Below are 72,089 nucleotides of genomic sequence, written 5' to 3'. Positions count from 1 at the left end.
CCCAGCTGTACATCTCTAATAATAATAATAATAATGATAAAAGAGCACCTTGATCACAGTGGCCAGCAGTTCACTGAGGATTTGGCAATAACTGATGATAACCACCACAGAGCAGGAAGGGCAGCAGCAGGTAACAGATTTAATGAACTAGTTAGGCCTCACAGTATATAAACCTCAAAAATACATCCCAAAGGAGGAGGAGGATAAAGATGTGCCTAGAACCCCTTGGATAGAGTAGCCAGCAGTTCCCTGATAATTTGGGATTGACGGATGATGACCACCACAGAGCAGGAAGGGCAGGAGCAGGAATGGAAACATTTTCAAAATCCAGATTTGGAATGTTAAAAGGACTGTCTGCTTGAAACTTTTTATTGGTTTCAAGGAGATGTCCGCGTGACTTTAGAGCTCCGTAACTACTGCGGCTTGTTCTATTGCCATCAACCCTTATGGGCCATTACGGAGCAGCTAAATTAAGGTGAAAGGCAGGGGAACCCTCAGTGAACTTACCAGACCTAGTAAGCGGGGACTAGACAGCCACAAAACCGCTACTGCAGATACACACAGGGCCGCTCTATGGTTTGGCGCCATTTCATCTGTGGCCAAGTTCGGAACACACGCACTCCTGAAACTGAGAAGGTAGGCGCGTGTAACACTACACGGTGCTGTTCCACATTAAAGAAAGTGTCTAAACCCAGTTTGCACCACATACCCTTATCATAAGCAGCTAAAATAAGCTGACCTCTCTGTGGTTGAGCACTTTACAGAGGGAATCATAGAACTTAAGAATACCATCAGTACCTTGCTATTCACACAGTATCATGGCCCAGATCTGACAATATGGCAACTTGCCAGATACAATCGGATAGTCTAACGGAGTAGTCGAAGTTCCATCCCTTACTGGCTAATTACACATGATAAATAAAGAATATACTATGCAAACTGCATGTTGGGATGAACTGTCCTAGTGCTTAAAACCTTCCAGGCCCATCATAACCAGACAAGGCCTCATTGCAGCCTATATTATATTAGCATCTGTCTTCAGCAGATTAGAGCTCCTTTTAAATAATTATAGGCACTCTCAAATCTAATGAAGCAGTGGGAATAATGTACATAAACTAGCTGTGGACCTTCCTTTTCCCATAACCCACTTATAGGAGAAGATATATTAGAAAGTTCTATCAGCGCTAGACTGCAGTTGTTATCTACAGCTCCTCAAAAAGCAAAAGGGTCCTTAGCTAAACCCTCAATGGAAATTGACGTGGTGGAAGTGGGTTCAAGGAGCGCCAAAATAGGCAGAGATAGATATTTAATTGACAATGATAAATATACAAGTTTATACAATGCTAAAAATCATGGATCCATGATAAAAACAATAACAATAGAGTATACGAACAGTTTGAATAAATTAAAAATGGAATGGAAATTAAAATCAGGTGGCGGTCCTGACGCTAGATGGTAGTACAAACTCTAATAACAATAAGCATATGTTAAAATGCTGCTAAAATGCCACTAAAATGATGCTAAAACAGGCATAAATCAAATTAGCCTATAAAGACACGAGGAAATAATGAATCACAAATATACCGGTGGGTGGGAAGTGTCAATAAAGTTTCAAAAAGGCAATAAAAAGTGTTAATAAAAATAAGTGTCAATAAAAATGTCAAAACAGGAAATAACAAAGTGGGTCCTGTGGTTTCACAAAAAAGTTGTGGAGGGTGCACAAACAAATGTCATTTTGTTTGTGCACTTCCACCACTTATAGGAGAACCTTTAGTTCCAGGATTCTTTCGAGGGCCTGCTATAGCAGTGCACATAAATCTGGTCATCATGGCATAAAAAAAATAATAAACCAGATAAAGTCCCAAAAACATCCAGCCTTTCCAGACAAAAGGTTAGTGCCTTTTTCAAGCCTACGGAACCTCTAACAGAAACTTTTATAGATACCACAGGGGCTCAAGAAGATTTTGAAAATATATAATTCGCCATTCCTCATGGCGATCAGGCCCCAGTCACTAAAGCCGACTACCCTACCCTCTAAAGAAGTCTCACAAGTAGGACAACTCATTAAAGAGGGATTAGTGGAAGTAAATAAAGATATAACCTGTTTGTGAAACAGGGTGGCTCAGCTAGAGGAGGTGACGGAATCATTATACAGTAACACTAACTCTCTCACTCAGCAGTCATAAGATCAGTCAGATACCATCAACCAGCTACAACTACAATTGGAGGACATTGATAACAGAGGCAGACGACAAAATATCCATCTCAGAGGAGTCTCTGAATCAGTTTCTTCTGCACAAATATCGAAATATCTACAAGCCTTGTTCTGCCATCCTCTCCAAAACCAAAGCCTGGAAGTTATACTCATGGATAGGGCCCATGGAGCCCTAAGACCCATCCCCAAAGAACCACCCCCCGGACATAATCATTAAATTTCACTAATTTCAAGACAAAGAAAGATAATGGGGGCGGCAAGGAAATCCTAACCCCCTCTCTTTGAGGGGTCATTCCTTACAAATATTCCCTATAGATGAGGCTTCCCATTTTGCCTAAAAGTCTCACGAAAAACAACCAGGTGCATACTTACCGGTCTACAGAGGACATTGACTGTTTTTGTGATACCCTGGGTATAGCCCAGCCTTCCCTGCCTAGACTAAATGAACAAGGTAACGATCATGACACAAGATCAAAGTTGTCAGGTCCTCTTCCTCAACGCGAACCTTGGATAAGGGTGGCTAAGAAGAGGCAGAGGTACCAAGTCTAATTGAGACGCATGATTTATTTGCCTGAAAGTAGGATGTTAACTCCTGTTTCAGTTTTTTGTTGTTGTTTTTTTCACCCTGGAGAGAGGGGGGTTGTTCGATGATGGTAGCACCTATATCAGGAGACATTGTTGTAGTAGCTCCTCTACTCTAGTGAGATGATTGAGAGACTCATGTTTAGTTCTTCAGTATTTATTTCCAACCCCTTAGGTGTGGTAAGCATTTAGGGATAAGGTTAATATAAAGAAACTAAATAAATAGCGCAGTTTGCTCTGACAATGTCAGTAAGTTTTATTGTTAACTGAGTTGTATTCTCTGTTCATTAGTTCACAGTTTTCTATTCCTTAAAATAGACCATATACAGATGGCATGCGACAGGTGTGCTCCTCTAAGTTATGTCCAAATTTCCCCCATGTATTACTTGCTTGTACGATCCCGGCAGAATACCTATATAAAAAATCCTAAGCACGGTTATAAAGCAGTCTATAGGTTTTTTCTGTAATCCTTTGAATCAAAATGTTTACTGTTATGTTGTTTTTATTTTTGCTTTTCAATGTTTTTGTTTCAGAAATTATTTTAACTATGCAAGAGAAGATTTTATATATATCCGAGAAATGTTGTTGATGCGGGAAGGACGGGGACCCCACCCTAGGTATGTCTCTTATTCATTTGTAACCCCGAGGCACTGTGATCGCATAAGACAGACCTTAGTTCTTTACACAAATGTCTACTAATAACTTAATATTTGCAACCCAAAATGTGAAAGGGTTGAACTCCCCCACTAAACACTCTGTGGCCTTGAGCTGGTTCAAAAGACATCAGTGCAACATAGTTTTTATACAGGAAACACACTTCGCCAGATCATCAGAACCCAGATGTTCTTCAAAATACTGCCCTCCAGGTAGATCAAAAATTTACAGATAAAGAGGGTAGATATATAATATTAATTGGCACTCTATATAATAGACCAATAACATTGATTAATATATACTTCCCAAACTCTCATCAGGATGTTTTTATTAAAAGAGTGACAAATTTACTGCTCAGTGTTCAGAAGGGAATTGTAATATTGGGAGGAGATTTAAATGTAGCACTTGAACCCTCATTGGATCGCTCTAAAGGAAAAACTCAGGTACCCTTTAAAACTTTCAAAAAACATATCCCAGGCACTATGTTCCAATACATTAATAGATACTTGGAGACTCCTACAAGCAGGGAAAAAAGATTACACTTTTTATTCTTTTCCGCAAAGAGCTCACTCACGTCTAGATTATTTTTTCATTAATCAGGTTGGCCTCCCACAGTTATCATATGCTGATATAAAAAACACCTCTTGGTCGGATCATCATATGATGATCATGAACTAGCTTGCAAACCTGGCCCTATTACACCATATATATGGAGGTTAGATGATGCAATGCTTCACAATCCGGAAATAGTAGAGAAAATAGAGAAGAATATAAAAGAATACTTCCAGTTTAACTCTTTAGATTCCATCAAAATGACCACAATCTGGGAAGCTCATAAAGCAGTAATCAGGGGAGAGTTTTTGAAGCAGAAAGCCCAACTAAAACGTAAACAGAATGAATCTTACTCTAAGTTAATGAGGGAGATTTGTGAGTTGGACAGAAAGCATAAAAAGACCAATTAAACTTGAAATTCTTAAATGAATTACAGCAGGCTAGAAAAGCCCTAAATGTGCTACTTGACAATGATGCTTATGCCAAAGCCCTGTATCTTAAAAATATGTATTTTTTTTGGTGGGAATAAGGCAGGAAATCTGTTGGCAAAATCTCTCAAAAAGAAATCTTTAAGTAACCATATACATAAGATAACTTTGGAAGAGACCTCAGTCATAGATAACCAAGGTATAGCTACAGTGTTTAGGAAATATTATGAGAAATTATATAACTTACCTCCCCCAACTGACTTGACCCATGCGAGTTACCCATGAGGGTTACGTGAACACTTTGGCTTTGCCAATCATGTCCACAGAGGAAGCAGAGGAATTAGACTCCGCTATTACAGTACAGGAAGTTGTAGGAGTAATAGAGGTGCTACTGGGGGTAAAAATCCTGGGCCAGATGGCTTTTCTAACGCCTATTATAAAAAGTTTAAAGACAGCTTGGCCCCGCACTTAACTAACCTATTTAATGCAGTGGATAATGGTGAGTCATTCCCCAAATCTTTTCTAGAATCCCACATCACAGTCTTACTCAAACCCAATAAAACTTCGACCCTTCCTGGAAATTATAGACCCATATCACTTTTGAATTCAGATCTAAAGATATTCTCCAAAATTGTGCCATCTTTGGTTCATCTTGACCAAGTGGGATTTATCCCCCATAGAGAGACAAGGGACAACACCATCAGAGCTCTTCAGTTGACAGATTATATAAAACTCCATAACATACCTTCCATTTTAATATCTATGGATGCAGATAAAGCATTCAATAGACTTGATTGGACCTTCTTAGCTAAAACTCTTCAGAGATTTGGATTAAAAAATATTATCCAGAATATTCCAATTATACTCTGTCCCCTCAGCTAAAATTAAAGTAAATGGCCTTCTCTCTGAATCTTTAACCATATCCAATGGTACCCAACAATGCTGTCCATTGTCTCCCCTTTTATTTATCCTTATCGTGGAAGTTCTCGATTCACGCATCCGCTCAAATCACCAGATTACAGGTATCAGGATAGGTAAGGAAGAAACTAAACTGATGATGGATGTGTACGATGTATTGGTGTCCCTTGCCTCTCCTCAATTATCTCTCCCACATCTTTTGAGGGAGTTGGATGTTTTTGGTTGGTTTTCATCTTTTTCTGTTAACACACAAAAAACATAAATGCTCAATATATCTATGTCCCCAGCTGAATTTCTAACTTTACCCAACATATGCCTTTTTAAGCTTCAACATAAATCCCTTAGATATTTGGGAATAGAACTCACAGAGAGCCACCGACAATTGTTTTAATTCAACTACCAAAGGATGCACCTAAATGTCCAAACTACTTTACAGGAATGGTCATCCAAAACTCTTTCATGGTGGGGCCGTATCCAAACGGTAAAGATGACAATTCTCCCCAGGATTTTGTTCCTTTTTCAGACTATCCCTATTTCGTTATGATCCAGATTTATCCATAGGTTACAAGCAAGCATTAATGAATATATATTGAATACAGAGTAAAACACTGTATAAGTTACTGGATGAGGGCGGGATGGGTTCTCCAAACATTAGATCATATTATGAAGCTACCATTCTGCAGAGAGTTGTAGATTGGTACAAAAGCACTGTCTCTAAAGCTTGGGTGAAAATGGACTCTGATATCTTACAGTTCCCACAGGTGGGAGCATTGTGTTGGGTTAATAGGGTAAATAGACCGAGTATCATTCAGCAAATAGCGATATACAAACACATATTTATCTACTGGGACAAATTCCAAAGAAATTCCAGGGGTGTATCGTCACTCTGTTCACCGTTGTCTCCCATATTTTTTAATAGTGAATTTTTAGGAGCTGCCTTTTCAAAAAATTATGATAATCAATTATGCGGGGATTCTATCCTCATTGTGAAAATTATAGAGAATGGCAATCTTAGATCACAACATGTTTTGATGCAGACAGCAGGAGAATTTTTTGGCTCCTGGCTAAAATACGCACAATTTCATCATTTACTACAAACTTCCACATTTAGGGCAGACCTGATTAGACAACCAACAAGGTTCGATAAACTATGTTTAGAAGGTAAACAGGTTAAGGGCTCTTTGTCATTAGTTAGAAGATACTTGTAAAAATCTCTTATAAATTAAATGCCCTCGTATACCAATAAATGGAACGCTGAACTTGGCATGCCCATTACCATTTAGGACTGGCAAAATATATTTAAACGTACACATAGATCTTCACACTCGGCTCAATTTTAAAATAATAACTCGCTGCTACTTGACCCCAGCTCGCCTTCACACTATCTATCACAATAGCACAAATACCTGCTGGAGGGAGTGTGGTTGTGTAGGTAATATGATACATGTATAGTGGCAATGTGAAGGAGTGAAGCTTTTGTGGAGGGAAGTAGATAATCTAGGAAGATATTTGTTGGGTGATGATTTTGTTTTGAGATTTCCCCAGGTAATCCTGAATGCTAAACCTCCGATTACTTGCAGGATACGATTAGCATTATTTCAAATCGCCATAAACGGGGCAAAGTAATTGCATGCCATTGGAAGAAAGCTGTATCTCCTCCAAAACAGCTATGGCTAGATAGCATAAAGAAGTTATTAATATTAGAGGGGTATGGGTATTTTAAAAATCAGAACTTAGATTTTTTCCACAATATTAAATTTTATTGGGAACAATATATCCAGTCCAAGGTGTGAATTGTGGTCTTGTAGGTTTATGGGGTCCTCTGTCCTTCTTGTAATAGATAAATGGATTCTTGTTATAGATGAAAGGTTTCTCTTTTTATTGTAAAAGTCATGTGCTGAAACATTGTAAACTTTAACATTTATAATTGTGTTAATTGTATACTGTTTAATTGAAATTCTTAATAAAGAATATATAACAAAAAACAAAACAAAAAAAAAACGATAGATAATCCCTTTATTAAACATTAAAAAATAGATTATTTTAATTGTTCAAATCCTATAATGTAAGATTTATGTTAATATTAATTGTCTATATTATCTGTTCCCATTGAAAATAACGGTAAGGAAATCAAAACCAATATTTGTCTGAACCAAATACCTGCATGGAAATAATTTGGCCAAGCCGAACGTTTAAAAGAATCCAAAACAAATCTTTTGGATAAAATGAATTTTTCACTCATTCACAAGCCTAATTATATCCTCATCTCTCAAAAGATAGACTGGGGAAGCCTGCTCAACTCTTCAGTCTTCTCCATGACAGCTTGGCACAATCAGATCATCTACATCTTCTGCAGTGCCTGCTCTGCTTTCTTCTGCAGTTGCTCAGAGACAGATTGGGATAAACCCACCTGGCTGCTGATATAAAACATGGAGGGAATCAGGAGAGTACGGAACTGGCAGTGGTGGAAATGATGAGGGCACTGGGGTGAACATTAGTGCAGGTAGTTTTGGGAGTAGAATGCTTGATATGTAAACGTAGGCCACGTGTAACCTTGGACCCACTTCCAATCTTAATACTAGGCTTGGAGCTAAACAATGTCAATTCAGCACCTTCACCATCAGTTACCCTCACTGCTTGCTTTTGTTTTATGGATGGGCTTAGATAACAATTACTGCTATTAATGCTGCTGCGGCTGCTACTAGTCATAGTGGTTGTTGGCCCTGCATATCTTCTACTCCAGGTGCACATGGGATTGCATGCAACAAAAATTCTGAAGATAACCCTGTTGCTGCCACAACTGCCGCTGCTCCTCTAGATGTTTGAGCTGGAGGAGCAGATTGTAGCCTTGAAAATTATGTTTGACTCTGTGAAGCAGAGGGAACAGTGCTTGTCCTCCCGCTCATTAGACAAGTAGAAGTTACTACAGAATATGGAATGATAGTGAGTTTGCTGGTGACAGGGGTACTACTGGTGGCAGTGGTACTGGAAACATAGCACACTCTAACAGACTAAAAATTTTATTTTATGACAGAATAATATAACAATATATTATTAACCACAAGGTTTTTTTTTGTTGGTGCCCCCACTGCAATAACAAATATGGTTTCAATTAGATGAGGGGTACACCGTACTAAGATATATGTAATTCTGTATGTATGCTAGTAACAGTATAAGCAAGAGACATGCATTGTGTAACATATAGCAGCCACTGAGAAATTATTATTATTGTTGTTATATATTTTACAACCAAATGAAAAGGTATGCTACATAACTATTATGGTGCTGTAGAAATCCTATAGCGAACTGCCAGGGGCCCCCAGTGCAATAACAAAAATATTTTTTTTCAGTTACATGAGGGGTTCTAGTAATATGTATATTAAATATCTTATAATATATTATTTATATAATATATTTAAAGATTATAAAAAAAATATGCACTAACTGCAAGAAAAAAACAGATTCTGCACTCAATGGGTTTAAATTAAACCTTTTCTCCCCAACAAAGGCAGGAGACCTACCTACTCCTTCCAGCTATGCCCCCACTGCAATATGTATTAAGCTACAACTCTGTAACACCGAATTATTCAAGAAAAAGAATTCATCCCTGGTCCCCAGAGTGAAACAAATATTGCAGTATGGGCAATGACGTACTACAAGGCAAAAAAATCTGATTCTGCTCACAAAGGTTGTTTTCTAAAAAAAAAAAAAAAAAAAAGCACACACAGTTGACAGAGACAAACACAACTGCACTGTTCAGAAGCCAAAATGAAAGTGATTAAAGATGGCTGATGGAGAACAAAAAACATCCAGTCTGGTTCCTCTCGTAGATAAAAGGTGAGTATCTTTATTGGCATCATATAAAAAGCAGCACAAACAAATAACACAGCAAGAGAGCAACCACGTCAACCAGACTACAGACTACTAATTAACAACTGAGACTATGATGGTCATACTACACTTCCGCTAAGCTATTATACCATGGGGCCGATTTATCGCGGCCCTAATGGGGCCATATACCCCTGTTTCTGCGCGAGCCTTCAGGCTCGCCGGAAACAAGAGTTAAGAAGCAGCGGTCTCAAGACCGCTGCTCCTTAACTCATAGGCCTCCTCTGAGGCTGCGGACATCAATCCGCCTGATCACATATGATCGGGTTGATTGACACCCCCTGCTAACGGCCAATCACAAGCTGTTCACCAGAAATGCTTGTGGAATGTTAAATGCCGACATCGTATGCTGTCTGCATTCAGCGATATCGGGCTGTAGCGGATCATGTCCGGCAGGTAGTAAATCGCCCCCCTTGTGTAAGTCAAAATCAAGCCTCGATTTAAAAATGCTACCATTAATATAGATTCGATACAATAAGCAAAGAATCTAGAACTTGGTAACTTTTTTAACTGTTTTAAATTCTAAACAAACAGTCGGCTAGATTTAGAGTTTTGTCGGTAAAAACCTGCGGCTCTAACGCTCCTTTTTTTTCCAGCGCACCCATAAGGCAACGCTGGTATTATGAGTTTTCTGAATGGCTGTGTTAGGCTCTGAAAAGTGAGCGTTGAGCCAAATTTAGCACCACTTCAACCCTCAATACCAGCTTTGCTTACGGTAGCAGTAAGCTGGAAAAACGTGCTCGTGCACGATATCCCCATAGGAAACAATGGGGCTGAGCTGGCTGAAAAAAAACCTAACACCTGCAAAAAAGCAAAGTTCTGCTCCTAACGCAGCCCCATTGTTTCCTATGGGGAAACACTTTCTAAGTCTACACCTAACACCCTAACATGAACCCCGAGTCTAAACACCCCTAACCTTACACTTATTAACCCATAATCTGCCGCCCCCGCTATCGCTGACACCTGCATTTTATTATTAACCCCTAATCTGCAGCTCCGGACACCGCCGTCACCTACATTATACCTATGAACCCCTAATATGCTGTCCTTAACATTGCTGACAACTACATTATATTTCTTAACCCCTAATCTGCCCCCCACAATGTCACCACCACCTACCTACACGTATTAACCCCTAAACTGCCGACCGGACATCGCCGCCACTATAATAAATGTATTAACCCCTAAACCGCTGCAGTACCGCCTCACAAACACTATAATACATTTTATTAACCCCTAATCTGCCCTCCCTAACATCGCCGCCACCTACCTACAATTTTTAACCCCTAATCCGCCACCCCCAACGTCGCCGCTACTATAGTCTACACCTAACACCCTAACATGAACCCCGAGTCTAAACACCCCTAACCTTACACTTATTAACCCATAATCTGCCGCCCCCGCTATCGCTGACACCTGCATTTTATTATTAACCCCTAATCTGCAGCTCCGGACACCGCCGTCACCTACATTATCCCTATGAACCCCTAATATGCTGTCCCTAACATTGCTGACAACTACATTATATTTATTAACCCCTAATCTGCCCCCCACAATGTCACCACCACCTACCTACACGTATTAACCCCTAAACTGCCGACCGGACATCGCCGCCACTATAATAAATGTATTAACCCCTAAACCGCTGCAGTACCGCCTCACAAACACTATAATACATTTTATTAACCCCTAATCTGCCCTCCCTAACATCGCCGCCACCTACCTACAATTATTAACCCCTAATCCGCCACCCCCAACGTCGCCGCTACTATAATAAAGTTATTAACCCCTAAACCTAAGTCTAACCCTAACACCCCCCTAAGTTAAATATAATTTAAATAAAATGAACTAAATTTACTATCATTAAATAAATTAATCCTATTTAAAACTAAATACTTACCTATAAAATAAACCCTAATATAGATACAATATAACTAATAGTTGCATTGTATCTATTTTAGGATTTATATTTATATTTATTTTACAGGCAACTTTGTATTTATTTTAACTAGGTGCAATAGCTATTAAATAGTTAATAACTATTTAATAGCTACCTAGTTAAAATAATTACAAAATTACCTGTAAAATAAATCTTAACCTAAGTTACAAATACACCTAACACTACACTATCATTAAATTAATTAAATAAATTACCTACAATTGGCTAAAATTAAATACAATTAAATAAACTAAACTATAATACAAAAACAAACAAACACTAAATTACAGAAAATAAAAAAATTACAAGAAGTGTAAACTAATTACACCTAATCTAAGCCCCCTAATAAAATAAAAAAGCGCCCCAAAATAATAAAATGCCCTACCCTATCCTAAATTAAAAAGTAATCAACTCTTTTACCAGCCCTTAAAAGTGCTTTTTGCGGGGCATTGCCCCAAAGTAATCAACTCTTTTACCTGTAAATAAAAATACAATACCCCCCAACATTACAACCCACATACCCCTACTCTAAAACCCACCCAAACCCCCCTTAAAAAACCTAATACTAACTCCCTGAAGATCTCCCTACCTTGAGTCATCTTCACCCAGCCGAGCCGAATTCTTCATCCAAGTGGGGCAGAAGAGGTCCTCCATCCGGTTGAAGTCTTCATCCAAGCGGGGCAGAAGAGGTCTTCCATCCGACTGAAGTCTTCATCCAAGCGGCATCTTCTATCTTCATCCATTCGGAGCGGAGCGGCAGCATCCTGAAGACCTCTGACGCGGAACATCCATCCTGGCCGACGACTTCCTGACGAATGACGGTTCCTTTAAATGACGTCATCCAAGATGGCATCCCTGGAATTCCGATTGGTTGATAGGATTCTATCAGCCAATCGGAATTAAGGTAGGAAAAATCTGATTGGCTGATTCAATCAGCCAATCAGATTGAGCTTGCATTCTATTGGCTGATCTGAACAGCCAATAGAATGCGAGGTCAATCTGAGGGACGCCATCTTGGTTGACGTCATTTAAAGGAACCATCATTCATCGGCAAGTCGTCGGCCAGGATGGATGTTCCACGTCAGAGGTCTTCAGGATGCTGCCGCTCCGCTCCGGATGGCAATGCCCTGCAAAAAGCCCTTTTAAGGGCTGGTAAAAGAGCTGATTACTTTGTAATTTAGGATAGGGTAGGGCATTTTATTATTTTGGGGGGCTTTTTTATTTTATTAGGGGTCTTAGATTAGGTGTAATTAGTTTACACTTCTTGTAATTTTTTTATTTTCTGTAATTTAGTGTTTGTTTTTTTTGTACTATAGTTTAGTTTATTTAATTGCATTTAATTTTAGCTAATTGTAGGTAATTTATTTAATTAATTTATTGATAGTGCAGTGTTAGGTGTATTTGTAACTTGGGTTAGGATTTATTTTACAGGTAATTTTGAAATTATTTTAACTATTATTAACTATTTAATAGCTATTGTACCTAGTTAAAATAAATACAAAGTTGCCTGTAAAATAAATATAAATCCTAAAATAGCTACAATGTAACTATTAGTAATATTGTAGCTATATTAGGGTTTATTTTATAGGTAAGTATTTAGTTTTAAATAGGATTAATTTATTTAATGATAGTAATTTTACTTCGTTTTATTTAAATCATATTTAAGTTAGGGGGGTGTTAGGGTTAGACTTAGGTTTAGGGGTTAATAACTTTATTATAGTAGCGGTGACGTTAGGGGCGGCAGATTAGGGGTTAATAATTGTAGGTAGGTGGCGGAGATGTTAGGGACGGCAGATTAGGGGTTAATAAAATTTATTATAGTGTTTGCGAGGCGGGAGTGCGGCGGTTTAGGGGTTAATACATTTATTATAGTGGCGGCGATGTCCGGTCGTCAGATTAGGGGTTAATAATTGTAGTTAGGCAGCGGTGACGTTGGGGGGGCAGATTAGGGGTTAATAAATATAATGTAGGTGTCGGCGATGTTAGGGACAGCAGATTAGGGGTTCATAGGTATAATGTAGGTGGCGGCGGTGTCCGGTCGGCAGATTAGGGGTTAAATAATTTTATTTAAGTGTTTTCGATGTGGGGGGGGCCTCAGTTTAGGGGTTCATAGGTAGTTTATGGGTGTTAGTGTACTTTTTAGCACTGTGGTTAAGAGCTTTATGTTTCCATAAAACTCTTAATTACTGACTTTTTTTGGCGGTAGGAGTCTTGGCGGTAGAGGCTGTACCGCTCACTTCTTCCAAGACTTGTAATACCGGCGTTAGGCAAATCCGATTAAAAAGATAGGATATGCATTTGACGTAAGGGGACTTGCGGTAGCCACAAGTCGTGGAAGAAAAGTGAGCGGTACACCTTTACCTACCTGACTCTAAATACCAGCGGGCGTTAAAAAGCAGCGTTAGGACCCCTTAACGCTGCTTTTTAAGGCTAACGCAGAACTCTAAATCTAGGTGAGTGTTTTTGCATAAATTAACAATGACAATTCTGGTTGCTTAATTAAACTTAACAAGATATCAAGTGCATCTATAATAATAATATATTTCAGATCACGTCAAATATGATCATTTCATTATTTAAACAATTATTTCTCTTCACATATGATAGTAAGAAGAAGCACAATCACTAGTTATTGTGATATACTTAAAGAGATCGTAATCTATCATTTCAGTAGAAAATATATATATACACGCTAAATTTCATCAGTAGATACAGGATACAAAATGTATTTAGTTATTTGGATGTACAGATAAAAATAGACACATCAATGTATAACCCCTTCTTATTGTACCCTTTATAGTTCAATCCCTACTAGCTATAATAGTTCATATTCAATAACATATATGTACATTATTCAATATAACATCATAAAAAATAGAATAGACTCAAATTAGCTATCTGACCACCTATAAATACTTAACAAATATTGTATATGGTAAGGGAAATGTAGAATTTATTAAATAAACCAATATATTTGTCTATGTATTTATTTATTTACTTATTTATTCACTCCCAATGATTTATCAGGTCAAAAACTGAGTGAAACTCCTTGGGCAGACTTGTCTGCAACCTAAATATCCAAAATGCTTATCTACGATGTAGGAGTTTAGTTTTATCTCCACCTCTTTTAGGGCAAAGTACCTTCTCAATTATTTTGCCACTTAAAGGAAGCTACATTTTTACTGTGTACATTGATAAAAAGGCTAGAAAGTGCTGAACATTCTTTACCATTGTCAATATTAGTAGGATGCTCTCTGATTCTTGATCTCACCACCCTAGTTGTGAGACCAATGTATTGCTTCTTACAATCAGTACAGAAGACCAAATATACCACATAACTCATCGAGCAGTTTACACATTGCAGAGTTATATATTCATTACCTGTAGAATATGAAACAAATTTTTTAGAAACCTGTATGTAATCACAAGCCCTACAGCATGAATTTCACACCTATATGTCCCATTATGTCTAAGCCATGAACTTGTTTTTCCAGTGTTACTAGTAGGTAACTGTGTAGGTGACAAAATATTGCAAAGTGACATCCTTCGTCTATATGAAAATCTACAGCCCTGTTTGAATATCCTCTTTAGTTTATTGTCAGCTAGGAGAATCGGAAGGTTCTTCTTAATGATGTTACAGACCTTTGAATATTGGTTACTATAAACTGTAACAAAAGGTGTTTGTTGAGGATATCCCTTTTCCTTTCTAGGTTTATCTATCAAAAGGTTACCCGTTAGGCATCGATTGGCTTGCATCCTTGCCCTTTTAATCACTTTGTTAGTATATCCCCTTTCTTTCAACTTTAATGTTAATTTCTTACATTCCTGTTTATATTGATCACTATTACTGCAGTTTCTTTGAACTCTTAGGAATTGGCCTTTAGCAATCGCAAAGGATACATGACTCGGATGATTACTAGTTGCGTGAAGCAACATGTTTTTGGATATCGGTTTAACTATATAGTTGGCTCTCGATTTTATCAGAAGCTCCAACTAGAGTAAAATCTAAATATTTTCTCTGTCTCTTATCATATTCTATTATGAATTTTAGGCCCACTTTATTTTCATTCAGATATTCAACAAAAATGAGTGCTTCCTCCTCTGTACCTGTCCATATAAAGATAAGGTCATATATAAATCTTTTATAGACCTTAATAGATGACCTCTATGGATTATTATCTCAAAACATGTGGTTGGCCTCCCACCAACCTAAAAATAGGTTGGCTTAGGATGGGGCAAATTTGGACCCCATCACCGTCCCACATCTCTGGAGATAAAACTGCCCTTCAAAACTCTTGTTGATCCATGGAAAAATCAGTATCTGTATACAAAAAACTCTCAATAGCTTATAGCTCAAATTTATGAGGGATAGTAGAATAAAGGGACACCACATCTATGGTGAGCCATCCATCGTGTGGTTCCCAGTTAATATCTTGCACTATTCTTAAAAGGTGCTTAATGTCCCTCAAATAACTCCTTAGTCTACTGACCAATGGTTGGATGACTGAGTTAACCCATTCAGACAATGGTTCCAATAAGGACCCAACTCCTGATGCTATAGGCCTTCCTCTAATATTGTCAAGAGATTTGTGGACTTTAGGTAAATGGTGGAAAAGGGGGATTCTCAGGTACTGTACATATAAAAACTCAGCTGTTTTTTGATCTATGTATCCTTTCTCCACCCCTTCGTCCACCATTGACCGTACTTGTTGTTGATACATCATTGTTGGGTTATTTTAAATTTAATGGATGTATTGGTATCATTTAATTGATCCAGAGCCTCACTAACATAATCCTCCTTAAGGAGCACTACTGTGCTTCCTTCTTTGTTCGATCTTATTATAACCAAATTGGTTTTATCTTTCAGAGATGCAGTTGCTTTCTTCAAAACCTTACTCTTATTACAATTATCAGTATGTAATCCTGTTCTTAACTCAGTTAATTATTTATCTACAGTTTTATGGAATAGCTCTAGAACAAATTTAGGTTCAGATCTTCGTTATTATCTGTGGAAAGAACTCCTAAACTATTTTCAATGTCACTAGGTCCAATGCCATCTTCCAGAGGTGCATCTGTGTGATAATGACATCTTAATGTAAGATTACTTACAAATCTATTTAAGTCAATGAGGGTGTCAAATAACTTAAAATCATTAGATGGTACAAAACCTAAGCTTAGATTGAGTACTTTGCATTCATCCAAGGTAAATGTCTGACCTGAAGCATTAATAACATTTCCTACTAGATGTATCTATTTTCCTTTAGGGGTAACTAAATATTCAGATTGAATCACTGCTTCTGAGTTCTCAACTAATATCTGTTCTTGCCTCTCGGCTCTCTCTGTTCTATTCTTACCCCCCCCCCCTCCACTTCGTTTCCTTCCCTTTCTAGGTGAAAAAGCTGGTTGTAGTTAATGGATTGAAACACTCTGTCTTTCTGTCTACAAACATATACCTGGCCTTTCTTGTAATCATTTAGATATTTATTGTGTTTCACTTCGAGGATTTCAGATTTTATTTTCTCCACAGTAGTCTTCAATATCACATCAATTTCTTTATCAAATGGATGTGCTGTGTAAGTGTCAAGATTTATCTGCATATCCACAATTTTATCCCGTACTGTGGCCAGCTCTTTAGTCTTATGTTTAATAATAAGGAGTAATAGCCTGATGAAACATTAGTGTAGAACTTCATTCCACTCATTGATGAAATCCTGGTCACTGAACTCAAAGGTAGGGTATTTATTCATCCTAAGAACCCTAGGAATCATCTTAAGTGAGTGGTATCGTTCTAAAGACCATTTGTCAAGTTTGAGCCTTGTCTCCTTTTAATTGTAAAACTGCCATGTCATAGAACAAATCTCCTAATGTTGAATTTGTTCTACTAAGGGAAAATACATTTTCAAACTCTAAGCTCGTAAGCTCTTTATCAAAGGCATTGTCCAAAGAGTGATAACCTTGTACTCCACTTTTATGTAATAAGTATAGCGGAACTCCACTCATCGAAGCAAGTGGTATGTAAACAAACACAACAAAGGAAACAGTGTCCTGCTTTTACTCAGAGTGTGGCTGTATAGTTGTATCACCAGCACTATAAACAAGGGCTGTTAGCTGTTCTGGGCATTGCTGTATATCCAACAAGCAAAACCCCCAAAAAAACAACCAATTGACTGATCATAACAGTAGCAGGCATATAATCTTCCGCTAACAGCTTAATAGAAGTGTACTTACAGTCTCAGTTAAGACAGGCGTGCCCCTTTCAGTCATTGGACAACTACACAGCTCGGAGTCTTCGCTCCTACTCCATACCCACAAGCCACCTTTCAGCTAGTGCCGCACTCCCAACACCTGTGATAAGCCCTTTGGAAAACTTTGATGATAGTTCATCAATGGAGAACAAAAAACATCCATGGGTGTTATTCACTTAGACCTCTGTATGGCAGGTTGAAAAATTGATTGAACAAACCTGTTTGGTATTAAATGTCTGACTTGCTGTCCTTCACATCAATCATTTAGCAATGCTCTTTCAGGTTTGGAAAGAGGAAGTTGTACACATGAATGGTCAGACCCTCAGTAAATCACTGCAAATGAATGAGATGATTTGTCAAATGATATCAACTCCTTTCCCCTTTACTGTGTTCTCTCCCTCTTTTGTTAAGTGCTGAAAGTCCCAAACAAAAAATGAAACAAATACAACTAGCAAGCATAAAAAAAGTCTTTACTCACCCCTTTAATGTCTCCAGTCCATTTGTCTAGTCATTGGGGCCTATTTATCAAGCCGTCAATCACAAATACGCTGGAATTCTGCAGCGTAATTGTGGAGAGCTTGATTCCCCTTATTTATCAAAGGCTACAGATCGGCAAAAGTAGAATTTTGTGACGTAACATACGATCCGCCGGTCTCAGTCGACACAGATCGATGGTTACGTCACTACAGATGTTCCGAATGCAAATTCGGCACTATCTGACTACTTTTGCAAGTTATCAAAAATCTACCAGGTTCGCTCGCCACTATTCCGGCCCAGCGTACCTGGTTTTCAATCCGCCACCCTGGAGGCCGCGGATGCCATAGGAATCAATGGGAGTCTGAAAGCAGCGAAAGCTCATGTTCGATGCTGCCAGATATCCCATTCATTTCTATGGGAGAATAAAGTTACATTTACACCTAACACCCTAACATGTACCCCGAAGCTAAACACCCCTAATCTGCCGCCCCTACACCGCCGCCACCTACATTATACTTATTAACCCCTAATCTGCTGCCCGACACCGCCGCCACCTACATTATACTTATTAACCCCTAATCTGCTGCCCCGACACCGCTGCCACCTACATTATACTTATTAACCCCTAATCTGCCGCCCCGACACCGCCACCACCTAAATAAAAGTTATTAACCCCTATCCCGCCACTCCCGGAGCCCACCGCAACTAAATAAAGTTATAAACCCCTAAACCCCTGGCCTTCCACATCACTAGCACTTACTAAACCTATTAACTCCTAAAGCGCCAGTCCCCCACATCACCATAAACTAAATTAAACTATTAACCCCTAAACCTAACAACCCGCTAACCTTACATTAAATATTAACTCATCCCTATCATATAATAAATTTAAACTTACCTTTAGATTTAAATTAAACTATATTAAACTATTAATTATTCTACCCTAACTGTTACTAAAATTATACTAAAATTACATTAAACTATATTACATTAATAATTAACCTACCCTAACTATTATACTACAATTACATTAAACTATATTAAATTAATAATTAACCTACCCTAACTATTATAATAAAATTACATTAAACTATATTAAATTAATGATTAATCCAACCTAACTTTTAAACTAAAATTACATAAAACTACAAATTAAATTAACTAAATTATATATTTAAACACCTAACCCTACTCAAATAATTTAAATCTACACTAAAAAATTGCAAAGTTACAAAAAACTAACCAAGTTACAAAAAATAACAAACACATACGCCTAGATTTAGTGAGCGGTACAGCCTCTACCTCCAAGACTCCTACCGCATAAAAAAGTCAGTAGTTAAGAGTTTTATGGGCTAACGCCGGAACATAAAGCTCTTAACTAAAGTGCTACAAAGTACACTACCACCCATACACTACCTATGAACCCCTAAACCGAGACCCCCCCCCCACATTGCAAACACTAAAATAAAATGATCTAACCCCTAATCTGCCGACCGGACACGGCCGCCACCTACATTATACCTATGAACCCCTAATCTGCTGCCCCTAACATAGCCAACACCAATATTATATTTATTAACCCCTAATCTGCCCCCCCAACGTCGCCGCCACCTAACTACAATTATTAACGCCTAATCTGCCGACCGGACATCGCCGCTACTATAATAAAGTTATTAACCCCTAAACCTTAGTCTAACCCTAACCCTAACACCCCCCTAAGTTAAATATAATTTAAATAAAACGAACTAAAATTACTATAATTAAATAAATTAATCCTATTTAAAACTAAATACTGACCTATAAAATAAACCATAAGATAGCTACAATATAACTAATAGTTACATTGTAGCTATTTTAGGATTTATATTTATTTTACAGGCAACTTTGTATTTATTTTAACTAGGTAACAATAGCTATTAAATAGTTAATAATTATTTAAAGGGACACTGTACCCAATTTTTTTCTTTCGTGATTCAGATTGAGCATGACATTTTAAGCAACTTTCTAATTTACTCCTATTATCAAATTTTCTTCATTCTCTTGGTATCTTTATTTGAAATGCAAGAATGTAAGTTTAGATGCCGGCCCATTTTTGGTGAACAACCTGGGTTGTCCTTGCTGATTGGTGGATAAATTCATCCACCAATAAAAAAGTGCTTTCCAGAGTACTGAAACCAAAAAAAAGCTTAGATGCCTTCTTTTTCAAATAATGATAGCAAGAGAACGAAGAAAAATTGATAATAGGAGTAAATTAGAAAGTTGCTTAAAATTGCATGCTCTATCTGAATCACGAAAGAAAAAAATTGGGTACAGTGTCCCTTTAATAGCTACCTAGTTAAAATAATTACAAAATTACCTGTAAAATAAATCCTAACATAAGTTACAAATACACCTAACACTACACTATCAATAAATTAATTAAATAAATTAACTACAATTATCTAAACTAAAATACAATTAAATAAACTAAACTATAGTACAAAAACAAACAAACACTAAATTACAAAAAATAAAAAAATATTACAAGAATTTTAATCTAATTACACCTAATCTAAGCCCCCTAATAAAATAAAAAAGCCCCCCAAAATAATACAATTCCCTACCCTATACTAAATTACAAAAGTAATCAGCTCTTTTACCAGCCCTTAAAAGGGCTTTTTGCGGGGCATTGCCCCAAAGTAATCAGCTCTTTTACCTGTAAAAAAAAGACAAGACCCCCCCAACATTACAACCCACCACCCACACACCCCTACTCTAAAACCCACCCGATCCCCCCTTAAAAAAACCTAACACTACCCCATTGAAGATCACCCTACCTTGAGCCGTGTTCACCCAGCTTGGCACCACTGGTCATCCGATCCGTCCAGAAGTCTTTATCCGATAGGGCAGAAGAGGACATCTGGACCGGGAGAAGGCTTCATCCAAGCGGCATCTTCTATCTTCATCCATCCGTCAAGGAGCGGGTCCATCTTCAAGACATCTGACGCAGAGCATCCTCTTCTGATGACAGCTAACATTGAATGAAGGTTCCTTTAAATGACGTCATCCAAGATGGCATCCCTCGAATTCCGATTGGCTTATAGGATTCTATCAGCCAATCGGAATTAAGGTAGGAAAAATCCGATTGGTTGATTTAATTGGATCAGCCAATAGAATGCAAGGTCAATTCTATCCGGATGTCCTCTTCTGCCCCATCGGATGAAGACTTCTGGACGGATCGGATGACCAGTGGTGCCCGGCTGGGTGAACACAGCTCAAGGTAGGGTGATCGGGTGGGTTTTAGAGTAGGGGTGTGTGGGTGGTGGGTTGTAATGTTCGGGGGGGGGGGGTCTTGTCTTTTTTTTTACAGGTAAAAGAGCTGATTACTTTGGGGCAATGCCCCGCAAAAAGCCCTTTTAAGGGCTGGTAAAAGAGCTGATTACTTTTGTAATTTAGTATAGGGTAGGGAATTTTTTTATTTTGGGGGGCTTTTTTATTTTATTAGGGGGCTTAGATTAGGTGTAATTAGATTAAAATTCTTGTAATATTTTTTTATTTTTTGTAATTTAGTGTTTGTTTTTTTGTACTATAGTTTAGTTTATTTAATTGTATTTGTAGTAAATTTATTTAATTAATTTATTGATAGTGTAGTGTTAGGTGTATTTGTTAGGATTTATTTTACAGGTAATTTTATAATTATTTTAACTAGGTAGCTATTAAATAGTTATTAACTATTTAATAGCTATTGTACCTAGTTAAAATAAATACAAAGTTGCCTGTAAAATAAATATAAATCCTAAAATAGCTATAATTTAACTATTAGTTATATTGTAGCTATATTAGGGTTTATTTTATAGGTAAGCATTTAGTTTTAAATAGGATTAATTTATTTAATTATAGTAAATTTATTTCGTTTTATTTAAATTATATGTAAGTTAGGGGGGTTGTTAGGGTTAGGGTTAGACTTAGGTTTAGGGGTTAATGACTATTATAGTAGCGGCGACGTTGGGGGCGGCAGATTAGGGGTTAATAATTGTAGGTAGGTGGCGGCGATGTTAGGGAGGGCATATTAGGGGTTAATAAAATTTATTATAGTGTTTGTGAGGCGGGAGTGCGGCGGTTTAGGGGCTAATACATTTATGATAGTGGCGGCGATGTCCGGTCGGCAGATTAGGGGTTAATAAGTGTAGGTAGGTGGCAGCGGCGTTGGGGGCGGCAGATTAGGGGTTAATAAGTGTAAGGTTAGGGGTGTTTAGACTTGGGGTTCATGTTAGGGTGTTAGGTGTAGACTTAGTGTTTCCCCATAGGAAACAATGGGGCTACGTTAAGAGCTGAACGCTGCTTTTTTGCAGGTGTTAGGTTTTTTTTCAGCCAGCTCAGCCCCATTGTATCCTATGGGGATATCGTGCACGAGCACGTTTTTCAAGCTTACCGCTACCGTAAGCAACGCTGGTATTGAGAGTAGAAGTGGAGCTAAATTTGGCTCAACGCTCACTTTTCTGAGGCTAACGCAGCCATTCAGAAAACTCGTAATACCAGCGTTGTTTAAAGTGAGCGGTAAGAAAAAAAGGAGCGTTAGCCCCGCAGGTTTTTACTGACAAAACTCTAAATCTAGGCGTAAGTTACACAAAAAAATAAACACTAAGTTACAAAAAATAAAAAAGAAATTATCAAAGCTTTAAACTAATTACACCTCATCTAAGGGCCCTATGAAAAAAAAAAATTCTATCTGCCAATCGGAATTAAGGTAAAAAAAAAAATCCTATTGGCTGATTGGAACAGCCAATAGAATGCAAGCTCAATCCTATTGGCTGATTGGATCAGCCAATAGGATTGAACTTCAATCCTATTGGCTGATTGCATCAGCCAATAGGATTTTTTCTACCTTAATTCAGATTGGCTGATAGAATTCTATCAGCCAATCGGAATTGAAGGGACGCCATCTTGAATGACGTCAATTAAAGGTACCTTCATTCTTCAGTCGTCGTGGAAAGAAGAGAATGCTTCCCGTTGGATGTCTTGAAGATGGACCCGCTCCGCGCCGGATGGATGAAGATAGAAGATGCCGTCTGGATGAAGACTTCTGCCCGTCTGGAGGACCACTTCGCCCGGCTTGGATGAAGACTTCTCCTGGCTACATTGAGGACTTCGGCCCGGTTGGGTGAAGACGTCTCCCGGTAAGGTGATCTTCAAGGGGTTAGTGTTGGTGTTATTAAGGGGGTATTGGGTGGGTTTTAGAGTAGGGTTGGTTGTGTTGGTGGTGGGTTTTAATGTTGGGGGGGTATTTGTACATTTTTACAGGTAAAAGAGCTGATTACTTTGGGGCAATGCCCCGCAAAAGGCCCTTTTAAGGGCTATTTGTAATTTAGTGTAGGGTAGGGCTTTTTTTTATTTTGGGGGGGGCTTTTTTATTTTGTAAGGGGGATTAGATTAGGTGTAATTAGTTTAAAAATCTTGTAATTATTTTATTATTTTCTGTAATTTAGTGTTTATTTTTTTTGTACTTTAGATAATTTAATTCAATTGTATTTAATTGTATTTAATTTATTTAATTATAGTGTAGTGTTAGATGTTATTGTAACTTAGGTTAGGTTTATTTTATCAGTAATAGCCTGATGAAACATTATTGTAGAACTTCATTCCACTCATTGATGAAATCCTGGTCACTGAACTCAAAGGTAGGGTAATAATTCATCCTAAGAATCCTAGGAATCATCTTAAGTGAGTGGTATCGTTCTAAAGACCATTTGTCAAGTTTGAGCCCTGTCTCCTTTTAATTGTAAAACTGCCATGTCATAGAACAAATCTCCTAATGTTGAATTCGTTCTACTAAGGGAAAATACATTTTCAAACTCTAAGCTCGTAAGCTCTTTATCAAAGGCATTGTCCAAAGAGTGATAACCTTGTACTCCACTTTTATGTAATAAGTATAGCGGAACTCCACACATCGAAGCAAGTGGTATGTAAACAAACACAACAAAGGAAACAGTGTCCTGCTTTTACTCAGAGTGTGGCTGTATAGTTGTATCACCAGCACTATAAACAAGGGCTGTTAGCTGTTCTGGGCATTGCTGTATATCCAACAAGCAAAACCCCCAAAAAAACAACCAATTGACTGATCATAACAGTAGCAGGCATATAATCTTCCGCTAACAGCTTAATAGAAGTGTACTTACAGTCTCAGTTAAGACAGGCGTGCCCCTTTCAGTCATTGGACAACTACACAGCTCGGAGTCTTCGCTCCTACTCCATACCCACAAGCCACCTTTCAGCTAGTGCCGCACTCCCAACACCTGTGATAAGCCCTTTGGAAAACTTTGATGATAGTTCATCAATGGAGAACAAAAAACATCCATGGGTGTTATTCACTTAGACCTCTGTATGCCAGGTTGAAAAATGGATTGAACAAACCTGTTTGGTATTAAATGTCTGACTTGCTGTCCTTCACATCAATCATTTAGCAATGCTCTTTCAGGTTTGGAAAGAGGAAGTTGTACACATGAATGGTCAGACCCTCAGTAAATCACTGCAAATGAATGAGATGATTTGTCAAATGATATCAACTCCTTTCCCCTTTACTGTGTTCTCTCCCCCTTTTGTTAAGTGCTGAAAGTCCCAAACAAAAAATGAAACAAATACAACTAGCAAACATAAAAAAAGTCTTTACTCGCCCCTTTAATGTCTCCGGTCCATTCGTCTAGTCATTGGGGCCTATTTATCAATCCGTCAATCACAAATATGCTGGAATTCTGCAGCGTAATTGTGGAGAGCTTGATTCCCCTTATTTATCAAAGGCTACAGATTGGCAAAAGTAGAATTTTGTGACGTAACATACGATCCGCCGGTCTCAGTCGACACAGATCGATGGTTACGTCACTACAGATGTTCCGAATGCAAATTTGGCACTATCTGACTACTTTTGCAAGTTATCAAAAATCTACCAGGTTCGCTCGCCACTATTCCAGCCCAGCGTACCTGGTTTTCAATCCGCCACCCTGGAGGCCGCAGATGCCATAGGAATCAATGGGAGTCTGAAAGCAGCGAAAGCTCATGTTCGATGCTGCCAGATATTCCATTGATTTCTATGGGAGAATAAAGTTACATTTACACCTAACACCCTAACATAAGCCCCGAGTCTAAACACCCCTAATCTGCCGCCCCCTACACCGCCGCCACCTACATTATACTTATTAACCCCTAATCTGCTGCCCGACACCGCCGCCACCTACATTATACTTATTAACCCCTAATCTGCTGCCCCGACACCGCTGCCACCTACATTATACTTATTAACCCATAATCTGCCGCCCCGACACCGCCACCACCTAAATAAAAGTTATTAACCCCTATCCCGCCGCTCCCGGAGCCCACCGCAACTAAATAAAGTTATAAACCCCTAAACCCCTGGCCTTCCACATCACTAGCACTTACTAAACCTATTAACTCCTAAAGCGCCAGTCCCCCACATCGCCATAAACTAAATTAAACTATTAACCCCTAAACCTAACAACCCGCTAACCTTACATTAAATATTAACTCATCCCTATCATATAATAAATTTAAACTTACCTTTAGATTTAAATTAAACTATATTAAACTATTAATTATTCTACCCTAACTGTTACTAAAATTATACTAAAATTACATTAAACTATATTACATTAATAATTAACCTACCCTAACTATTATACTACAATTACATTAAACTATATTAAATTAATAATTAACCTACCCTAACTATTATAATAAAATTACATTAAACTATATTAAATTAATGATTAATCCAACCTAACTTTTAAACTAAAATTACATAAAACTACAAATTAAATTAACTAAATTATATATTTAAACACCTAACCCTACTCAAATAATTTAAATCTACACTAAAAAATTGCAAAGTTACAAAAAACTAACCAAGTTACAAAAAATAACAAACACATACGCCTAGATTTAGTGAGCGGTACAGCCTCTACCTCCAAGACTCCTACCGCATAAAAAAGTCAGTAGTTAAGAGTTTTATGGGCTAACGCCGGAACATAAAGCTCTTAACTAAAGTGCTACAAAGTACACTACCCCCCATACACTACCTATGAACCCCTAAACCGAGACCCCCCGCCCACATTGCAAACACTAAAATAAAATTATCTAACCCCTAATCTACCGACCGGACACGGCCGCCACCTACATTATACCTATGAACCCCTAATCTGCTGCCCCTAACATCGGCAACACCGATATTATATTTATTAACCCCTAATCTGCCCCCCCAACGTCGCCGCCACCTAACTACAATTATTAACCCCTAATCTACCGACCGGACATCGCCGCTACTATAATAAAGTTATTAACCCCTAAACCTTAGTCTAACCCTAACCCTAACACCCCCCTAAGTTAAATATAATTTAAATAAAACGAACTAAAATTACTATAATTAAATAAATTAGTCCTATTTAAAACTAAATAATGACCTATAAAATAAACTATAAGATAGCTACAATATAACTAATAGTTACATTGTAGCTATTTTAGGATTTATATTTATTTTACAGGCAACTTTGTATTTATTTTAACTAGGTACAATAGCTATTAAATAGTTAATAATTATTTAATAGCTACCTAGTTAAAATAATTACAAAATTACCTGTAAAATAAATCCTAACCTAAGTAACAAATACACCTAACACTACACTATCAATAAATTAATTAAATAAATTAACTACAATTATCTAAACTAAAATACAATTAAATAAACTAAACTATAGTACAAAAACAAACACTAAATTACAAAAAATAAAAAAATATTACAAGAATTTTAATCTAATTACACCTAATCTAAGCCCCCTAATAAAATAAAAAAGCCCCCCAAAATAATAAAATTCCCTACCCTATACTAAATTACAAAAGTAATCAGCTCTTTTACCTGTAAAAAAAAGACAAGACCCCCCCCAACATTACAACCCACCACCCACACACCCCTACTCTAAAACCCACCCGATCCCCCCTTAAAAAAACCTAACACTACCCCATTGAAGATCACCCTACCTTGAGCCGTGTTCACCCAGCTGGGCACCACTGGTCATCCGATCCGTCCAGAAGTCTTCATCCGATAGGGCAGAAGAGGACATCTGGACCGGGAGAAGGCTTCATCCAAGCAGCATCTTCTATCTTCATCCATCCGTCGCGGAGTGGGTCCATCTTCAAGACATCTGACGCAGAGCATCCTCTTCTGATGACAGCTAACATTGAATGAAGGTTCCTTTAAATAACGTCATCCAAGATGGCATCCCTCGAATTCCGATTGGCTTATAGGATTCTATCAGCCAATCGGAATTAAGGTAGGAAAAATCTGATTGGTTGATTTAATCAGCCAATCGGATTGAAGTTCAATCCGATTGGCTGATTGGATCAGCCAATAGAATGCGAGGTCAATTCTATCCCGATGTCCTCTTCTGCCCCATCGGATGAAGACTTCTGGACGGATCGGATGACCAGTGGTGCCCGGCTGGGTGAACACAGCTCAAGGTAGGGTGATCTTCAATGGGGTATTGTTAGGTTTTTTTAAGGGGGGATCGGGTGGGTTTTAGAGTAGGGGTGTGTGGGTGGTGGGTTGAAATGTTGGGGGGGTCTTGTGTTTTTTTTTACAGGTAAAAGAGCTGATTACTTTGGGGCAATGCCCCGCAAAAAGCCCTTTTAAGGGCTGGTAAAAGAGCTGATTACTTTTGTAATTTAGTATAGGGTAGGGAATTTTATTATTTTGGGGGGCTTTTTTATTTTATTAGGGGGCTTAGATTAGGTGTAATTAGATTAAAATTCTTGTAATATTTTTTTATTTTTTGTAATTTAGTGTTTGTTTTTTGTACTATAGTTTAGTTTATTTAATTGTATTTTAGTTTAGATAATTGTAGTAAATTTATTTAATTAATTTATTGATAGTGTAGTGTTAGGTGTATTTGCTAGGATTTATTTTACAGGTAATTTTGTAATTATTTTAACTAGGTAGCTATTAAATAGTTATTAACTATTTAATAGCTATTGTACCTAGTTAAAATAAATACAAAGTTGCCTGTAAAATAAATATAAATCCTAAAATAGCTATAATGTAACTATTAGTTATATTGTAGCTATATTAGGGTTTATTTTATAGGTAAGTATTTAGTTTTAAATAGGATTAATTTATTTAATTATAGTAAATTTATTTTGTTTTATTTAAATTATATGTAAGTTAGGGGGGTGTTAGGGTTAGGGTTAGACTTAGGTTTAGGGGTTAATGACTATTATAGTAGCGGCGACGTTGGGGGCGGCAGATTAGGGGTTAATAATTGTAGGTAGGTGGCGGCGATGTTAGGGAGGGCATATTAGGGGTTAATAAAATTTATTATAGTGTTTGTGAGGCGGGAGTGCGGCGGTTTAGGGGCTAATACATTTATGATAGTGGCGGCGATGTCCGGTCGGCAGATTAGGGGTTAATAAGTGTAGGTAGGTGGCAGCGACGTTGGGGTTGGCAGATTAGGGTTTAATAAGTGTAAGGTTAGGGGTGTTTAGACTCAGGGTTCATGTTAGGGTGTTAGGTGTAGACTTAGTGTTTCCCCATAGGAAACAATGGGGCTACGTTAAGAGCTGAACGCTGCTTTTTTGCAGGTGTTAGGTTTTTTTTCAGCCAGCTCAGCCCCATTGTATCCTATGGGGATATCGTGCACGAGCACGTTTTTCAAGCTTACCGCTACCGTAAGCAACGCTGGTATTGAGAGTAGAAGTGGAGCTAAATTTGGCTCAACGCTCACTTTTCTGAGGCTAACGCAGCCATTCAGAAAACTCGTAATACCAGCGTTGTTTAAAGTGAGCGGTAAGAAAAAAAGGAGCGTTAGCCCCGCAGGTTGGGCCCTATGAAAAAAAAAAAATTCTATCTGCCAATCGGAATTAAGGTAAAAAAAATCCTATTGGCTGATTGGAACAGCCAATAGAATGCAAGCTCAATCCTATTGGCTGATTGGATCAGCCAATAGGATTGAACTTCAATCCTATTGGCTGATTGCATCAGCCAATAGGATTTTTTCTACCTTAATTCCGATTGGCTGATAGAATTCTATCAGCCAATCGGAATTGAAGGGACGCCATCTTGAATGATGTCACTTAAAGGTACCTTGATTCTTCAGTCGCTGTGGAAAGAAGAGAATGCTTCCCGTTGGATGTCTTGAAGATGGACCCGCTCCGCGCCGGATGGATGAAGATAGAAGATGCCGTCTGGATGAAGACTTCTGCCCGTCTGGAGGACCACTTCGCCCGGCTTGGATGAAGACTTCTCCCGGCTACGTTGAGGACTTCGGCCCGGTTGGGTGAAGACGTCTCCCGGTAAGGTGATCTTCAAGGGGTTAGTGTTGGTTTTATTAAGGGGGTATTGGGTGGGTTTTAGAGTAGGGTTGGTTGTGTTGGTGGTGGGTTTTAATGTTGGGGGGGTATTTGTACATTTTTACAGGTAAAAGAGCTGATTACTTTGGGGCAATTCCCATTTAAGGGCTATTTGTAATTTAGTGTAGGGTAGGGCTTTTTTTTTATTTTGGGGGGGCTTTTTTATTTTGTAAGGGGGATTAGATTAGGTGTAATTAGTTTAAAAATCTTGTAATTATTTTATTATTTTCTGTAATTTAGTGTTTATTTTTTTTGTACTTTAGATAATTTAATTTAATTGTATTTAATTGTATTTAATTTATTTAATTATAGTGTAGTGTTAGATGTTATTGTAACAACTATTTAATAACTATTGTACCTAGTTAAAATAAATACAAACTTGCTTGTAAAATAAAAATAAAGCCTAAGATAGATACAATGTAACTATTAGTTATATTGTAGCTAGCTTAGGGTTTATTTTATAGGTAAGTATTTAGTTTTAAATAGGATTAATTTAGTTAATTATAGTAATTTTATTTAGATTTATTTAAATTATATTTAAGTTAGGGGGGGTTAGGGTTAGACTTAGATTTAGGGGTTAATAACTTTAATATAGTGGCGGCGACATTGGGGGCGGCAGATTAGGGGTTAATAAATGTAGGTAGGTGGCGGCGATGTTAGAGATGGCAGATTAGAGGTTAATAATATTTAACTAATGTTTGCGAGGCGGGAGTGCGGCGGTTTAGGGGTTAATATATTTATTATAGTGTCGGCGATGTCCAGTTTGGCAGATTAGGTGTTAATATTTTTATTTTAGTGTTTGTGATGTGGGGGGGGGGCCTCGGTTTAGGGGTTAATAGGTAGTTTATGGTTGTTAGTGTACTTTTTAGCACTTTAGTAAAGAGTTTTATACCACGGCGTTGTAGTGTAAAAATCTTAACTACTGACTTTAAAATGCGGTACCAGTCTTGACAGGAGAGGGTGTACCGCTCACTTTTTGGAAGACTCGTAATAGCGGCGTTATGCAAGTCCCATTAAAAAAATAGGATACGCAATTAACGTAAGTGGATTTGCGGTATTTCCGAGTCTGGCCAAAAAAGTGAGTGGTACACCTGTACCTGCAAGACTCGAAATACCAGCGGGCATTAAAAAGCAGCGTCGGGACCTCTCAAAGCTGCTTTTTACCCTAACGCAAGACTCGTAATCTAGGCGTTAGTGTTTGTTATTTTTTGTAATTTACACCTAGATTACGAGTTTTGTGTTAGAGGCTGTGCAGTGCTAACAAGCAGTTTATGCTCACCGCTCACTTACAGACAGCGCTGGTATTACGGGTTTTAACAAACCCGACTCTAACCGCAAAAAAGTGAGCAAAGAGCAAAATTTTGCTCCACATCCCTCTCTAATACCAGCGCTGCTTACGTTAGCGTGAGCTGGCTAAACGTGCTTGTGCACGATTTCCCCATAGGAATCAATGGGGGAGAGCCGGCTGAAAAAAACCTTACACCTGCAAAAAAGCAGCGTTCAGCTCCTAACGCAGCCCCATTGATTCCTATGGGGAAATAAAATTTATGTCTACACCTAACACCCTAACATAAACCCGTGTCTAAACACCCCTAATATTACACTTATTAACCCCTAATCTGCCTCCCCCGACATTGCCAACACCTACATTATATTATTAACCCCTAATCTGCTGCTCCGGACACCGCTGCCATCTACATTATAGTTATGATATGAACCCCTAATCTGCTGCCCCCAACATCGCCGACACCTACATTATATTTATTAAAGGGACATTATACACTCATTTTTTCTTTGCATAAATGTTTTGTAGATGATCTATTTATATAGCCCATAAATTTAAAAAAAAAAAAAAAAATGTATAGTTTTGCTTATTTTTAAATAACATTGCTCTGATTTTCAGACTCCTAACCAAGCCCCAAAGCATTATTTGAATACCGTCAGCTACCTTCTCCAGCTTGCTCCTGTTTGTGTAAAGGGTCTTTTCATATGCAAAAGAAAGGGGAGGGGGGGAGTGTCTTATTTCTCACTTGCAGTGGGCTTTCCAACTACCTTTTCAACAGAGCTAAACTAAGAGGTTCTAAGTAAGTTTTTAAACATTTTTATACTGGATTTTTATATCAGTATTTGTGCATCTTATTCTTTATAGTAGTGTCTATTACATGCAGTTATATGAAAATGAGTGTATACTGTCCCTTTAACCCCTAATTTGCCGCCCCTAACATCGCCGCCACCTACCTACACTTATTAACCCCTAATCTGCCTCCCCCAACGTCGCCGCCACTATATTAAATTTTTTAACCCCTAAACCTCCCGGAGCGGCACCATCTTGAAGACCTCCGACGCGGAACATCCTCCTCGACCGATGACTAGAAGATGAATGACGGTTCCTTTAAATGACGTCATCCAAGATGGTGTCCCTCGAATTCCGATTGGCTGATAGGATTCTATCAGCCAATCGGAATTAAGGTAGGAAAAATCTGATTGGCTGATTCAATCAGCCAATCGGATTGACCTTGCATTCTATTGGCTGTTCCGATCAGCCAATAGAATGTGAGGTCAATCCAATTGGCTGATTGAATTAGCCAATCGGATTTTTCCTACCTTACTTCCGATTGTCTGATAGAATGCTATCAGCCAATCGGAATTCGAGGGAAGTCATCTTGGATGACGTCATTTAAAGGAACCGTCATTCGCCTTCTAGTCGTCGGTCGAGGAGGATGTTCCACGTCGGAGGTCTTCAAGATGGTGCCGCTCCGGGAGGATGATGAAAGAAGATGCCGCTTGGCTGAAGACTTCTTCCGGTCTGGATGTCCTCTTCTGCCCAGATAGGATGAAGACTTCGGACCCTCTGGAGGACCTCTTCTTGCCGGATTGGATGAAGAGTTCGGCCCGGCTGAGTGAAGACGGCTCAAGGTAGGGTGATCTTCAGGGGGTTAGTGTAAGGATTTTTTAAGGGGGGATTGGGTGGGTTTTAGAGTAGGGGTATGTGGGTGGTGGGTTTTAATGTTGGGGGGTATTGTATTTTCTTTTACAGGTAAAAGAGCTGATTACTTTGGGGCAATGCCCCACAAAAGGCACTTTTAAGGGCTATTTGTAACTTAGTATAGGGTAGGGAATTTTATTATTTTGGGGGGCTTTTTTTATTTTATTAGGGGGATTAGATAAGGTGTAATTAGTTTAAGTAAATTGTAATTTCTTTTTTATTTTCTGTAATTTTGTGGGGGTTTTTTTGTCATTTAGTTAATTTAATTTAATTGTAATTAATTTAATGATAGTGTAGTGTTAGGTGTAATTGTAACTTAGGTTAGGGTTTATTTTACAGGTATATTTGTATTTATTTTAGCTAGGTAGTTATTAAATAGTTAATAACTATTTAATAACTATTGTACCTAGTTAAAATAAATACAACGTTGCCTGTAAAATAAAAATAAATCCTAAAATAGCTATAATGTAACTATTAGTTATATTGTAGCTATATAAGGGTTTATTTTATAGGTAAGTATTTCGTTTTAAATAGGATTAATTTATTTAATTATAGTAATTTTATTTAGATTTATTTAAATTATATTTAACTTAGGGGGGTGTTAGGGTTAGGGTTAAACTTAGGTTTAGGGGTTAATAACTTTATTATAGTATCGGCGACGTTGGGAACGGCAGATTAGGGGTTAATAATTGTAGGTAGGTGGCACCGATGTTAGGGATGGCAGATTAAGGGTTAATAAAATGTATTATAGTGTTTGCGAGGCGGGAGTGCGGTGGTTTAGGGGTTAATACATTTATTATAGTGGCGGCGATGTCCGGTCGGCAGATTAGGGGTTAAAGAGTGTAGGTAGGTGGCGGCGACATTGGGGAGGGGCAGATTAGGGGTTAATAAATATAATGTAGGTGTCGGCGATGTTAGGGGCAGCAGATTAGGGGTTCATAGGTATAATGTAGGTGTCAGCGATGTCCGGTCGGCAGATTAGGGGTTAAACATTTTTATTTTAGTGTTTGCGATGTGGGGGGGCCTCGGTTTAGGTGTTCATAGGTAGTTTATGGGTGTTAGTGTACTTGTTAGCACTTTAGTTAAGAGCTTTATGTTCTGGCGTTAGCCCATAAAACTCTTAACTACTGACTTTTATATGCGGTAGGAGTCTTGGAGGTAGAGGCTGTACCGCTCACTTCTTCCAAGACTCGTAATACCGGCATTAGACAAATCCCATTAAAAAGATAGGATACGCAATTGACGTAAGGGGATTTGCGGTATGGAAAAGTTGCGGAAGAAAAGTGAGCGGTACACCTGTACCTGCCTGACTCGTAATACCAGCGGGCGTTAAAAAGTAGCGTTAGGACCCCTTAACGCTGCTTTTTAAGGCTAACGCCAAACTTGTAATCTAGCCATAAATATTTCCAATTTAAAACTAAATATTTACCTATAAAATAAACCCTAAGCTAGCTACAATATAACTAATAGTTACATTGTAGCTATCTCAGGCTTTATTTTTATTTTACAGGCAAGTTTGTATTTATTTTAACGAGGTACAATAGTTATTAAAGAGTTATTAACAATTTAATAACTACCTAGTTAAAATAAAGACAAAAGTACCTGTAAAATAAACCTAAGTTACAATTACACCTAACACTACACTATAATTAAATAAATTAAATACAATTAAATTAAATTACAAAAAAAATAAACACTAAATTACAGAAAATAATAAGATAATTACAAGATTTTTAAACTAATTACACCTAATCTAATCCCCCTAACAAAATAAAAAAGCCCCCCCAAATAAAAATAAGCCCTACCCTACACTAAATTACAAATAGCCCTTAAAAGGACCTTTTGCGGGGCATTGCCCCAAAGTAATCAGCTCTTTTACCTGTAAAAAAAATTACAAATACCCCCCAACATTAAAACCCACCACCCACACAACCAACCCTACTCTAAAACCCACCCAATACCCCCTTAATAAAACCTAACACTAACCCCTTGAAGATCACCTTACCGGGAGACGTCTTCACCTAACCGGGCCGAAGTCCTCAACGAAGCCGGGAGAAGTCTTCATCCAAGCCGGGCGAAGTGGTCCTCCAGACGGGGCAGAAGTCTTCATCCAGACGGCATCTTCTTTCTTCATCCATCCGGCACGGAGCGGGTCCATCTTCAAGACATCCGAGGCGGAGCATCCTCTTCTTTCCACGGCTACTGAAGAATGAAGGTACCTTTAAGTGACGTCATCCAAGATGGCGTCCCTTCAATTCCGATTGGCTGATAGAATTCTATCAGCCAATCGGAATTAAGGTAGAAAAAAATCCTATTGGCTGATGCAATCAGCCAATAGGATTGAGCTGGCATTCTATTGGCTGATTGGAACAGCCAATAGAATGCCAGCTCAATCCTATTGGCTGATTGGATCAGCCAATAGGATTGAACTTCAATCCTATTGGCTGATTGCTTCAGCAAATAGGATTTTTTCTACCTTAATTCCGATTGGCTGATAGAATTCTCAGCCAATCGGAATTGAAGGGCCGCCATCTTGGATGACGTCACTTAAAGGTTTCATTCTGCAGTCGCCGTGGAAAGAAGAGGATGCTCCATGTCTGATGTCTTGAAGATGGACCCGCTCTGCGCCGGATGGATGAAGATAGAAGATGCTGTCTGGATGAAGACTTCTGCCCGTCTGGAAGACCACTTCGCCAGGCTTGGATGAAGACTTCTCCCGGCTTCCTTGAGGACTTCGGCCCGGTTAGATGAAGACGTCTCCCGGTAAGGTGATCTTCAAGGGGTTAGTGTTAGGTTATATTAAGGGGGTATTGGGTGGGTTTTAGAGTAGGGTTGGTTGTGTGGGTGGTGGGTTTTAATGTTGGGGGGGTATTTGTAATTTTTTTTACAGGTAAAAGAGCTGATTACTTTGGGGCAATGCCCCGCAAAAGGTCCTTTTAAGGGCTATTTGTAATTTAGTGTAGGTGTAATTAGTTTAAAAATCTTGTAATTATGTTATTATTTTCTGTAATTTAGTGTTTATTTTGTTTGTAATTTAATTTAATTGTATTTAATTTATTTAATTATAGTGTAGTGTTAGGTGTTATTGTAACTTAGGTTAGGTTTATTTTACAGGTACTTTTGTGTTTATTTTAACTAGGTAGTTATTAAATTGTTAATAACTATTTACTAACTAGTCTACCTAGTTAAAATAAATACAAACTTACCTGTGAAATAAAAATAAAACCTAAGCTAGCTGCAATGTAACTATTAGTTATATTGTAGCTAGCTTAGGGTTTATTTTATAGGTAAGTGTTTAGTTTTAAATAGGAATAATTTAGTTAATTATAGTAATTTTATTTAGATTTATTTAAATTATATTTAAGTTAGGGGGGGGTTAGGGTTAGGGTTAGAGTTAGGTTTAGGGGTTAATAACTTTACTATAGTGGCGGCGACGTTGGGGGCGGCAGATTAGGGGTTAATAAATGTAGGTAGGTGGCCGCGATGTTAGGGATGGCAGATTAGGGGTTAATAATATTTAACTAATATTTGCGAGCTGGGAGTGTGGCGGTTTAGGGGTTAATATATTTATTATAGTGGCAGCGATATCCGGTTTGGCAGATTAGGGGTTAAAATATTTTAATTTTAGTGTTTGCAAAGTAGGAGGCCCTCGGTTTAGGGGTTAATAGGTAGTTTATGGGTGTTAGTGTACTTTTTAGCACTTTAGTTAAGAATTTTATACTACGGCGTTGTAGTGTAAAACTCTTAACTACTGACTTTAAAATGCGGTACCAGTCTTGACAGGAAAGGGAGTACCGCTCACTTTTTGGAGGACTCATAATACCGGCGTTATGCAAGTCCCATTGAAAATATAGGATACGCAATTTACATAAGTGGATTTGCGGTATTTCCGAGTCTGGCCAAAAAAGTGAGCGGTACACCTGTACCTGCAAGACTCGTAATACCAGCGTGCGTTAAAAAGCAGTGTTGGGACCTCTCAACGCTGCTTTTTAACCCTAATGCAAGACTCGTAATCTAGGCATTAGTAAGTTTTTTGTAACTGTAACTTTTTAGTGTAGATTTAAATTATTTGAGTAGGGTTAGGTGTTTAAATATATAATATAGTTAATTTAATTTGTAGTTTTATGTAATTTTAGTATAAAGGTTAGGTTAGATTAATTTTTATTTTAATATAGTTTTATGTAATTTTAGTTTAAAAGATAGGTTGGATTAATCATTAATTTAATATAGTTTAATGTAGTTTTATTATAATAGTTAGGGTAGGTTAATTATTAGTTTAATATAGTTTAATGTAATTTTATTATAATAGCTAGGGTAGGTTAATTATTAGTTTAATATAGTTTAATGTAATTTAGTATAACAGTTAGGGTAGATTAATTAATAGTTTAATATAGTTTAATTTAAATCTAAAGGTAAGTTTAAATTTATTATAAGATAGGGATGAGTTAATATTTAATATAAAGTTAGCGGGTTGTTAGGTTTAGGGGTTAATAGGTTAATTTAGTTTATGGCGATGTGGGGGGCTGGCGGTTTAGGGGTTAATACATTTATTTAGTTGTGGTAGGCTCCGGGAGCGGCAGGATAGGGGTTAATAACTTTATGTAGTTGGCGGCGGTGTAGGGGGTGGCAGATTAGGGGTTAATAAGTATAATGTAGGTGGTGGTGGGCTACGGGAGCGGAGGAATAGGGGTTAATAAGTTTATTAGAGTGCAGTGGGCTCCAGGAGCGGCAGTTTAGGGGTTAATAACTTTATTTAGTTGCGGCGGGGTCCGGGAGCGGCGGGATAGGGGTTAAACACTTTAGTATAGTGTGGGTGTTTAGTGACAGTATACAAATAAGCTGAAGAGCAGCGAGATCGATGACTGTTAGTTAACAACAGTCCGCTGCTCATTGCCCCGTACTTGGCGCGCCGCTTTTTGACAGCTTTTTTGTTAAATATGGAGAGCGTATTCAGGTCCGCGGCAGCGATGTTAGGCGATGTCAGGTGAGCATATTGGTGCCGGCGAATGCAGCACAGTTGACGTGTTGATAAATAGGCCCCATTATGTGGATGGATGGGTCATAATTCGGACCAATACGTATTCTTCAGAAGATGAATACACATCTAATATATACATAAAAAAACACTATGTTGGGTTTCTTACCTAAAGTAGAGCAGCATCTAGAACTGCAAAACAGCTCAGAACAGGAGTGAAAAGTGCTTAACAGTTAATGTGTTAATATCAAAATTAGTAGACCTTTATTTATTCACAAACTATGGTTAAAAGCATTAGATATCAGCTAAAGGGCACTATCAATACAATAAATAAATTATGAGGCATTCAGTGGTCACATGGCTTTCGGTGATGACATGATGTGACCAGGAGCGGGCTGACAAGTCAGGCAAATCGGCCCTTGTCTGAGGGCCCTGCATCTTATGGGGCCCCAAGCATCATACAGCAGCAGGATTTTTTAATTTATTTATTTAAATGTAATAATATTTCTTTTATTTTTTTTCCACTTTGGCATGGAAATGGTTTTTCAAGAGGTAAATGGTTTTGAAATATAATTTTAGAAAAATCATGATCAATTATACATCAAAAAGTGTTTTGGGTGGGCTGCTTAACACATGGTGGTAGTGTCTTAATGTCCTTAGAAAACCTAATTTGATATTTCAAATCATAGCTACCAGCTTATATCTTGATTCCATTGGCTGCAATTTCTTACAGCTTAAAGGGATTCAGATACCACTTGCAATTTTAAGAGATTTTTTATTTTACTTAATTCTATGGTCAAATTTACTTCTATTGTCCAATTTGCCATACTATATCTGTTTTCTCCCTACATGTTTTTTGTTTACCTTCTTCAGTAGGATGTATCAGAACAAGAGACAACAATTATAAAATAAACTTTTGATACGTTATTGGTATATAGTTCACTTTTTTATACAATTGCCTTTCCTATATCATCACAGAAAACTTTCTCAAAAGCTCAATAAATATTGTTTATTGTCCTTTAGGCAAAAAACAGATAATTAGATGTTTTTTTAATACTCCCCTAAATGCTTCAATCTCTTTGATATATGTAGATAGATTATTTTTTTTCCTTCTAATCTATTTTGCTTTCATTGGTCATTCTTCCCCCCCTAACCCCCCCCCCCCCCCACAACTTATGAACTTCTTCATTTCATTTATGACCTCCTTATTTCTCAAACTATATATAAAAGGATTGAGCATTGGAGTAAGGACAGTGTAGAGCACACTGACCACACGATCATACACTGGTGAGAAGAGGGAGTTTGGACGAAAATACATAAATATGACAGAGCTGTAAAAGATAATGACTAATGTGAGATGGGAGGAGCAAGTTGAAAAAGTCTTTTTTCTACCGGAGGTTGTGCGCAACCTCAATACAGCCCTTATGATGAGTGTGTAAGATGCTAGGATAAAAAACATTGGACTCATCACAATAATTGATCCTTCAAAAAATATAAACATCTCAATAACAGAGGTATCTGTGCAAGAATTCATCAGCAGGGCAGGTCCATCACAGAAAAAGTGGTGGACAACAGAATCGCAATAAACCAAAGAGGAGAACATAACTGTATACAACAATGAGTGGAGGCAAACAATAACCCATGATGAATTGACTAGACTAATGCACATCCTTTTGCTCATTATGGTTGAGTAACGCAATGGTTGGCAGATTGCGGCATATCTGTCCAATGACATGATAGCCAGAAGAAAGCTGTCCATGTTTGCAACAGCAATAAAGAAAAACAGTTGTACAAAGCAGCCATGGAAGGTAATAGAGTTGTTTTTTGAAAGGAGGCCAAACAAAACTCTTGGAATGGGGATGGACATTAGTGAAACATCAATTATAGAGAGATTTCCAAGCAAAAAGTACATGGGTGTGTGGAGTTGACTTTTTGCTATAATAAGAACAGTCATGAATGAATTCCCCATTAAACATAGACAATATGCAATCAGTAGGAAGGAAAAGAGAGGGAGGCGCAAAGATGGTTTTTCCGAAAGACCAAGAAGTGTGAAACTAGCATATGTATGGTTTATAGTCTCCATATTTACTAAATTAAATGTTCAGTAGAAGAAAGTCATGTTGGATGATGATAAAGGACTTAAAAATCAACCCATACACAAAAAAAAAACATTTTTATGGACAATTTCTATCCAGGTTATTCGAAAATTAATTATTTTTGAACTATATAGAAAAGTATAAAATCGGAAAATCTGAATACACATGGTCCATCTTCTTGTGAATTAATTCAGACAGTTTAAATGAGACATATGAATTATAAAATAATGCCCCAGTCAGTAGCTCAATATTCTCCGTATTTAGCACCAATGACCTGCAGATAATGAAAAGCATACCATGTATTATTCTGTCTCTTTATATAAGGAAAGTTCCTAGTATATTACTATATATGCAATTTGAATGTTTTATTGTAATTATATTAATTAAGCATATCTTATCCAAGGTAATTTGGTGCTCAACCCTTTTAATTGTAAATGCTAAACGTCTAATCTTAAACAGTACATCTAATAAATAATACTTTTTATTTTCAGTTAAATATTATTGATAATGTGCTATTGAGAAGGGAAATATTAAATTAAGACAATGATCTACAAAATATGATATTTTGAAGTCAAATTGGAAATTGTGATATTTTGATGCTGGAAGAGAAATTATATTTTATAAAAATACAGAAATTCAACGCCATAAACTATTTATTAGTTAGACTTTGTATAAATATTTTTATTTTTATCAATATTACAGCAGATTCTATTTAAAGAAACAAAAATATGAGTTAGGGTTTTCATTGTATTTTCGTGTAGGTTTTAGCAAGGAGTTTTACGTACCTCCATACAAGTTAAAGGGATATGAAACCCACAAGTTTTATTTTATGATTCAGATAGAGCATCGATTTTAAACAACTTTCCAATTTACTTCTATTATCAACATTTCTTCATTCTTTTGTTATCTTTTGTTGAAAAGCAGGGTGTAAGCTTAGGAGTTGGCCCATTTGGCGCACTATATGGCAGAAGTTTTGCAAGAATGTTATCCATCAGCAAGAGCACTATATAGCAGCACTATTTCTTGTCATGTGCTCCAGATACCTACCTAGCTCCTAGACTACAAGTTTTGCGCAATAGAGGGTGCGAAACGAAACCAAAAAAGTTGCGTTATTTCACCCTCCATAGCGCTGCCATTACAAGTTTCAAAACAGCCGCCTTGTGCCTGCGATATGGTTGCGTTTAGCGTCATACCACACAAAATCCAAGCGCTGCTTTGACGTGCTCGTGCACGCTTTCCACGTAGACATCAATGGGGAGAGAGTGTTGGAAAAAACACCTGAAGTGCGGAATGGCAATCGCCGTAATGCAACCTCATTAATGTCTATGGGGAAAAAAAGTTATGTTTAAACCTAACACCCTAACATAAACCCCGAGTTTAAACACCCCTAATCTGCCGCCCCAACATCGCTGACACCTACAAAAAGTTATTAACCCACTAGTAAAAATTATTAACCCCTAATCTGCCGTTCCCCCGACATAGCCGCCACTAAATAAAGTTATTAACCCCTATTCCCCCGCTCCCCGACATCGCTGCCACTACAATAAAGTTATTAATCCCTATTCCGCCACTCCCTGACATTGCTGCCACTAAATAAAGTTATTAACCCCTATTTCCCCGCTCCCCGACATCGCTGCCACTATAATAAAGTTATTAACCCCTATTCCGTCGCTCACCAACATCGCCACAACTAATACAAAATATTAACCCATAATCTGCCGCTTCCTGACATCGCCGCAACTAAATAAAGTTATTTACTCATATTCCACCGCTCCCCAACATCGCCTCCACTAATAAAAATTATTAACCCATAATCTGCCACGCCCTGACGCCACCGCCACTAAATAAAGTTATTAATCCATATTCAGCCGCACCCGACATTGCCGCCACTATAATAAAGTTATTAACCCCTAAACCTCTGGCCTCCCACATCGGCACCACTAAATAAAGTTATTAACGCCTATTCCACCACCCCCTACATCACAAAAAACTAAATTAAACTATTAACTCCTAAACCTAACAACCCCCTAAATTTAAATTTAAATTACAATATCCCTATCTTAAAATAAATAAAAACTATAAATTAACTTAACATAACTATTATACTAAAATTAAAATAACTACCAATTAAATAAACTAAATTACACATTAAAAAAAACCTATCACTACTAAAATAATTTAATTCTAAAATTACAAAAAATAAAAAATACTAAATTACAAAAATAACAAACACTAAATTAAGAAAAATAACAATCAAAATTATCCAACATAAAAACAATTACACCTAATCTAATAAAAATAAAAAAGCCCCCAAAATAAAAAAAAACCCTAGCTTACAATAAACTACCACCCAACAGTAAAACCCACCACCCAACCAACCCCCCAAAGTAAAAAACCTAACTATAACAAAAACCTAATCTACCCATTGCCCTGAAAAGGGCATTTGTATGGGCATTGCCCTTTAAAGGGCATTCAGCTCTTTTACATTGCCCTTAAAAGGGCATTTAGCTTTTTTAAGAATGCCCAAACCCTAATCTAATAAAAGAACCCCACCCAAAAAAAGTAAAAAAAAAACAAACACTAACCCCTGACGATCCACTTACAGTTTCTGAAGTCCGGACATCCAGGCGGTGAGAAGTCTTCATCCATCTAGGCGGGGAGGTATTCCTCCATCCAGGCGGCGAGGTCTTCATCCATCCAGGTGGCGAGGTCTTCATCCATCCAGACGGCATCTTCTATCTTCATCCCGGTGGCGCGGAGCGGGTCCATCCTTCAAGGCATCCGGCCAGAGCGTCCTCTTCATACGGTCACCCCCGTACACTGGATCTTCAATGCAAGGGAGCCTTTTAAAAGTGGTGTCCCTTGCATTCCTATTGGCTGATTTGATTTTTGAAAATCAAATCAGCCAATAGGATGGAAGCTACTGAAATCCTTTTGGCTGTTCAAAAAATCCAATAGGATGAGAGCTACTAAAAATTCTATTGCCTATTCAGATCAGCCAGCGCGCTATTATGAGTTGAAATTAAACAAGTTCATAGGGGCGCAATGAAATTTAACGCGCCTCTGGATAGCGCTATTTCATAGCTCTGGTTAACTGTTACGTGAGACAAAAAAGAGGCACAAAACACAAAAAAGGCCTATTTATCAAAGTGTCAACTATGCTGCATTCGCCTGCACCAATATGTTCGCCTAACATCGCCTAACATCGTGGCCGCGTATCTCAATACGCTCTCCTTATTTATAAAAAATGCCGGAAAAAGATGCGCGCCAAGTACGGACTGTTGCTATTGATCTCATCGATCTCGCGTCTATTCGGCTTTTTACCAACTTTATTTATACCCTGTCACTAAACACCGCCACTATACTAAAATGTTTAACCCCTATCCCTCTGCTCCCCTACATCGCCGCAACCGAAATACAATTATTAACCCCTATCCCTCATCTCCCCTACACTGCTGCAACCTAAATACTGTTATAAACCCCTATCCCTCTGCCAATCAGCAGCTAGCAGGGGGTGTCAATCAGCCCATATTATTTAGAAATCCAGACTTTTTCCATTTATATCTTTTAAAAAATAAAATGATGAAAAAATAAATTTCCTTCTTAATATAAGGAGAGTCCACGGCATCATTCCTTACTGTTGGGAAATACTGAACCTAACCACCAGGAGGAGGCAAAGATACCCCAGCCAAAGCCTTAAATACCTCTCCCACTTCCCCTATCCCCCAGTCATTCTTTGCCTTTCGTCATAGGAGGATGGCAGAGAAGTGTCAGAAGATTTCGGAGTAGTTCCTTAGGAAGGGAATCTGCCCTTCTATATGGGACTGGAGTTTTAAGTACTCTTGTCAGTCTCTCAGTGAGAGCATTGACAAAAACAGAATTTATGCTTACCTGATAAATTACTTTCTCCAACGGTGTGTCCGGTCCACGGCGTCATCCTTACTTGTGGGATATTCTCTTCCCCAACAGGAAATGGCAAAGAGTCCCAGCAAAGCTGGTCACATGGTCCCTCCTAGGCTCCGCCCACCCCAGTCATTCGACCGACGGACAGGAGGAATATATATAGGAGAAACCATATGGTACCGTGGTGACTGTAGTTATAGAAAATAATTCATCAGACTTGATTAAAAAACCAGGGCGGGCCGTGGACCGGACACACCGTTGGAGAAAGTAATTTATCAGGTAAGCATAAATTCTGTTTTCTCCAACATTGGTGTGTCCGGTCCACGGCGTCATCCTTACTTGTGGGAACCAATACCAAAGCTTTAGGACACGGATGAAGGGAGGGAGCAAATCAGGTTACCTAAACGGAAGGCACCACAGTTTGCAAAACCTTTCTCCCAAAAATAGCCTCCGAAGAAGCAAAAGTATCAAATTTGTAAAATTTGGCAAAAGTGTGCAGTGAATACCAAGTCGCTGCCTTACATATCTGGTCAACAGAAGCCTCGTTCTTGAAGGCCCATGTGGAAGCCACAGCCCTAGTGGAGTGAGCTGTGATTCTTTCAGGAGGCTGCCGTCCGGCAGTCTCATAAGTCAATCGGATAATGCTTTTAAGCCAAAAGGAAAGAGAGGTAGAAGTCGCTTTTTGACCTCTCCTTTTACCAGAATAAACAACAAACAAGGAAGATGTTTGTCTGAAATCTTTAGTAGCCTCTAAATAGAACTTTAGAGCACGGACAACGTCCAAATTGTGTAACAAACGTTCCTTCTTTGAAACTGGATTCGGACACAAAGAAGGTACAACTATCTCCTGGTTAATATTTTTGTTAGAAACAACTTTAGGAAGAAAACCAGGCTTAGTACGCAAAACCACCTTATCTGCATGGAACACCAGATAAGGAGGAGAACACTGCAGAGCAGATAACTCTGAAACTCTTCTAGCAGAAGAAATTTAAACACCAAAAAAAACTCTTAACCATCTCCGTGGAGATGTTGCCTGTGCAACGGCAAAGAGAATGACTGGGGTGGGCGGAGCCTAGGAGGGACCATGTGACCAGCTTTGCTGGGACTCTTTGCCATTTCCTGTTGGGGAAGAGAATATCCCACAAGTAAGGATGACGCCGTGGACCGGACACACCAATGTTGGAGAAAGTTAGAGAGGCCCATTTATCAAGCTGTATGGAGTTTGTGGGCCCGTGTTTCTGGCGAGTCTTCAGACTCGCCAGAAACAGCAGTTATGAAGCAGCGGTCTAAAGAATCGCCACAAAAGATTTAAGGCCTTGAGCATTGCTAATTCTTTTATCTGGGATGCAAACATGCATATTATTTGCCTAAATGCTAAGACTTCCGGCTTTTCGGTTCAGGCCCATAGGGCACTCTGGCTGAAGTCCTGGTCTGCGGATATGACTTCTAAGTCCAGACTTCTTTCTCTCCCCTTTAAGGGAAAGATTTTATTTGGTCCAGGCCTGGACTCCATTATCTCCATGGTTACAGGGGCAAAAAGAACAAGGGACAAGTTTCTAATTTTTGTTCCTTATGTTCTGATAAAACCCAAAATCAGCAGTCCTCCGGCTAAGCCAGAGCAAACCAAGAGTACTTGGAAGTCGGCTCAGTCCTGGAATAAGTCCAAGCAGAGCAAGAAGCCTGTCGAGACTAAATCGGCATGAAGGGGTGGCCCCTGATCCAGCTCTGTATCGTGTAAAGGGCAGACTGTCACTCTTTTCAGATACTTGGGGACATGCAGGATCCATGGGTCCTGGATGTCATAGCTCAGGGATACAAGATTTAAAGTCTCATCCACCCAAGGGCAGATTTCTCCTCTCAAACCTGTCTTCCAGACCAGAAAAAAGGGAAGCCTTTGTGGGGTGCGTGCAAGATCTGTCCTCCTTAAGAGTGATTGTCCCAGTGCCTATCACAGAAAGAGGTTTGGAATATTATTCAAACCTTTTCATGGTCCCAAAGAAGTAGGGAACTTTCTGCCCGATTCTGGACCTAAAGTGCTTAAACAAATTTCGAAATGTCCCCTCATTCAAGATGGAGATGATAAGGTTCATCCTTTTGGTAGTTCAGGAAGGGCAGTTCATGACCACTATAGATCTGAAGGATGCTTACCTTCACGTTCCAATCCACAAGGATTACTTCAAGTTTCTAAGGTTTGAGTTCCTGGACCAGCACTTCCAGTTCATTGCACTTCCATTCGGTCTAGCTACTGCTCCAATAATTTTTACGAAGGTTCTAGGGGCTCTTCTAGCAGTTGCCAGAACCCGGGCTATAGCAGTAGCTCGCTACTTGGACGGTATTCTGGTACAAGCACCATCTTTTTGTCTGGCAGAGGACCATTCGGAATCTCTTCTCTCTCTTCTTCGATCTCATGGATGGAAGATAAACTTAGAAAAGAGTTCTTTTATACCAAGCCCCAGGATGGAATTCCTGGGTACTATAATAGACTCCATACACATGAGGATATTTCTAACAGACCAGAGACGTTGCAAGCTAGCTTCGGCATGTCTTGCCCTCCGAGCATCCTTAAGGCCCTCTGTGGCTCAGTGTATGGAGGTTATTGGTCTCATGTTGTCCAGCATGGACATCATTCCCTTTGCCAGGTTCCGTCTCAGACCGTTGCAACTGTGCATACTGAGGCAGTGGAACCGCGATCATTCAGATCTGTCTCAACAGATTTCTCTGGACAACCGGTCAAGAGAATTGCTGTCTTGGTGGCTCTGTCCAGGTCACCTGTCCCAAGGGACATCCTTCTTAAGACCATCCTGGGAGATTGTGACTACGGACGCAAGTCTATTAGGATGGGGAGCTGTTTGGGGTGCCAAGAAAACACAGGGCCTGTGATCTCAGGAGGAATGCTCCCGCCCGATCAACATTCTAGAACTTCGGGCAATCTTCAATGCACTGAAGGTGGGGCCTCTTCTGGGTTCATCCCAGTTTATCAGATTCTAATCAGACAATATAACCTTGGTGGCTTACATCAACCATCGGGGGATTTAGATGCTCCCTAGCAATGAGGGAAGTATCTCGGATTCTGGAGTGTGTGGAGGCCCACAACTGTTCACTGCCAGTGATCCACATTCCGAGTGTCGACAACTGGGAAGTGGATTGGGGGACACCGGAGATAGATCTCATTGCATCCCGTCTCAATACCAAGCTACCCAAATATGGGTCTACGTTGAGGGGGTGGAGCTAATAGATGCATTAGTAGTGCCTTCGAGGTTCAGTCTGATTTACCTTTTTACATCGTTACCACTACTTCCTCTTGTTGTTGCCCGCATCAAGCAGGAGCAGGCATCAGTGATACTGATTGCTCCATCATGGCAGTGAAGGATATGGTTCATGGATATGGTGGGGATGTCATCACCTCTTCCGTGGAAGTTACCTTGTCTCAGGGATCTGCTGGAACAAGGTCCTTTTGTTCATCAAAATCTAGAATCTCTGAGGCTCACTGCATAGAGATTGAACACTTAGTCCTAGCCAAGGAGGTTTTTCTAAGAGAGTTATTGATACTCTCATTAAAGCTCGTAAACCAGTTACTTGTCACATCTATCATAAGGTGTGTAGAACCTACTTATTCTTGTGTGAAGAGCGTTTTTCCTGGCATAAAGTTAAGGTTACGGTCACATAATGACCTTAATCATGATAATATGATTAAGGTCATTATGTGACCGAAACTTCATTTTTGTATGCTGTGATGTCTCACAAATAAAGATACATTTGCATTAATAAGGTGCTGCTGGTTTTGGCTGTTTTTGGATGGAGTAGGGGACTGTTGCAGAGTCCTTACAGCGTGCATCTGCTGGTCTGGGCTGGAGTGCTGGACCTGATACATTGATTCTATAAAGTTAAGGTTGCCAGGATCATTTTGTTTCTCCAGGATGGACTGAAGAAGGGCCTTTCTGCCAGTTCCCTGAGGGGACAGATTTCGGCCCTGTCTATTTTACTGCACAAGAGGCTTGCGGCACTTCCAGATGTACAGTCCTTTGTTAAGGCTCTGACTAGGATCAGACCTGTGTTTAGATCTAATGCTCCTCCTTAGAGTCTAAATCTTGTTCTTAAGGTTTTGCAACAGGCTCCGTTTGAGCCTATACATTAGGTTGACATTAAATTGTTGTCCTGGAAGGTTCTTTTTCTATTGGCTATTGCTTCTTCGCACAGAGTATCTGAGATTGCTGCCTTGCAATGTGAGCCTCCTTATCTGGTGTTCCATTCGGATAAGGTCGTCCTACGTACTAAGTTAGGTTTTCTTTCTAAGGTCGTGTCAGACCGCAATATCAATCAAGAGATTGTGGTTTCTGCCTTGTATCCCAATCCTTCTTCTTTGAAGGAACGTTTGCTTCATAATTTGGACGTGATTCGTGCCTTGAAGTTCTATCTTCAGGCTACTAAGGATTTTAGACAAACTTCTTCCTTGTTTGTTGTCTATTCTGGGAAGCGTAAGGGTCAGAAGGCCTCTTCGACTTCCTTATCTTTTTGGTTAATGAGTGTTATCCACTTAGCTTATGAGACAGCGGGACATAAACCTCCTCAGAGGATTACAGCTCATTCTACTAGAGCAGTGGCTTCCTCTTGGGCCTTTAAGAATGATGCCTCTATGGATTAGATTTGTAAGTCCTCCTTGCATACTTTTTCTAAATTTTACAAGTTTGATTGCAGCTTTTCATGAGAAAGGTTTTACAGGCTGTGGTGCTCTCAGATTAGGGTCCGCCTCTCTTTTATTCCCCTCCCATTATCATTCAGTGTCCTCTAGAGCTTGGGTATAGTTTTCCCAACAATAAGGAAGGATGCTGTGGACTCTCCTTATATTAAGAAGGAAAACATAAATTATGATTACCAGATAATTTCATTTCCTTCTGCATAAGGAGAGTCCACGGCCCCCACCCATGTTCTCCGATGGGCGGTCCGCTAAATTATGTTTTTCTTCTGGCACCATTTATACCCTGATATTTCTCCTACTGTTCCTTGTTCCCTTGGCAGAATGACTGGGGGATGTGGGTAGTGGGAGAGCCATTTAAGCCTTTGGCTGGGGTGTCTTTGCCTCCTCCTTGTGGCCAGGTTCAGTATTTCCCAACAGTAAGGAATGATGCCGTGGACTCTCCTTATACAGAAGGAAATTAAATTATCTGGTAAGCATAATTTATGTTTTCCCCCCACATGTAAGTCACAATCTTCTCTGCCTGCGTCTTTGGTTTGGTATTTGTGTCTAAAATGCAAATAATGGTCTATTATTAGTAGTAAATATCAGTCTATAATAATAACTATTAACTTTCTGATTACAGTACTGTACTATCTTTTTGTTCACACATATTACAAATGATACAAAACTACATTTAGGCAGCAATTATAAACTATATTATGACATGTAAATATTTCCTGAATGACATAAGCTTTTGTTGTTTTACACTTGGTCCCACCCCCTCTCCAAACTGTACCATTTTACAGATGCAAACAGGGGTCAAGTCCTACAAAAAAACATGTGGGAACTCACCAAGACTTCCACCCCCAAAACAATTAATATTGTTTTATACTCACACACTGTATGTATATGTATATACAGCTCCTCCCACCAGCAGCAGCAGCGCTTACTGAAGCATTTCTGTTCTCTGTCCAGGGGGAACTTAGTTCCTTCTGCAAAAATAGTGTAGGAACTCCGTTCCCATGCGTTCCTGCCCGACCTGACCCCAGGATGCAAATATTCAAATATTCAGATATTCAAACCTTTTCCAGGCCCAAGCAGTTTAGATAAAGGGTTGTGTACCTGTATATAATATGGTTAACAATATACACTGGACTGGCATCCACATAGTCCAGACCTGAATATTATAGGGGCAGTAAGGGATCACCTGGACAGAGAAAGAAATAAAACTAAATCTAAAGAAGAACTCTGGGAAGTGCTGAAAGAAGCCTAGTATAATATATCCGAAAATTACTTCAGAAAACTTCAGGACAGTCTCCCCAAAAGAGTTCAAGATGTGCTTAGTGCCAAGGGAGGTCACACTAAATACTGACTTTTGCCTGAAGAAGCCATTTTGTTCTGAAAATTTACGGCTAGATTTAGAGTTTTGCGGGCAAAGGGGTGCGTTAGCTACGCGTGGTTTTTTCCCCCCGCACCTTTTAAACAACGCTGGTATTTAGAGTTCTCTGAAGGTCCCTAATCTGCCGCCCCCGCTATCGCTGACCCCTGCATTACACTTTTAACCCCTAATCTGCCGCTCCGGACACCGCCGCAACCTACATTATCCCTATGTACCCCTAATCTGCTGCCCCTAACATCGCCGACCCCTATATTATATTTATTACCCCCTAATCTGCCCCCCCCCCCCAACGTCGGCACTACCTACCTACACTTATTAACCCCTAATCTGCCGACCGGACCTCACCGCTACTATAATAAATGTATTAACCCCTAAAGCTAAGTCTAACCCTAACACTAACACCCCCCTAAGTTAAATATAATTTAAATCTAATGAAATAAAATAAATCTTATTAAATAAATTAATCCTATTTAAAGCTAAATACTTACCTGTAAAATAAACCCTAATATAGCTACAATATAATTAATAATTACATTGTAGCTATTTTAGGATTTATATTTATTTTACAGGCAACTTTGTATTTATTTTAACCAGGTACAATAGCTATTAAATAGTTAATAACTATTTAATAGCTACCTAGTTAAAATATTTACAAAATGACCTGTAAAATAAATCCTAACCTAAGTTACAATTAAACCTAACACTACACTATCAATAAATAAATTAAATAAACTACATACAATTATCTACAATTAAATAAACTATACTAAATTACAAAAAAAAACAAACACTAAATTACAAAAAATAAAAAAAGATTACAAGAATTTTAAACTAATTACACCTACTCTAAGCCCCCTAAAAATATAACAAAGCCCCCCAAATTAAAAAAAATGCCCTACACTATTCTAAAATAAAAAGTTTACAGCTCTTTTACCTTACCAGCCCTTAAAAGGGCCTTTTGCGGGGCATGCCCCAAAGAATTCAGCTCTTTTACCTTAGGGGGGTGTTAGGGTTAGGGTTAGACTTAGCTTTAGGGGTTAATACATTTATTATAGTAGCGGTGAGGTCCGGTCGGCAGATTAGGGGTTAATAAGTGTAGGTAGGTAGCGGTGACGTTGGGGGGTTAAAATTTTTTATTAGAGTGGCGGCAATGTGGGGGGACCTCGGTTTAGGGGTACATAGGTAGTTTATGGGTGTTAGTGTACTTTAGAGCACAGTAGTTAAGAGCTCTATGAACCGGCGTTAGCCCATAAAACTCTTAACTCCTTACTTTTTTCTGCGGCTGGAGTTTTGTCGTTAAAGCTCTAACGCTCACTTCAGCCAAGACTCTAAATACCAGCATTAGAAAGATCCCATTGAAAAGATAGGATATGCAATTGACGTGAGGGGATCTGAGGTATGGAAAAGTCGCGGCTGGAAAGTGAGCGTTAGAGCCTTTCCTGACTGACTCTAAATACCAGCGGGCGGCCAAAACCAGCGTTAGGACCCCCTAACACTAGTTTGGACGGCTAACGCAGAACTCTAAATCTAGGCGTTAGTTTTTTATATGTTGTGTACATATTTCTTGTATGTATTGTATTTCTTGTATTTTCTGTTTGTATCTTAATAAAGAGACCAAAAAATAAATATGGATGGTCATCAAAACTTTGCTAAAACAACAAATCTAATGGTGGCCTAAGACGTTTGCACAGTACTGTATATGTAATATGATTGATCAGGTCCGGACTGGGACCAAAAAGAGGCCCAGGCATTTTAGGGCAAAGAGGCCCCTAACCCCCCCCCCCCCCTCGGCTCACCATTTCTTATTTAAAGGGACAGTCTAGTCAAAATTAAACTTTCATGATTTGGATAAGGCATGTCACTTTAAACAACTTTTCCAATTTACATTTATCATCAAATTTGCTTTGTTATCTTAGTGTTATTTGTTGAAAGTTAAACATAGATAGGCTCATATTCTAAGGTCTAAGGCCTTGAAGGCCACCTCTTCTCTGGATGCATTTAACAGTTTTTCACAGCTAGAGGGCGTTAGTTCATGTGTGCCATATAGATAACATTGCACTCACGCCCGTGGAGTTACGTATGAGAGGGCACTGATTGGCTAAAATGCAAGTCTGTTAAAATAACTGAGATAAGGGGACAGTCTGCAGAGACTTAGATACAAGGTAATCACAGAGGTTAAAAGTATAATAATATAACTGTGTTGGTTATGCAAAACTGGGGAATGGGTAATAAAGGGATTATCTATCTTTTTAAACAATAACAATTCTGGACTAGAATTGTTATTGTTTAAAAATTGCCAGCAGCCTCTTATTTATTAGGGACTCTAATGATTATTATCCTACATAAAATGAGAAATAAACAAAGTACAAAAACACAAATACATACAAATTTCCCAGAGAAGATAAAATAAAAGCCCCAGCTTCACAGAGATTCAAATATCTGTATATGACAAACTATGTATAGGTAACAATGTTAACACACCTTTTATGTAGACACTGAAATCAACCTCTTGGCATCATAGATAAGCTTTATGGAAAATATTAGGATAGTTACTCAAAAAGGATGAACTTCAAAGGGATTAATATAAAGTATAGTAGTTTATAGTCCCTCAAAATTCGATCTGCCTTACCCCCCCCCCCACCCCCAGAGGACAAGTCCTACCGGAGAATGTATAGTGTTAGGGAACTTAGGGGCATACTTGAACATTACTAATCAGGGGCTTAGGTGTTCAGGCACCCTGTGAGGGCTACTCTTGTGGCTGATGGGTTTTACAGGGTGGTGCTGAGGCTGATTGGGGTTACAAGGGGGACCCAGGGGCTAATGAGGGTTACAGTGTGGGGGTGCTGAGGCTGATTGGGGTTACAAGGGGGACCCTGGGGCTAATGGGGATTACAGGGTGGGGGTGCTGAAGCTGCTGGTTAAAGGGGGGTGCTGAGGCTGATGATGGTTACGGGGGGCCCTGGGGCAGATGGTGGTTACAAGGGGGGGCTGGGGCTGATGGTGGTTACAGGGGGGAGGCTGGAGCTGATGGTGGTTACAGGGGGAGGCTGGGGCTGATGGTGGTTACAGGGGGGGGGTGCTGAGGCTGATTGGGGTTACAAGTAGGACCCTGGGGCTAATGGGGGTTACAGGGTGGGGGTGCTGAGGCTGATGGTTACAGAGGGGGGCCCTGGGGCTGATGGTGGTTACAGGGGGGCCCTAGGGCTGATGGTGGTAACAGGGGGGTGCTAAAGCTGATTGGGGTTACAGGGAGTGGTGCTGAGGCTGATTGGGGTTACAAGTAGAACCCTGGGGCTAATGGTGCTTACAGGGTGGGGGTGCTAAAGCTGATGGTTACAGAGGGTGGGGGGCTGGGATGATGGTGTGTACAGGGGGGGCTGGGGCTGATGGTGGTTACAAGGGGGGCCCTGGGGCTGATGAGGTTTACAGCCTCAGCAGCCCCCCTGTAAGCACCATCAGCCCCAGCCCCCCCTGTAAGCACCATCAGCCCCAGCCCCCCCTGTAAACACCATCAGCCCCAGGGCCCCCCTGTAGATCCCATCAGCCCCAGGGCCCCCCTGTAAATCCCATTAGCCCCAGTGCCCCCTGTAAATCCCATCAGTCCCAGGGCCCCCCTGTAAATCCCATCAGCCCCAGGGCCCCCCTGTAACTACCATCAGCCCCAGGGCCCCCCTGTAAATTCCATCAGCCCCAGCCTCCCCCCCCCGTAACTTCCATCAGCCCCAGAGACCCCCTGTAACTCACCTCAGCCCCAGGGTCCCCCTGTAACTTCCATCAGCCCCAGCCCCCCGTAACTTCCATCAGCCCCAGAGCCCCCCCTGTAACTCCCATCAGCCCCAGAGCCCCGCTGTATCTCCAATCAGCCTCATCATCAGTGTCATCACCCCCCTGTTACCTGTAAACCCCATCAGCACCAGGGCACCCCAATCCCCATCATGTAAATACCATAAGCCCCAGGGCCCCCCTCCTTTAACTACCATCAGATCCAGGGTCCCAAGGCCATTTTGTATAAATATGAATGAGAAAAGGTCCTCTCAGTCTCTCTCTCTCTGAGACCAGACCTGCCTCCTACCTGCCCTGCAGCTGCTGCTGTCCAGTCATCATAGTGGCGCTGCTCACTAGCCCCCTGGCCTCACACCGCGGAATGCCATTGCCCATGGTCTGGACTCGGAGTCTGGAGAATGGGATTCAGGCTGCTGCCTAATTGATCATGCGGATGATGGAGCCACTCAGGGGACTCACCCGGCCCGGCGGCAGCATGTTTCCGGCCGGCTCCAGGCTCCAGCCACTGACATGACACCCACGTGGACCCTGCACGCGGCATGAGTGTAGTGCAGCCGCATGCAGGGCGTGTCACTCGCAGTGCACAGCCACGCTCAGTCTCAGAACTCAGACCCAGGCCGGAAGTAGTGTGCCTGGGCGGCGGCGCCCGGCGGCCAAAACAAATTGGGATTCTATAATATCAGTATGACTGAGAAGACAGACAGAACTAAATAAACTATTGTAATTTGTATACTACTACAAGTAGTAGTAGTATACAAATTACAATAGCTTATTAAACACGTACACGGAGTTAACATATATTAAATAATATATTAACATTTAGAAAAAAAAATTCAGATTAAAAAAAAAAATTGTATGCCGTGTGAGGTTGCAGCCCAACTTCAACGCGGCCTACCGGGCAAATGCCCGGTATGCCCTATGGCCAGTCCCGGCCTGTGATATATATATATATATATATATATACAGCATAGATGTAATTATTTAGAGCTAGTGAATTTAAGTGAAGTCAAAGGGGCCGAATTATCAAGCTCCGAATGTAGTTTGATGCCCCTTGTTTCCGGCGAGCCTTCAGGCTAAAGACCGCTGCTCCATAACTGGTCCACCTGCTCTGAGGCCGCGGACAGAAATCAACCCGATCGAATATGATTGGTTGATTGACACCCCCTGCTAGCGGCCGATTAATTGCGAATCACAAGAACTGCTTGTGCAACGATAAATGCCAACAGCGTATTCTGTCGGCTTTATCGATATCACAGGACATTAATATAACCTTTGAAGAATTCATTATTTTTTTTAGATGTCACTTTACCATCTCTAGATCTCTCATTTGTATTTGATTCTAGTATTTACTTTAATCTGTTACTTGATATTCAAGGATGAAATCTAATAAAAGTATTTACTTATATCTTTGCACCTGGGAGTGGGACACACATGCCAGCTGTGTTATTGTATTGTACTATTTTTAATTGTACGTCTCTGATTTAATATAGCACATTGTAAACCTAATTTATTTATATAATTACGTGTATTTTATTTTAAATAAAGCAGATGTTTATAAAAGATTTCTTTTTTTTAGTAGTCTCAATAACCCCTAAGCTTCACTAAGGACTCGATTTATCAAACACAGGCGGACAGGGGCAGACATATTCGCCCCTGTCTGTGCGACTACTCCACTGGTGGGCAGCAATCTGCTGTCTGCATTTACCATTGCACACGAGCGCTCCTGTGCTTTTGTGTGCACCCTGGCCCCTTGCCCGTGCACAACCAGTCACGTGCGGTCAGGAGCTGTCACTCTCCCCAGTTAGAAGAGACTGGAGTGATGGAAATTCTCCACTTAAGAGATGGAGAACAGGGCAGGGAAGCAGCACTCTGATGATCGCTGCTTGATAAATCCGCTTGTTCACAAGTTCGCTTGTGCAAACCTGCAATCAAAGTGGAGAGAAGGGCTTGATAAATTGAGCCCTAAATAGTTACATTTTATTAAGATAATGAGGATATAAGAAAGGTATTTGGATATCAGAGAGGAGCAGCCAAACTTTTTTTTTCCTTCTTTTTAAAGGACCACTTTGAGATTTTTATATAGAATTTTTAGTTAGGCATAATGAAACAACTTCTCAATACATTTTCATTATTTTTTTTGCCCTTTTCAATATAATTTAGCAATTTCTAATTCTTAGCACTTGAACCGCATCCTGCTGATATCTCAAGGCTAACCCTGCTTCATAATTGGCTTTTTCATATAACAAGTGTAAACCCATATATTCTTTACTAACTTTAATAATATTAATTCTTGGTTGACATTAATCTATGGCAACAAAACAGAAATATCTTGTCATTGCAAGAGTTTTACTGTCACTTTAATGGCTTTCTGCTTCTCTAATATATTAGTTTTGTTTATAACATACTTGTGTTTACAACAGTACAAGTATTACATATTAAATACTGACTTTCAAGTGCTTACAATGTGCTAATTGGCATACAAATTTGACAGCAATGTACCACATTGATATTGATTTCTACTACAACTCCTGATTCATGATTCAGCTGGAGCACGGGATTTCAAACAATATTCTATTATACTTCTATCATCTAATTTGTTTAGTTCTCTTGGTATCCTTTATTGAAAAGCATACCTAGGTAGGCTCAGTAGCAGCAGCACACTACAGGCAACTAGCTGCTGACTGGTGACTGCACATATATGCCTCTTGTCATTGTCTCACCCAATTTAGCTTCCAGTAGTGCATTGCTGCTCTTTTAACAAAGAATAGGAAGAGAATTAAGCAAATTTGATAATAGAAGATAATAGAAGTAAATTGGAAATTTGTTTAAAATTGCACGCCCTGTTTAAATCATAAAATAAATATTTTGGGTTTCATTTTTCTTGGATCTCAATATATAATAGACATATGCATATAGATTAAATGCAGGTATTATAATAGTAATGACAGACACTCACCTTGCAACAATGTAAAACACATATTAAAGCTTCTACAAATGAAAGCAGGATTTATACAATGTCTGTAACACCCCTGAGTGCACAAATGAGATCTTATAGCAAGCTAGGAAGAAAGTTAATTGTAGTTATTTTGGGAATTATGTGATTAGGCATTACACAAAGTATGTTTAACCATTTACTACATCATGTTATTTTGTGTTTGCATAATCTAATTATTATTATAAGCTATCATTATTATTATTATAGGGGAGAGTTTCCATGCAACGTCAATGAATAATAAAGAGCACTTTGCTTTGCTGAATTTAAATCCAGAGAATGTCGTCTGTTTCATTGGAATATACGCTGCATTCTTGCCAATAGCCTTTGTTGATTTTGATTAGATGGTGTGTACATTGTTTTATATATATTCACTCGCCCACTAGCCATTGACGAATAGAAATTTAACTGGGGCAAGTAGATTTGGTTGATCTGGTTGAAATGAGTAGATGGCAGAACATGTGTAAATAAGGAAGGCTAATTAGCCATCAATAACAAAAAAAGTAACATCTCTGAATTTAGGTGGGAAAGTTTTGCATAAATTTGAACTACAAAAGTAGATTTATAGATTTTGAGGGCTTATAAAAAAATGTTTGCTTATAGATATCATGATCAGGTTGCAAAATAGGGGAGTGTGCTTAAAGCCTTCATTTTAAAAATATTGTGGAAAATAAGAAATACTCAAAACCATTACATTTTTAGCAAAAAATCCCTGAAATGGATAATGTACCCAGGCAAGCAGTTGATAGCTTTTTTTTTTATTCAAAGATGTTTTTGTAATGATTAAATAAAAAGAGAGAAGCGCTCAACCTGGAAACGAACAATAGCATAATAGCTTGTTCTATGGCTAGTTACCACCCAAGAAGCAGCCTCTTTTTGCTCAATATGTGCCTTTCACAGATAAGAACTTTCCTGAAGCATATCAGTCTGATCCTGACTTCACAGTACAGTCCAGCCCCGAAATACCAGGCAATCCTTCTCTGAACGAGGGAAACAGCAAAACCCCATACGTACGTTTCGGCCTATAGTGGGCCTCGTCAGTGAGGTGCAGCCATATCACTCTAGGCACACTGAACAACGGGTCCACGTCTGGATTCCCGCATCACACTTAGCGAGACTTCCCAAAATGTCATAATTTGCATAAATAAAAAGAGAGAAGCGCTCAACCTGGAAACGAACAATAGCATAATAGCTTGTTCTATGGCTAGTTACCACCCAAGAAGCAGCCTCTTTTTGCTCAATATGTGCTTTTCACAGAGAAGAACTTTCCTGAAGCATATCAGTCTGATCCTGACTTCACAGTACAGTCCAGCCCCGAAATACCAGGCAATCCTTCTCTGAACGAGGGAAACAGCAAAACCCCAGACATACGTTTCGGCCTATAGTGGGCCTCGTCAGTGAGGTGCAGCCATATCCCTCAAGGCACACTGAGCAACGGGTCCACGTCTGGATTCCCGCATCACACTTAGGGAGACTTCCCAAAATGTCATAATTTGCATAAATAAAAAGAGAGAAGCGCTCAACCTGGAAATGAACAATAGCATAATAGCTTGTTCTATGGCTAGTTACCACCCAAGAAGCAGTCTCTTTTTGCTCAATATGTGCCTTTCACAGAGAAGAACTTTCCTGATGCATATCAGTCTGATCCTGACTTCACAGTACAGTCCAGCCCCAAAATACCAGGCAATCCTTCTCTGAACGAGGGAAACAGCAAAACCCCAGACGTACGTTTCGGCCTATAGTGGGCCTCGTCAGTGAGGTGCAGCCATATCCCTCTAGGCACACTGAGCAACGGGTCCACGTCTGGATTCCCGCATCACACTTAGGATTCCCGCATCACACTTCACATGTACTGTGAAGTCAGGATCAGACTGATATGCTACAGGAAAGTTCTTCTCTGTGAAAGGCACATATTGAGCAAAAAGAGGCTGCTTCTAGGTTGGTAACTATGCTATTGTTCGTTCCCAGGTTGAGCGCTTCTCTCTTTTTATTTATGCAAATTATGACACTTAGGAAAGTCTCTCCGGGAATCCTAAGTGTGATGCGGGAATCCAGACGTGGACCCGTTGCTCAGTGTGCCTAGAGGGATATGGCTGCACCTCACTGACGAGGCCCACAATAGGCCAAAACGTACGTCTGGGGTTTTGCTGTTTCTCTCATTCAGAGAGGGATCGCCTGGTATTTCGGTGCTGGACTGTACTGTGAAGTCAGGATCAGACTGATATGCTACAGGAAAGTTCTTCTCTGTGAAAGGCACATATTGAGCAAAAAGAGGCTGCTTCTTGGGTGGTAACTAGCCATAGAACAAGCTATTATGCTATTGTTCGTTTCCAGGTTGAGCGCTTCTCTCTTTTTATTTATGCAAATTATGACATTTTGGGAAGTCTCGCTAAATGTGATGCGGGAATCCAGACGTGGACCCGTTGTTCAGTGTGCCTAGAGTGATATGGCTGCACCTCACTGACGAGGCCCACTATAGGCCAAAACGTACGTCTGGGGTTTTGCTGTTTCTCTCATTCAGAGAGGGATCGCCTGGTATTTCGGTGCTGGACTGTACTGTGAAGTCAGGATCAGACTGATATGCTACAGGAAAGTTCTTCTCTGTGAAAGGCACATATTGAGCAAAAAGAGGCTGCTTCTAGGGTGGTAACTAGCCATAGAACAAGCTATTATGCTATTGTTCGTTCCCAGGTTGAGCGCTTCTCTCTTTTTATTTATGTTTTTGTAATAGTCTAGGCTCTTTTATCCAACCCCACTGCCACTGTCTTCTGATTACATAGCTTTTCTATAAACAAATACTGCAGTATTGACAAGATCAGTAAAGGTGTCAGTTTCTGCAGGCAACATCAGCAATTTTAAAAGACTGTCCCCTTTATCAAGTTAAAGACCACCCATGGTTAGTTGTTTAAATTACTACCCATGCAAAGTTTAAAAACCTAAATTATGCTTACCTGATAATTTCATTTTCTTGTGAAGGGAAGAGTCTATAGCTGCATTCATTACTTTTGGGAAAGACACACCAGCCAAAGGCTTAAATACCTCCCCCACTTCCCTCATCCCCTAGTCATTCGGCTGAGGGAACAAGGAACAGTAGGAGAAATATGAGGGTGAAAAAGGTGCCAGAAGAACAAAAAATTACTGCCTCCTCATAAATAAAAACACGGCCGAAGCTGTGGACTCTTCCCTTCAGAAGAAAATGAAATTATCAGGTAAGCATAATTTATGTTTTTCTTCTTAAAAGGGAAGAGTCCACAGCTGCATTCATTACTTTTGGGAAAAGAATACCCAAGCTAGAGGACACTGAATGCAAACAAAGGGTGGGTACAAGAGGCGGCCCCTTCGAAAGGCACCAAAGCCTGATTACTCAACACCCTAAAAAGTATAGACGACACGGGTGAAAACTCGAAGCCTAGTTAACTGAACAGCCTAACTAAACCACTCAGTCCCAGAGTTGCGTCAAGCCCAAACAACCTCCGAGGAGTCAGCCCTGCGGATCACGACTCCCATGAAGGTACCCAGACAAGACAAAGACCGCTATCTGCCCCCAAAAAGGGGAACAGAATCTCAAGAAAAATCCAAAGGATCATTCCACTCTGCAGAACATAGAACAACCCATTGTTGTCGAACAATAGCAATGCCCAGGGAGACGAAATCCCTAGAAACACAAGGACCGAAGAAAAAGAGATCCATACAAAGGGAAACATGTCCCAAAAAAGGACTCAAGGAACACCCTCCATACCCAAAGGTATTCCAGGAAAACCATGAGTTCCCAGATGCCTCATATCAGATCTAGATCTGCAAGCTAGACAGCAGACACAGCATAAATAGGATAACTATCCCAGCAGCTAGTAAAGAGTTCTCCAAAAAGAACACCCACCGACTGAACAGGAACTCCCAATGGCCAGCTTCCAAGTAGAAAGCTGACTCACCGTTGCTAAACCCAAACACCAAAGACGTTTCAAAGCTTGCTAACACCCAGTCAAAGTGCAATTAGCCATAGCTGAATACACCCTGAAAGTACAATAGCTGTAGCTGGGTTCAACTGCAAACCTTCCAAGGGCTCAAAGCCCTCTGAAAATCGGGCTCCAAGGAGCGCCCCCTCCCAACACTGAATGCCAGTGGAAAAGAGAAGGACATCCAAGACCTCTCACAAAGGAGAGAACGACTCTAGAGAGAACGGTAAACCCTGCATAGAGTAACCGACCCCAATCTTCCCCCAAAGACAAGAATCTCAGACTTCCAGAAGAGAAAGGAATGGTCAACGTAGGAACAAATCCCCCGGTTAGACTGCTGAGCATTACAACTAACAGTATGCTGCCATGAGTCAGGATAGACATTGTGCTCGGGTACGAAACCCTCTACACAGCTATCTTCTCTAAAACCAAGTAAAGAAGGCCCTCAGACTCTCAGCATCCATATATCAGAATTCAACATATAGCAGGAGCCCCATAGGGATCAAACCCTCATTCTCCCGCTGCAGGAATGGAGGAACCAGTCACTACATCGCAATTCCTCTTCCAGGATTCTGGAACGCAAGAAGGTAAAAGACCCTTACAAGGCAAGACCCACAGGAACCCGGAGAACCCTATCCCAGCTCCAGAAGAGAAGGGAAATAAACAACGGAAACCTACCCTACCATAAAGGTGAGACCCCTCTGCCATATCGCCAACCCAGGTGAGGATACCTGGAGTCTATAGGAACAGCGTAAATGCACCAGAAGACCAGTAGGGAACCGTCAGGGGGATCTAAAGCCTAAGCCACAAAATGAGGCATCTCTCACAGAGCCCCAGCATCTACAGAGAGAGGCCCACGGGACCACCAACATCTAGTGTGAGATCGAACCATCCACACACATCCAAGGAGAGACACGGACCTGGGCGAGGGTCCTCGAAAAATGAATCAAACGAAGATCCAACTTCCAGAGGAACCCTAAGCTGCCTCCTACAAGGAGGAATGCACCTCTAAGGTCCATAGACTTGGTGATCTAGCAATAGCTTCAAACCCAAGAGTCAGAAAGGACCTCCTTAATGGTCTAAGATCCAGCACCCAGGGCACTTGGATCACACAGAAATCTCGTAGGCAAGCGTTAATACATGTTACACACACAGGCTAGGGAACAACCAACACCCAAAGGCGAATGAGAACCCAGTACCCTGCTCTCCATCCGAACTTAAGGCACCACCCACAAAGCCCCCAATGGAGTATCAAGGATAAATGGTCAACTACCTCAACTGAACTTCAGAGAAAGTGCCCATGCGACCTAAGTCGCAAGTATCGGTTCCAGAGAAGAACGTTCCTAAAAATTATATTCTAACAGACATGAGCTTAAGAAAAAACAAATTAAACACATCCATCCGGATCAAAAAACAAAATGAAGGCAGCACCCATCGGGTGAACACCCAAGGTTGTACAAATCAGATAGTTTTATAGCTGCAAAGGTTATTTTATTTGAGCTATTTGAGCTTTTCTCTAGATGGGAATGCCATTTGTAGTAGAAAGTAATAATGAGCCTGCATTTAGTGAGAAAATATTTCAAGGAAATTAATTAATCATTGGGAATTAAGCATAAATTATATATTGCTTATAGACTGTAATCATCAGGAGCAATAGAAAGGGGTAATAAATACTATAAACAATTATAAACTAAAATTTGTAGTATTATACTTTCAACATGGGAAAAATTTTTACCTTTATGTTCAATGACCATAAGATCTATCCTACATTCTACTACAGGTGTCACGCCATATCAAGTAATAACTTGTAGACTAAATAATACACCTGCAAGGACTTTACTTCCAATTGATACACTAAATTTACAAGGGGCAATAATAGAAATTTGGATAAAACATAAATTATGCTTACCTGATCATTTTCTTTCCATTTATGAAGAAAATGAGTATCACAGCATATTGACAATGTAAATATGTTGGTAGCTCAAAATATTGTAAGGAGTAAAGCTCAAATAAAAACATATTTTAACAAAATGTTAGATCTTTTGAATGTAATAGTTTAAGTAATAATAACGAGATTTTATGTTTAAAAAAGTTGCTCATTTGTTCCTAAAATTGCTTGTTCTTTTTGTATTTTGGATAAAGATAATCTTATTGTTTTATTTCTTTGAAATAATGAATAAGAAAACAAAAAACTTTTTTAAATGATATTATATTAAACAATTTTAAAAATATATGAATTAACAGATACTGCATTTGATTTTTCTTAGAAAGAATCTGAAGAAATACCAAAAAGATGATAACCTATCTTCAAGTTGGGAAAATCTGTGTCCTATTGTTGTTATGACCGATTATGGAAGGTTTTGCTGGACGAAATTCTTTTGCATTTTCAGAGGACTACATGGGTACTTTGGATTGACTAAGACAACTTCAAGATGGAAATCGTGATTGTGGTATCAAAGTCAATGTAACTGAGCTAGTTTTGGAAGATGATCAACAACATCAAAATAAACATTATGATCCTGAATGTATTAACATGGCATTGGGCAAAGGATCCAGTCTAATGTTACAAAGTTATAAAGAATGGGTTAAATGTGGCAAAGAAAAATCTATTTTTAAGTTTGTTTTTGCAAAATATAAAAGTCAAGGACAATGACATTATTTTGGGAACAAAAGAATGTTACAACATCCGATTGTACGATTTTACTTTAAAAATGTTAATAGTTGTTAAATGTATAATTATTTTGTTTGTGTTAATTTTGTATAAAGAGAATAGTTTATAGAGTAATGTGCTAAACCTTGCCGTTACACTATAAGGCCTAGCAAAGGGGTGGACTGTAAGAGTATATAAATGGTGTCCGTATTGTTACAGAGAAGGTTAGTGTGTCCTTATGACTATTTTAACATCAGACATGATGTAATGCTGACCTATTCAGTAAGCAAGCATATAACATATATGGATATGGGAGTGACAAGTATTGCAAAGGGCTTCAAATAACTCACAATACCTAGTTTGGAACATGGCCAAAAGTGTATTATCAGCAGTTTTAAAGGGTATTAGAATCAGGGAGAAATAATGGTAGACAGAGTGCCTATCTGAAGGGAAACATCAAGGGTACACTCCATGACCAGGTCTCTCATAGGAAACAAACGGGTAATATAATTTTATTTACTATTTCTCTGTTAAATTGTTTTCTGTGTTTAACCTTGTAAACAATAACATGTAATCTTGTTATTTATCTGTTCTTTTATAAATGTGTGATTGTTTATGTTGAAGGGAGTATTGTTGTCTGTGCCTGGAGGGTTTAATAGATATACAGGAAAGTGTATATGAAATTTGTTTGCACAGGGCCGATTATTAATATATGTATATATAAATTTTTTGTCGTGAACAGTTTTTAACAGAAGATCCTTTTGTTTAAGTGTAAATTCTTACAAGGTGAATGAGGAAGACAGCAGAACCAGCCGATTAAAAGCCCCATTCACCCAAGCTCAGAACTGGAACCGAAAAACATAAAGTAAAAGAAAAATGACAACATTAAGGAGATTGGCTTTATCCCCAGACGTCATATCCATTTTGCCATCCAGCTTCTAAGGCCTCTGATCCCTCGGCCTGCTAGGACTGGGATCCTCCAACATGGCCAAAACATGTCTTAAAAGAACATGAAGGTGAGCCAGCCTATAACGGAAGGCAAAATCATCCCTCGCCGAATCAACTGAAGACCCTGGCTCTGAGATAGGGGCCCCTGAAGCCTCAGGGGCCAACTCTTCCCCAGAAGGCCGAACTGAATCGGGTGATCCTGTGCTCGACGGGCCCTGGTTAACGGAACACAGACAGTATCTTAGAAATACTTCACTTGGGAGATATAAATGATTCAGCGCCATAGAGATGGCCATGCGGTACTGTGCCGTAACCTCTGGAGGAAACAAGCCACTGTCCTGAGAAGGAGTAAAGGCCATAGGGACACTTGCTTACGTAGCCGAGAAATGGACTGGTACACTCGCTTCATGGGTCATAGAAACCTCGGAGGCGGATGGCTCAACGCACTCTAAGCTCCCTGCTTCAGGAGAAGAGCGTACTCTAGAATGGCAATCGGAACATAACTGATGGGCATTGATTACCCGGGCCATTTCATATTCATCACAAGACACATCCTCCATATCGGAGGCATCCATGTCGCGCATATCAGAATCCTCCATAATCATGGGATTACAAAAAAGACAAAAACTAACTGGCACCCTTTAACACCCCCAATGGCTGGGGCACTCACCACCTCCTGTGACCCAGACAACCCACAAGCAAGACTCTTTCGATCGCACACAGTCAGCATACGGAAGTGAGAAACAACGTAACTGCACCCGTCACGAGGTGCACCGTGCCAGTCACAAAAAGGGCAGGCAATCTGGAAAGATTGCGTCATTAAAAGAAGGCTATTATGTTCCGAAAAGGCCGTGAGCCTAAGTATATAACATATAGAACCATATAACAAACATGATTAAAAGTCCCCCCTGTTCAATAACCACCCTCAGACGATATTAACCCATGATTCCTTATTAAGATAAAAGAAGTCCCACTGGGACCCTACCTTGTTTTGTTAACATTACATTCACAAATCGAAATAAAATGAAACGATCTTACTGGAATCTACGCTGTGGAACAGGAACATGGCCCTTCAAGTGTGACAGATAGTAGCCTTGCTTCTGACATGAACTTGAGTGAAGAAAGGTAGGCAGTGAAACTCGTCAATGCTGATTATCAAGTAGCTGTTAAAATGAGTTGGGATGAGTTCACAGGAAAACTCTCCCTGCATCTCCAGACACTAACTTTCATCCATGCTCTCACTGAGAGGCTGATAGGATTACTTAAAGTAAAACTCCTCCATGAGAGACTATCTCGAACTTCTGACACTTCTCTGCCGACCTCCTGTGACGAAAGCCAAAGAATGACTGGGGGATGAGGGAAGTGTGGGAGGTATTTAAGACTTTGGCTGGGGTTTCTTTGCCTCCTCCTGGTGGCCAGGTTCTGTATTTCCCAAAAGTAATGAATACAGCTATGGACTCTTCCCTTTTAAGAAGAAAAAAAGGCAAATTTGACACTAACCAATTTAATTCATGCCCCTACTGCCTTAGATGGAACCTGTCCTGGTCTACACAGCTCTGCATTATGTGAGAAGGAGATAAATGTGGGCAGGTCACGATAACCAAGATTAGATGCCAGGACGTATCCAATAGAAAAAGATATCCGACTATCCTTTTATTAATGTGAACATTTTGGAGTTGTTACCCCCTTCATCAGTTAAAAGGCAATTAAACTTAACCCCACCACCAAAGCAATATATACACGACAAGCCACAGATCTCCCAGCTGGAAGTGCTGCCTTTAAAGTGAAGGTCAATTTTGATGAATTAGTGCCCGGTTTTTAAAAATCCTATTAAAAACAAGGGAACTTTAATTCATCAAAATAGACATTTCACTCTTTTTCTTTAAAAACTTACCTTTTCATTCTAGCAGCTGCTCCAGCGATTCCCACAGCCGTCAGAAGCCTCTGCAGATGTCAGAAATGATGAATCCGGCTTCCTCCAATCACAGCTCCCCCCCGGGGGAATCTTGGCCTGATGCAATGCCGTGATTGGAGGAAGCTGGATTAGTCATTTTGGACCCTTGAAGACAGCTTGCGACGGGCAGAGGAAGTGCTGGAGCGGCTGCCAGGATTAAAAGGTAAGTTTTTGAAGAAAACAAGTGAAATGTCAATTTTGATGCATTAAAGTGCCCTTGTTTTTAATAGGGTTATTAAAAACCGGGCACTAATTCATCAAAATTGACCTTCACTTTAAGTGTGATATCATCATCCTGGGTTGAAAGATCAGTGGGTCTGGAATTTGTGAAACGCTGCGTGTATTTTAAATGCATATGAATAAAGGATATTGACTTTACATATACGGACTCCCCGGATTTCTTTTCTGTGATTGGATTTACTTGCCTGACACCGGGTTGAGCATTTGGAGGATATGGCTGTACTGGAACGCGGGTAACGGATTACACTCGAGCAGAGTCTACCCTGAGAAGGAGAGGTGAGCCGAATGTTTATGATGCTTTCTCACTCTCTCTGTGGACCGGGGTATGACATATATTCTTCTTTGTGAACCTTTCTATAATTTTTTAAATCTATTTATTGGAACTTAACCCTTAAGGACTGGGAATTTCAGAGAAAATTTTGCCCAAAAGACCAGAGAGTTTTTAGCATTTTTATATTTAAACAGAAATAGAGCCTTGGGGGCGTATTTATCAAGTTCGGTATGGAGCTTAAGGTCCCTTGTTTCTGGTGTAGCCTTCAGGTTATAGAGCCTAAAGACTGCTGTTCTTTAATTTCTATTCCTGCGCTGAGGCGGTGGACAGAAATTAACCCGATTTCATTGCACCAGCAGTTCACAAGAACTGCTGGTGCAATGATAAATGCTGACAGCGTACGCTGTTTGTATTTATCGATGTGCAGCGGACATCATGTCTGCTTGCACTTTGTTAAATATGCCCCATGGTTTTTATGATTTACCCATCAAAACTATATATATATTTTTTAGTAGACAACCCAACATATAAATCTAGGCCCATTTCGGTGTATTTTATACCACTGTTTCGTTACCACACAGGATCAAATTAAAATAAAACTTTCTGGGTTTCTCACTGAAATCATTTTCAAACCGTTTGTGCAATCATGACACAAATGATTGTAAAAGCTTCTCTGAGGTCCCCTTTGTTCAGAAACAGTAGACTTGCATGGCTTTGCCATTGTTTTTGGCAATTAGAATGCTAACTGCAGCAGTGCACCACACTTTGGAAATTTTTGACAGTGAAGATTAATCAGGTGAACCATCCTCACCAACCCACCTCCCTGACCCACCTCCCCCATACAGCTTTATAACTCTCCCCTCTTACTTGGTGCTGCCACCTTAGGCACTGTTCTGCCAGTACCTAGTATGGAGAGATTTTTTTATTTTATTAATAATTACTATTTTTTTGTTGTGTAGCGGTCCCTCCTCCCCCTCCCCCCAACCGATTGTCATGGAGAACCCCCCTTCTCCCATTCCTCACCACTTTTCCGTAGTGCAGCGTCCCATCCCTCTCTTTACAATTTTTTTTTCTGAAGTGTTGGGCCACTCCCCCATTCATTGCTGGGTTGCGCATCAGCCTCCCACCTTCCCACATCAACTGCCGGCCACAATGGAGATCGTTACAGACAGTGACACAGATCATGTCACTGTCTGTAACAATCTGAGAATCTACCTTCATATGGTAACGGGACCCTGATCAGTGCTCCCTTTCCATTTGAAGGGAGATGCCTGCTGCCTCTTGCTGCAGTCTTAGCTGTCAGAACCAGCAGCCGTGACTGCAGCATGAGGCAGAAAGTAGGACATAGCTACTACGTCAACAGGATACGCTACCCAAAGTACCATGTGACATAGTAGCTATGTCCTATAGGCTTAAGGGGTTTAGAAACCCTGCTTCATTGATCAACTAAACCATAATGTGGATGGGCGGGTTAACTGTCACAATTGCGCCCATCCATTCCTAAGATTGATAAAAAAAAAAAATTGTGTTAATTTCCGTACGGGGAAGCAATCAGGACAATTTAGATTGGAGCACTATTTAGCACTCCTGCTCATGCCTTAATATCACAAGACGAAGGCTTTTTGTGCGTGTCGAGTTGCCCTGGTATTATGAGTTGAAAGTAAAAAGTTAAACTTGATGAGAGTAAATAGTTGAATTTAGAAAATTGCAACCGTGTTAACGTATTCTCCCATAGACTTTAATAGAGTACGAAAACTGCAAAAGAAAACCCAACCATACTCGTGCACTAACCCAACCGCGTTCATTCAAGTGCGCTAAACCCGATATGAATTATTAATAATTTACATTCGAATGTTCTTCACATACAGAACAATACCCTTTTTTATTATACACTTTCTACCTTCCTATATTGGTATAGATATGTTTTTTACATGAACATAGAGTTCTTTTCTTAGAGTTATTTGTAGCTCCATCAAGTATGAGTACGGAGAGGAAAGAGTGTAGGGTGTTGACTCATATACACACAGATTTGCACTATGTAATTGTTCTTTTTTTCTTTTTGAGAATTATTTACTATGGATTCATTGAGACCATCTGGGATTTGTGACCAATAAAAAATAAATACAAAGGACATTTTGGTTCACTTATAGTATTTACTGTTGTATCACTATTTGGGTGTTTTTTCACAATTTTTTCTGAACCTCAAAAATATATTTCCAAGGGAGGTTGAAAAGAAAGATGTGCATAGAGCGCCATGAACACAGCGGCAAAAAGTTCCCTGAGGATTAAGCATTGATGGGTGATGACCACCACAGAGCAGGTAGGGCAGGATCAGGAGAGGCATCAGCAGACAGCAGAGTTACTGAACTAGGTAGATCTCACAGTACATAAACCTCAAAAATACACCTCCAAGGGAGGAGGACAAACACTTGCCTGGCCAGTAGTGTTGTTATCCCAACGCCAAGCTGGAATGATAGGGAATATCCTAGAGCAGAAAGTTTGCAAAATGAGATAAACAGTACTCACATTATGCAGGGTAGTCTTTGGCGGCAGCAGGTAGCAATCAGCGGTTAGGCAGTTCATATGTAAACCACTTGAAGGACTGAAACAAACATGATAGTCTCTGATGGCAATAGGTAGGGAATCCAGCAGTAAGGGAGTTCAAGGGTAAATCAATAGAATGGTCAGACAGGCAGAGTTCAGGAACAGAATGGCAATCCAATATTTTAGGGTTAAGGCAAGCAGAGTAGTCAAACAGGCAGAGTTAATCAACGGTAAAGCAATCTAGCAATTCGGGGGTTAAGGCAAGCAGCGTAGTCAAAAAGGCAGAGTTCATCAACAATTAAGCAATCCAGCAATGCAGAGTTTAAGGCAAGCAGCATAGTCAAACAGGCAGAGTTCATCAACAGTTAAGCAGTTCAGCAATTAAGGGGTTAAGGCAAGCAGAGTAGTCAAACAGGCAGAGTTCAGCAACAGTGAATCAATACAACAATTCAACATACAAATATACAGCACCCAGGAGCACAAGAAGTAACACCTATACTTGGGCACAGGTGAGAGGGACTGAGGCCTTTACATAGGGAAGACAGGGTGGGTGGTGATGATGTCATCACCGTGCTGCAGTTACACTGCCATATCCCTAGCAACAGGAGGGGTGCCTGTGTCAGTGGCAATGGCCACAGCAGAGCAACCTCATACTCAGGGTCACCATGAACCAGGAGTGGGGGAGGATGTGTTCGGAGCTGAGAATATCTTTTCTTGATGTAAGGCTTGAGTAACGAGATGTGGAAGAAAGGGTGTATGCGCAGGGTTCTGGGCAAGGCCACTTTGTAGGCAACAGGAGACAGTCCTTTAAGGACCTTGTAGGGGCCGATAAACCTAGGCCCTAATTTGTGACTGGGATGACGTAGACGAATATAGTAGAGACCCAAACATGATCACCTACCGAAAAGGCACGAACAGAAGCTCTATGATGATCAGCAAACCTCTTGTATCTGGAGACAGCTGAACATAACTAAGAGCGAATACGTTGCCAATGAGACTGAGCAGAAAGAGGAAAGACACGAGGTTGGTAACCTGCTGTGGCTTGAAATGGAGAACATCATAGAGAAGAGTGCCAGTGAGTGTTCTTTGCCAGCTCAGCTAGGGGCAACATCTCAGACCAGTTAGTATGGAGAGAATTAACAAAAGTTTTGAGATAGGCTTCGAGATCTTGATTCACTCTCTTAGTCAGCCCATTAGTCTGAGTATGGTAGCCGGACGACAAGAAAACAGTGGTTCCAATCAACTTGCAAAAGGCTCTCCAAATGGCAGAGATGAATTGTGGACCTCTGTCGGAAATAATATTCATGGGAATGCCATGAAGTCGTGCCACATGTAACAGAAAAAAAGACGATAACTCTTGAGCAGATGGCAGTTTCTTTAAGGGTACAAAATGAGCCTGGAAAATCGATCTACCACAACCCAGATAACCGTATGATGGTCAGAAGGAGGGAGGTCCACAATGAAATCCATTGTTATGTGTGTCCAAAGTTGTTTGGGAATGGACAATGGTTGGAGTAAGCCAGGAGGCAAGGATCGAGGAGTGTTATTGGCAGCACAAGTCGTGCAGGCTTTCACATAATCCAGAGCATCGGTCTTTATGGTAGGCCACCATAAATGCTTGGAAAGAAGCTTAAAAGTTCTTGTTAAACCAGGATTTCCTGAAAGTTTACTATCATGAGCCCAGGATAGCACATGAGTGCCGAGGTTCAGAGGTACAAAGAAGATATCGGGAGCCGCAGGGGCTTCAGGAGGCTTTCTAGACTGGGCATGTTGCAGTCTTTGAAGAAGAGAGGTGTTAAGTTGAGCAACCACACAGAAGGGGGTACGGGTATGATGTGTTCAATAGGAGCATCAGAGGAATCACTTGACTGAGGAAACTGATGGGAAAGGGCGTCAGCCATTTTATTCTTGGTCCCAGGAAGATAAGAGACCACAAAGTTAAAACGGGACAAGAACAAGGCCCACCTGGCCTGTCGAGGATTGAGTCTATGAGCAGTCTCAAGGTACGTCAGATTATTATGGTCAGTGAGAATCTGAATGGGCATTACAAGGTATTTGTAATGCCCTGATCACAGTTTTTTAGCTGATGTGAGTTAGAACCACAGTAGAAACACAGTCTCAATCTCCTTCTTCTCTGTCTTTCAGATTCTGTGGGTTTGAGGAAGGAGAGAACCATGGGTTCCTCTACTGAGTTAATTGGAGGTGTTGAAGGGGTAGAGGATGGTCTAGAGACTGGATGAGTAGGAGGATGGGAAGGAAGGTTTCTACGAGTTCTGTCTCTCTCAGCTTGTCTCTCCTGAAAGCGAGAGTCCAGAGAAATACAAAGTGCTATGAATTCATCCAGGGAAGTAGGGACATCACGATAGGTAAGCTCGTCCTTGATGTGTTCATACAAACCTCTCCTAAAGGCCGCCTTGAGAGCACTGCCATCCCAACTGGTCTGGAGTGCCAAAGTGCAAAACTCGATGGCATATTGTGCCACAGTTCTATTACTCTGGCGGAGATCCAAGAGTGAGTACTCTGCAGCAGCAGCGTGGCCGGAGGTCCCGAAAACAGAAGATAATATAGAAGTGAAAGCATCAGCATCGTTCAGGATTTGAGTGCTCTGTTCCAAAAGAGGAGAGACCCAGGCTAGGGCCTTGTGTTTCAGTAAGGAAATCATAAAAGTGACCTTTGACTGATTCAGGAAACCCCTACAGTTGGTAGTACCATCACACTCGTCAAGCAATGGTATCCAGGGTATACTTCCAGAAGCAGAGGAAGGAGCTGTGGCACTAGCAGCAGGTACTGGCTGTGTTACAACAGGAGCAGCGTTCTTTTCAGCAACCAGTGAGGAGAGCAAAGTGGTTATAGCCTGTAGTTTTGAATCCACACTCTGCAATTGTGCGGTATGTGATCCCAGCATCAGACCCTGATGAGTAAACTGCATTTGCTACATCATTTGGGTCCATGGCCCAATTATAATGTAATGCTTGTGGGATATTCCACTATCAGACCAAACTTGGCCAGTATTAATGTTATCCCGGTGTCAAGCTGAAATGATAGGCAATATCCCAGAGCAGAGAAAGTTAGCAAAATGAGGAAAACAGTACTCACACTATGCAGGGTAGTCTTTGGCGGCAGCAGGTAGGAATCAGCGGTTAGGCAGTTCAAGGGTAAACCACTTGAAGGACTGAAACAGACAGGATAGTCTCTGACAGCAATAGGTAGGGAATCCAGCAGTAAGACCGTTCAAGGGTAAATCAATAGAATGGTCAGGCAGGCAGAGTTCGGCAACAGAATGGCAATCCAATATTTTAGGGTTAAGGCAAGCAGCGTAGTCAAAAAGGCAGAGTTCATCAACAGTTAACCAATCCAGCAATACAGGGGTTAAGGCAAGCAGCGTAGTCAAACAGGCAGAGTTCATCAACAGTTAAGCAGTCCAGCAATTTAGGGGT

General features: G+C 39.8%; 2 protein-coding genes across 2 annotated transcripts in view; both read right to left on the bottom strand.

The window, feature by feature from the left end:
* The window catches only part of LOC128636553 (olfactory receptor-like protein OLF1), a 77,603-nt gene extending 69,545 nt beyond the window's left edge, over positions 1 to 8,058 (bottom strand). The window contains exons 1-2 of the mRNA XM_053689547.1: positions 7,801 to 8,058; positions 5,501 to 5,588 (exon numbers count right to left, since the gene is read on the bottom strand). Coding sequence (XP_053545522.1) covers positions 5,501 to 5,588; positions 7,801 to 8,058 — 346 coding nt within the window. The remainder of the gene's footprint in view (positions 1 to 5,500; positions 5,589 to 7,800) is intronic.
* A 7,070-nt stretch (positions 8,059 to 15,128) lies between these two features.
* Positions 15,129 to 39,198, bottom strand: LOC128636552 (olfactory receptor 2M5-like). Its single transcript, XM_053689546.1, has 2 exons — positions 38,418 to 39,198; positions 15,129 to 15,283 (listed from the first exon to the last, which is right to left on the bottom strand). Exons 1-2 carry the CDS (start codon positions 39,196 to 39,198, stop codon positions 15,129 to 15,131), a joined length of 936 nt encoding a protein of 311 aa, XP_053545521.1.
* Between the last annotated feature and the right edge of the window lie 32,891 nt (positions 39,199 to 72,089).

Source organism: Bombina bombina, chromosome 7, assembly GCF_027579735.1.
Source record: "Bombina bombina isolate aBomBom1 chromosome 7, aBomBom1.pri, whole genome shotgun sequence".
NCBI classification, from domain to species: Eukaryota; Metazoa; Chordata; class Amphibia; order Anura; family Bombinatoridae; genus Bombina; species Bombina bombina.
The sequence above is the reverse complement of the archived record's forward strand: the minus strand, read 5'-3'. Positions and strand labels throughout refer to the sequence as shown.

Coding starts and splice junctions, on each gene's coding strand:
- LOC128636552 (XM_053689546.1), bottom strand. CDS start 39,198: ATGACTGTTCTTATTATAGCAAAAAGTCAACTCCACACACCCATGTAC. Junction 15,284..38,417: donor TGAAATGAAGAAGTTCATAA/GTTGTGGGGGGG, acceptor TTATATGGACAG/GTACAGAGGAGGAAGCACTC.